Raw genomic sequence first — 72089 nt, 5'->3', positions numbered from 1 at the left:
AATCTTTTACCTTATTGTATCCTCAAAATTTGTTTCTGGTTTATTACCTATTTTGAACAAATTAGAAAAAAAATAACAGTAATCTAATTTCTAATACAAATTTCTAATATGTAATGGTATTGGTCGTCACTTCATGGAGATCCATGTCAGGTTAATAAAATAAATGAACGACTTTTTATTATTAGTCAATCTTTACTTTTTCAATCTTTACAAATTTTACGGCCATTTTGCTATCAAAGTACCTTCTTTAAACGCTTGTACAACAAGACTTATTAATACACTATCTACACATTCAAAATTTACACAATTATAATAATGATACATAAATAAATCATTACACATTGTACGTAGTCAACATACATACATTATAAACGATACAGATTTAGTAAAGGAATTATTTAAGTTCAACATATTCAATAAAACATCTGAATTTTCTAATTTATTAATTTCTAATAATTCTAATAAATCCAATTTTGTACTTTTATTACATACATGTAAGATCTGAAAATTTTTATCGAAAGTGTTATAACAGTCAATCAGATGGCTAGCACAACCAGAAGTATTTGATTTTTTTTTCATAGGCATTTCTGTGTTCTTTTATCCTACATTTAAAGGCTCTCTCTATCTGTCCTCTATATTTTTTGTTACAAGACCCACTTCTGAATTCGTAAACGCCAGATTTATTTTCTTTTTCTATTCTTTCTCTATGATTTTTAATAATTGTTTGTGAGCTTTTATAAGTTTTGAATGCTATTTGTATATTGTACTTATTAAAATATTTTTTTCTTTCTTGTGATAGTTTCCCGTTGTATGTAATAACAAAGTATTTATTATCTTTTGCGGGCACAATTTTTTGTTCAAGCGTCTGAAGAAGGTACTGTGATACCGAAACGACCGTAACGTTTGTTACGAATAAAATAAAGTGGAGGTCGACAAATAGTAAAAAGTCATTTATTTATTTTATCAACCGAATAATCATTCCGTCACAAAAAACAGTCTACGAACTAAAGTTTGCCATAAAATTAAGTATATAAGTAATATCTTAACAGCAAATATTTACTTAGGTAGATTAAGTTTTACTTAGGTACAAAAATCAATTACATTTATCAGAGTATATTAGGTATAATAGAGTGTGCATTTGTGAACTTTTTTTTTTATTCATACTTTTTTAGTTATGATACGGTAATACGCGATTTTACCACCCTAGCTTACAAGAGTTCGTAATTTATAACTTTTTTGAAAATAAAGAAAAAAAAAGAATGCTCAGAGCATAAAGCGTCTGTGATATGTTAACCTTCTAGACTACGTAAAGAAGGACGGCGCTTAACTGTTTTTCTCAGTGCAACCGCCACGTCACGTGTATATGTAGGTACTTATATAGCTTTGCTATGTATAAGCTAATATCTATACGACTCGTAGCATTAACAGCGCAGTAGACGCTTCAAAGAGAGCTGACTTGTTTATTATTTACCGGGGCTGAGAGCCTCCTACTTCTATATAATAGGTAATGGCAGCAGCAACAGTAACAACGCAAAGGCTCTGTATGCGCCTGATCCAAGCGCGGACGACAGACACCGACTTGATTTTCCTGTCAATAAATCAACGCGTGCATGGCCTCGGCATTTCTACCTAGGCAGTGTCGACCGTCCGACCAATGGACCAATCCACCAACCAAGTCGCTAACCAGCCAACCAGCTGGCAGCGCCAGTAGCCGCTCCCTACTTTCTTATTTATGCACCATGAGCGACAGTCGTCGGCCCTGAACGGAAAAAAAAAAAAAAAAAAAAAAAAAAAACAATACAAAACAAAAAAAGAGGGAAAAACAACGCTTCTCTCCATTACCATCCATCTCTTGCAGTTCCACACTCTGAGAGACTACTGAGGAGATCCTCCCCTCTTATTTCCTTGTCTGTCTCGTTACCTATCGCCATCCTGTAGCAACGCGCTTTTTGCAAAACCCAGGGCTTTGTTCTTTTATTGGTGCAACGAGTGCGTGGTGAGCAGGATGTTCGTTTTCTGCGATCGCACGAGATCATCATAAGGCGGTCTGCGACCCACCACCACCATCGATGTTTATTTTTCTGTCTTTCTAATGGCATCATAAGTCTCAGACGTTACTGCGTTTGATCTTTTTTTTTGTGATCATGAAAAGCAGCCCACCTCTGATTGACGGCCACGCTCGTCTTACAAAAGAAAGAAAATGCGATTTGAGCAAAAAAATTGACCATTTTTTCCAATCTTTTTCTTCATCTCTCTCTTCTTTAGTTATTCAGTTATTTCTCTCTACGCTGTGCTATAGAAATTTTCGATCATAGCAATCGCTTGTGTGGAAATAACAAGACTAATCTCATAAGCTTCAGCACGTTTTTGCTAAATGAAAAAGTCTGTGAATTTTAAAAACAAACTCTGTCAGGAAGCTTTATTGTTTGATAAATTTAATCCTGCTTGTCACAAAGTGCATCAGCAATAACGTCACAAAAAAACTCGTTGACACTGAGAGTCAACGAGTCTGGATAATAGTGACAAAGGCAAGAAAAAGAATCGATCGTCACTCATTTACTTGAAAAATTTTAATTGGGATACTAATGGGATGACACAAGTAGTAACAAAAAATAATTCACTTTATTTAAACAAAAATAATATTTCTTGCAATACAGTTCAAATTTTCGAAGCTATACTTCTCTAGGCGCGTTATGTGCGAGAATAAATCAACTGTTTCAGAATTCTTGCCTTAAGAAAATATGTGATGGAAATGAATTTTTTATTTTATTCCCCCCTCACTTTGACCATTCTCTCCACTCCACCACGTATCAGTCCCCTCCATGCCACGCCATGCCAACACAGCACACATTTTATATTTTATTTAACTCTATTCTTCGTACTTTTGAATTATGTCTCTTAAAAAAAGGACTCTCCTCCAAGTTTTTAACCTTCTACCTCCTACAATGCCTAGTATCTAATTCACTCTACTACAACCCATCCCAATAATGAGAAATCAGTTACTTTTTCTTATAGTGTAAAGCATTACTTATTTTGAATTTAAATATCCATTAACTGTTGAATAATTAGTTTGGCTTAACAACAAATTATACTAATTGATATATTATTTCTATAATGAATCATTTTTTTTTTGTTAAATTATTTTTTTTAAACGTTATTAGTATTATTAGCAGCAGATTCTCCAAGTATTTGTAAGCATTTTTTAATTCATCGTTTGTTTGTTAATTTAACTATGAATAAATAAATTATTATTTTTACAAGTTTTAAGATTTTTTTTCGACGTTTTAAGAAATTTTTCTAGTAGTTTTACATTTTTTAAATCTTTTTTCCATTATTAATTTATTTATACAAGGTTTTATAGATATACTAAATTATTTTTGTTGCGTTTTATTTTTCAATGTTTATTCGTTCGTGACTAAGATAATTATTTGACTTAAGGATGTTTATCATAGTTAGCGGGAGAAAAGTTGAGAGAAGTGAGAGAAGTTAAAATATGCAGCAACGCTGGCAATAATTTTTCTAATACAGATGTTCTTACATATATGCTTTTACGCATACTCGACCTTTTCCTTATTTCTTGTTTTATTAAAGAAAAGAACTTGTAGATTTATTTCCGAAATTAAAAGGTTTATTCAGATGTAATCTTTCATACAAAAAAAATCAGGAGATGCAATTCTACGTGATTTTTTTTAGTTTTGTTACACGTAAAATTAGGATTTTGTAAATTTAACAAATTTAACATACGAAAAAAGGGTCCAGTTTAACAATCTGCCATTTTTGGTACGTATTTTTTATGTTACTTTTAATACACATTCAATGTTCCAATGATTTATATAAAAAAAAACCCATGTGTTATTAACAACGCGACATTGACTAGCATATAGTGCTACCCTTTTAAAAGTAAAGTGATACTGCAGATTTTTTTTCATAGACTTTTGGATTCAAATACGTTAGGGGTGTTAAGTATCGACTAGAAATAAATGTGTAAGTTTATGTGACAGATGTGATCGGGGCGTTGGACATAAAAGCTTCAATTAAAACTTTTTTTATCTACGTTATCTGTTATTAATACTTGTTTCTTGAATCAATATTGAAATATTCATGAAAACCACGCCCAACTAACGTAGGTTTACTCATTCCAACGATAATTGCCTCACCTTCGTACACAGTATCGTTTCATAGAAGGTACGTTTATACTAATATATTGTCTACCATTAAGTTTTATAAAAGTTTAACTTCATAATTGGGTACCCAAGCATCTACTGTCCACTGGTTATTTAATTTATTTTTTCTTATAAAATAACCATAATAGAATTTCAAACTCGTACAAACGGAGAATAGAGGTTGAATAATTAATTGTATAAAAATAAAGTAACAAATAGCATTTATTATACAACAATATCTCTACTTGTCTGTGGCTTGACTTAATATAAAATTGTGGTATGCCACTTTAAATAAATCAAGCGAATCTCTCAGTCTAACAAATAGTAGGATTTGATTTTAAAATCTTATAATTAAGTAAAAAAATAACAACTCATAGGTGTTCAAAAATGCAAGTAGCACAAAAAAATTTGTGTAAAGGAGACATTTAAACAGATACATGTTTGATTTATCACTGAAGGAATATTACAGGTGTAAGAGATAGAGATATAGACAGAGAGTGAAATATTTAAACTTAAAATGTATCAAACTATATAGGTAGTTAATTAACAAAAAAAAAGAATTATGTTGAGCAAGAAACAGCTCTAGAGTTGAAACTGTTGTGAATTACGTGAAAAGCTAATTGGAACTTCTTACTCTGTTGCTGATGCTTTGGTGAATCTAGACAATCGGTGAAATTCTCTACGCAGAAACGGGGTGGCTTCTTGCATCTATGTAACTAGCAGGTTCTAGCTTCGAGAATCAGAGGTTGAATCATTATGATGGAGAAAAAGAAGGAGTAGAGACAGTAAAGTAGGAAGATAGAAAAAGTTGTTTTGACTTATTGGCATTGCGGCACCAAGGGGTGAAACGGTGAAGTGAGCAACTCAACGTTATAGACCTTTGTTCGGGTTATGTACATGAATTACGCCACGCATGCAGCAGAGCTTGAACCGGAACTAGACAAACCACGGCTACATGTTTACCTACTCCCACATATGTCTTCCTGCTTTCGTATATATGTATATACACACACACACACATATATATATATATATATATATATATATATATATATATATATATATATATATATATATATATATATATAGGATAAATATACATTGAAATGTTACTGCTGCAAAACCGATGTCTGCGTGTGCGTGTACTACAGAGGTCGGGGTACATACACGACAATGTCATGGTAGTTGTGCTTTGGAAGATAAAGTGAAATGGTGTTGGAATTTAATTGGAGCTTCTGACGCGTTTCTGGAATTAAGTATGATGTCACGTTGAGTTCAATTAAAATGGAAATCAAGGATCTCCCTTTTAGCCCTTGTTTGCTCACCCACCGAAAACATGGGTGGGATTCTGAAGCGCCACTGCGATTACACGCGAGCACTTGCAGAAGAACAAAATAAACGATAGTCAGCTTTTAGAAAACGTTTCGTTCCAAGCTGGGCTCAAAGAGCCCTCTGCTGTGCATCGCGATTGCTGTCACCGTTGTCATCTCGTCGACCAACTTGTGCCCTCCTCGCTTCACCATATACTCTCACCTCCTAATGAACTTTCAATATTAGAAATTGTTGTCGTCTGTCGTCCTCCTCTGAAGTACCACCGTGATCTCTTTGGCATGCTCTGATCCTCTTGGCTCTTATCTCTTAGCGCTTTCCTATTCACACGAGCATCGCTTGCCAATTAAAATAAAAATATCATCTATATTGTAGCTCTAAAGCCAAAACTAAGACTATAGATTTATCGCTATTGGTATACCAATACATAAACAGCACAAGTGTGTGTACAACTGCAGCCTTAGCTACTCCCCGTATTATTATTATACATGAGTTCTTCCATTATATACATGTTTAGGTTGTGAACATATTGTTTATCTACGCATACTTACATGTAAGATTTAGTCAATTTCTGATGCTAATAGGAAGGAAGAATTCGAGCATCCAAATTCTCACCTCTAGAGGTTCTTGTTATTGATGTGCCCTAACTTAAGGAGATTTGGGAGTATCATTTAGAGAGGCAAGGAACGGAAAGTCCCCACTGCCGGCACAGCTGGCCCCCCTTTACCGTGCACCTCCTTTTGCACTCTACAAACTTGAAACTGTACGACTGTAATTGATTATACTTTTGAAAAATGCCTGGCAAGGCTTGATTTTTTTTGTTGAGCATCTTATTTTTTTACCAAGATATATATGAAAATGTTTTTTTTTATTCCAACATATTTAGAATATACCTTAATTTCAATTAAAAGGCAAACCTTACCTTGTTCTCTTATAAGAGACCTTGTTAAACTATCAATATATAATAATTTTTTTCTCGAAAATTTATGTGCTCTCTTAATATGCTCAAATATAACATACATTTTTTGACACGTTTCTCTATCTCGAACTTTTCTCCCAAATCTCCTTAAGCCCCGTAAAATGGTAAAGTATAACGCTTGTGTCTCTTCTGATGCTTCTCAGTACATGGTAGTGAGTGAAACCCTGTTTATCTAATTTTTTATTGAAGTATACCTTTACGATAGGAAAATAGGTACTAAGTTTCTAATTCTGCTTGAGTTTGTTGCACACGTGCCTTTAAAACCACAAGTAAACAATTTTTGCCATTTTATAGCATTAGGCGAATTTTAAAAGAAATAGAAAAAGTGCTGTATATATATAGAAGATTTAATTTCGATACTTTTGAATAGTTATACCTAATTTATTACTACTTTAAGTTTTCTTTTTTTTTTTAAGTGAAAAAAATAGAGACATATATCACATAATCCAACTCACTTTAAAATCACGAGTGGTAGGACAATTTTTCTTTTTTAATAGATCGATATTTGTGTTAACTGTGCAAGTGGACCAGAAATTGGCTTAGAGAAAGAAAGAGATATTAGAAGAACGGCACAACAGTTGAGCCTTGTGCAGTTGAATGCCGTGCGTGAGCTACTTACTATTGCGATAAGCTTCATAAGATGTCATGATTCAGCACTATGTCAAGACTTAAGTGATGGGGTACTTATACATTACACCATGCAAAATAGGATCAATAATGGAAAAGAAGTGGTAGTTGATCGCTACTTACTTAAACTTTCAGGGCTGAGGACGATAAGCTCAATTAAAATCTGCTCCTTATCTGTTTTTTTTCTTTTCTTTGTTTGCTGACACTATTTTTTTTTATTTAATTGCAAAAATAACTTGTCAATCCCTCTGAAAATTGAATATGATTCCAGTATTATGGTATTGCGTTATGCAAAAAAAAATTTGACGAATTCTACCAACCATTTTCTTATGAAGTTCATGTTAATTTGACTCTTCCATAAGGTTACGAGTTAAATTAAAGTTTTGTCAACATTTAATATATAAAAAACAGTGTTGTGAAATGGTTTGAAATTTTACATGTGACTTTCTAACATCGTTACGAATATTTTGTTAAAATTTCAGAAAGATTCTACCCAAAACGCTATGTAGACAGTTCTTAATGTATAAACCTTACAGTATAGTTACTTAGATTGTAAACGAAAAATAAATTTGAATATAATAAGTTTTGTAAGTCACTTTTTACAAATCAGAAAGCTACTAGTTTGTCAGTGCATAAATGTGCCTAATGAGCTAAGGTTTAGTTTAGTGCTGATACAGAAAGTGCCATTAAAAAACTTCATAAGAAAAACTTCTATACGAAAGAATAATATCGATGACTCATACGAAGACCAGCACAGTTCAGATTTTTCAATGTTATTTTCAATAGAAAAATTTAAACTGTGCTGGTCTTCGTACGAAGCGTCGACATATTGTGCACGAAAACACATTAATAGCTGATTTAGAGCCATTGAAAGCAGCGAAGAACATTGATAGTAGCACCGATAAAGAATAAAAAAGTGCTAACTTGTTAGGACTCGATACATTATTGACTATGAATAAAGTATGAAACTGTTAAACTACTTTGCGTTATCAGGTGTAAAAATAATTAGGATCATAACACGTGCTTCCTTAATAGTTATGTACATAGAATTAAATTTGGGGCAACAGTTGTACTACTCGTGTGGAGTGACTGGTGTACCAAGACGATGCACCAGCAGTTTTGGTCTAATATATACTTGAGTCTACAAATATACTATTCCTACACTATAGCAGCTGTCTCGGTCCGGTACTATTATTGCACCAGTGACTGAGTCTAATACGACTGTTGAGTATAGCATCTGCTTGTTGAGATATACCTGCTGTATCAAATCTCTCTTAGTATAATTTTAAAAGAAAACAATTTAATTATACAATAGATAATAAATGGTAAATCGAATAACACGAGTATTGCATGGGCTTCCGTAAAGGGTGGAGAAGTCATAAGGTAAAACGGGGTATAGTGGGACACTTTTTTAAGCCAAAAATATTTATTTCTTATTTTTGAAGTTCAACCAATGCTAATTCACCTAAATTTTTTTTTAAATTGAAAATGTAGGTCTTTACTTAAGGAAACAATATTTATTGACTGTGCTTATCATTATCCGTTTAATTAAATAATTTTTCAAATAAGTCGTGAAATCTGCAGTAGTGGGACATAGTCTTTGAGGATTACGGCAGTATTAGGACACTGTATGTGGTAGTAGTGGGACAGTATATGACAATGTTATTTGCATATGTAAGAACACAATTTTTTATTCATAAGGGGTGAATTATCACTTTTGAGAGTATATAAATATTAAAAATAATAGATTAATAGGGATTCCTCTTTTATATATATTTTTTCCAACGATATCACAAAATCCCTACTTACTATGTCCATTGATAATATTGGAAAAAATATTGTCTAATACAACATCAACTAAATAATATAATTATTAATAATACAAACTACGAACATAATAGTAAACACAAGTTTAAAATAAATATTAGTTTTTAAGGTCTTAAAATTTTTCTTTTTTTCTTTTTATTTTGCTCTGCAATAAATAAACTTCACAGGCACTTAATGCTTTTTCATTGTCTTCTAGTTTCGCATTCTGTTTTTCTTATTTAAAAATTTTTCTTTAATCCTTAATTTTTTAGTTAATTTCTTTTTTTGTTACTTACAGTTATTTTACTCTCTTGAAACTTCTTGTTAGTTTTTCTTAGCTGCTTCCTTCTTGACCTTAAAATTAGGATTGGTTACAGAAAATATATTTTTTAAAGGAGAATGATTTGATTCTTCTGTGGAGATAAGAAGCAAGTTTTAAAGGCTGAAATACCAAATGAAAATATAATGTGAGTAAACTAATACCTGTATTTTTCTATTAACAATTTTCAGAGGTATTGATTTTGTTTAGTTCTTTTTTCAATAATAGTATGACGAAAACTAATTATTGAAAATATGTATCATCTTCTGCAAAATTGATTTTTTTACATTGGGTAGGATGGATTAACACAGGTTGCATTGAGGTTAGGTATCAGATTATGTCTATTTACCACGTAACAATGCTCTCATTCACTTAACTACTAACCCTACAAATATATAAATATATTAAGTTTAATTTTACCATCAAAGATTAGACTGATGACACTCGCACAATTACTATAGTAAAAAGCATGAAATCACAGTCGTTAAAAATAGAATTTGGTCTTGTCAAGTACTTGTCCTACTACTACTTAGTTTTTAAAAAAAAGGATGCAGGTAAGCCTCATCCCACTTCTACATGGTGTTTGCAGAAAATAAGGGTATACTAGGACAGGCTATATTTTATGACAAAATAATTATTTTTAAGATCTAATTAATAAAACTTGTTCTTGAGTATCATATTATTACGTATAAATAGTTTGAACGCACGGAAAAATGTTATTTTTGGTATATCATCTTGATAGTCAACTTTAGTGTCACATCTTAAATGGGCAAAATGCCTCGTAGAAGACGTATGCATCAAATGAGTGCTTGGACAGCTTGATAAAATATTTTTTTCATTCTCCCTTAAACGTTTACCACAATCAATTTTAGGAGTCTTATTTAGCTAAAAGATAAAGGAATATTAGGAATTTTTTTTAAGGATATCTTTTAACAAATGAATTTACCAGTTATGATTTTCTCCTCCTGTTCCACTATACCCTGCAATTTCTGTGTTGTCCCACTATACCCCGTTTTACCTTATATCCTCACTTACATCATACTTAATTTTTTTCGCTTTGACGCAATAAGGTCAAGGATAGAGTGGCCATGGTATTAAAATTATTTAGTCTGTTATTTTTGTAGCTCAGGGGTTGAATAATGTATGCTTATGACTTTGATATCTGGCCTTTACCCACTTGGCTCGCACCTTTGAGAGACTACTTTCTGATGTGCGTATTCCAACTGTGGTCTGATAGTTCAGAAGCCATATAAAATAAAGATGTCTTCGTTACTGGGTAAATAAATGATTCACAATAAATCTGATGACATTTTCGACTATGCCAATGATGATAGCATACATATGTAAAGTAATACAACAATGCAGAGCCAAATATGACTCGTACAAGATTCTAAAAAAACATGAAATTTTTTTCTTAGTTTTCAAAAAAACGAGGTTAAATTACTGACTTTGATAGTGTCATAGGTTTATCATTGAGTTTTGGAATTTTTTTTTGTATTGGATACAACGAAAAACTATAACATTCACAGTTATTGTACCAATGATAATTGTTACACTATTCTGGCATTAGATAGAGCCAAACAGTTGCACCCAGCAAATACAATATCAGAGACTAAAGCATTTAATTAAATAGTGGGGTGTACTGTATGATAATTGTTAAAATTGATAATTACTAAAAAAACTATCTGCGAAAATTATTCTATACCATGAAATTGTTTCGTGTTCAGTTCGTTCAGTTTCTAATTAATACAAGAGATCCTAAACTAACTAAAATACCATGGAGACAGATAAATAATTTTTAGAGACTACTATTCATCAAGTTGCTCACATGTAAGGCGTTTTAACATTTTATACCTCAATAAACATCATACCTATATCACTGATTAGAAAGATAGTGGTAGTAAATGATAATAGTGATCCCAATAGCAATAAATATAACAGTTATTGTAATAAGAAATACCCAAAAAAAAAAAAAAAAAAATCAAAAATCCCCCGCATGCCTCACTTATCGATTTATAGTCTAGATATTTATGCATACGTGCTGTCGAAACAATTGAGCCCATTTAATTACTAGATTCCTTTATTTTACAATGCAATCTTTGATTCAGGCTCATACTGGAAGAAAAAAAGGAAAAACAGAAGAAAATTTGCAAATTCCTATCTTTAAATGATCAATAGTAGGAAAAGGAGCAGGATCAGCGATTAAAAACATAGTAAAAAGTAGAAGAAGACGTAGTTAGAGGAGTAAAAGAGGAAAAGAGAGAGATAGAGAGAGAAAGGGCATAAGAAGGATGCCACAGTGCTGTGGATGTCAGTCGTCCAGGGGGAGATGATCAGGCGAGTCGATAGGCCATAGGAGGGCCCTCGTGGGGTGAGAGGAAATCGGATCTCCACTGCAGCCATTAACAGTAGAGGTGAGAGGACGGGAGATCGGTTTATTAAGCGCAGGTCAATCCACGCATACTATGTTTCAGATCCCAAACAGATAGTGGAGAAGAAGGGAAAAAACAAAAATAAAGAGTGAGAGAGAGCAACTGCAGTAGTAGTAGTAGTAGTAGTAGTAGTAGTAGTAGTAGTAGTAGTAGTAGTAGTAGTAGTAGTAGTAGTAGTAGTAGTAGTAGTAGTAGTAGTAGTAGTAGTAGTAGTAGTAGTAGTAGTAGTAGTAGTAGTAGTAGTAGTAGTAGAAGTAGTAGTAGTAGAAGTAGAAGTAGTAGAAGTAGTAGTAGTAGTAGTAGTAGTAGTAGTAGTAGTAGTAGTAGTAGTAGTAGTAGTAGTAGTAGAAGTAGTAGTAGTACTAGCAGTAGTAGCAGTAGCAGCAGCAGCAGCCGCAGCCGTGTTCTGTGAGGCTAAGTGATCCTCGTGATAGGGATTCATTAACAATCGTTAATTAAGACATTATCGCGTAATATTGATCTGCCTTACTCTCTCACTCTCTCTCTCTGCTCTAATCTCTACCCTATACCCAAGCTCATTTGCTCCAGCCAAGCTACACTTAATTCCTGCTCTTTTCTTCTAGAACCCAGTGCCTGCAGCTTTAATGAATGAATGAAACACGCCTCATAAATAATTAATCTACCGAGTAAGCCGTGACCATCGACCATGCCCATACACCATACATGGAACTCTCGCACGTTACCGCTCTCTCTCTCTCTCTCTCTCTCTCTCTCTCTCTCTGTCTCTCTTTCATACACTCACACACCCACTAATGATGTGAGAGAGAAAAAGACGTACACAAACAGGAAGCTGTACTTAACTACATACTTGAGCAGACACTACACACACTACTGCTGAACGTATATTATCTTCATGTCTCCTAGTAGTTACAAAGCCTAACTCTTAGACGAGCTTGCTACAGAAAGCTTTAGTCAGCAGCTATATTAGCTACTATGCAACGGTAGTATAAAGTACATAATAACGTACATATAAATACACATAAATGACAATGCCAAACAGCCAGAAAACTAAAAAAAAATTCTCAAGATCGTAAAGGACTTTTTAGCTTTTTTTTAACTGAAGCGTAGGATACCTATGCTTGCTTTCCAGGCTTGCGTATATAGATACCTCTAATGCACGTACACATACCAGTTGTGCTAAAGAAGGTAAAGAAAAAAATCAAAAAAAAAGGTCAGCGTTTACTGCATGCACAAGTGTTTTGTTAATCGCACGGCCAATGTAGGCGTGATAACCATACCTGAGAAAGCTCATGGCCCTCTGCATTTTTTCTGAGGTCAAAACATTAAGTAAATATAAGATATTTTCTGAATACAAAGTTTCTATACGACATTAGCTGATAATGAATTAAACTGGTAATTAAGTAATTAATGTACATCAGGTGTAGAGGAAAGTAGCCTACAGCATGTGTATTAAGGCTCAGGGCCCATAAAACTTAGAAATTGTAATATAATAATAATACATTTTTTAAATTATACTTATATAGGCGTAATACATGCGAGCATAAATCAATGATTTCAGATCGGTGACCTTGAAGAAATACCTATGTAAACGAAGTGGATTTTGCATGTTACTCCCCGTTAACACTACCTCCTTCACCGTACCATCCCATACCGGTCCTCTCCACACCATACCACACCACATCAAACCACATAGTACACATTTTAAATCATATTATACTAGCAGCCTCTCCGTCTCGGCTTTGCCCGAGACTCACTAAAAGGAATACCGTAGTGTGTTGACATGTAATGTTAAACGTTTTTAGTTAAGAATCTTACATCTACTTCTGATACTTCTGAGAACAAAAACATTCTTATTAAAAAAATGTTTATTCGGAATTCATACAGTTTATTTGGTCTAGTAAAAAGCTACAAAAAGCAAAAATAATATAATCATGCTAAAAAGTACCGTGCATTCCTTATGGCATAAAGTAATCAGTAGCCCTAAAAATCCGTTGATTTGCAGTTTTTCCCGTGTAATTTATGAACATGGCTATTTTTTTAAGCTGTAAGGATTCAGGACTTGCAAAAAATTTTTAATTAAAAAAAATTTTTTCTCTTATCTCACAACTTTATTGCCACAGCAACCAAGTCCTGAAGCTTAATCTTTTCATTTTTATCGCTACAAAAATAAAAGTACATATTCTACTTATTTAAAAATCTGCAAGATTCAAGAGATAACTATGAAGGTAATAGTAAAAAGCTTATCTCTCGCTTCATAAATTCTTTGTTTATCGATTTTGATGTTGTTTTAATCTCGATAAATATTTAGTGTCATTTTCTTGACGCATTAAATTGTATTCATTAGATGTATTTAAAGTTTTCCTTTCAATTCGACTTCTTGCGACTTTTGGCATAGTTATAACTTTTGTGAGCCCTAACGGCTATTTTCTTTTAATTTGTAAGGTTGTAATATATTTTTTGGCAAAGTTGTTCAATGTCTAATGACCCTAAAAGAGACTGGTGAGCTTCTTAAGTAAACTCTTTCTTGACTGAAGTTTCCAGCAAACGTGATTGCCTCTAGACCTTAGGGTGATCTTTTCTGGCCTGTTATCATAGCACTACACTGATCAAGAGAAAAACTACAACGTTTTAAGTTTTGGAGCTAGTTAAAGAGCTGTTTCCTAACGTCTTCTGGTATTACGCTAAAGACGTTGGTGTCTAAAGCACCTTTTTTTTGCAGACTCAGTTGTTTTGGTGATCTAAGGTGGGAAGATTGGTTCGTGATGCTTGCCCGTTGGAGACTATCCCGTTGGATAAAACTTATTTTTTCTCCATAGCTGTGAGTTTCTCCCAGCGCAGACCTTGAAGAGGATCGGTGATTCCTGGTTGAATGCTTAGAGTCAAAAGGGTAATATGGGGTGGTCGGTCACCACGGTTCCCAGCCTTGCGACGAACAACTCCGCGTGTGACGTCTGCCAATAAATATCTGACTTGCTTCAATAGTGGCTGGCTTTACATAGTCTTTTATTCGACGAATCGTTTCCGAAAATGGTATTAAAAATGTGGTAAGGTAGTTTAAACTTAGATGGCCCTTAGAAAAACCGATGAAATTGATGGTTAAGTAGGGAACGTAAATACTTATAATTGGCCAGAAAACGGCCAGTGGTGAAATTTTTAGTTATTTCTTATTATTATTTTTGATGATGGAGAGCCAGCTGCGGGAAGCTTGACTTTCATTCTTGGAGTCTCTGTGAACGAAACCGTACTGGAGGCAGGTACGCCGCTGACCAAACAATATATCGTCTTCAGGTTATTCCCGGATAACCAAACGCTCATCGTGATCCGAGAAAGTGGGCCTGGAGAAGACCTTCTCTGGAGGTATACCGTTGAGATGATCACTAAGAAGGAGGCCATTGTGGCTGCTCGTACTCTTCAGGGCTGTCTTTCCTGGCTTGCATTTGCAGTAGAAAATTTTCTGACGGCTCCAGGCCAGATGGTTAAACATTGAACAGCTACAAAACTCTGAAGTGTTGGAGCAGGTTGTGCTCTGGCTAAACACGTCTTCTGGTATTGCCCTGGAGACGTTGACGTTCCGAATGCCTATGTTTTCGTGTCACTCAGTTATCTTGGCGATGCAGGGTAAAAACCGATTTATTTCGCTTGCTCATAAAAGAAAAGTGTTATCAGTAGCCGGGGTGCCCAGCTGCACGACTGTCAACTCTGCTCTTTGCGTACTGCCGATGAACGACTACGATAATCGACAACTCGATGGGGCATTTAATAACCACTTCTCAATGTCTTTAATTGCGGATGGCTTTAATTTTACCTCGACGCCACCTAGCAGATCCTATTGAACTTAAGCGCAAAGGCTGTCTTATGTTAGCAAAGATTTGAGCTCATCGATTGCTATCAATATTAACTTTTTCATGAAAAAAAAGTCATTGACTTGCTAAATAATATATATGTAGCTATACTACGATGATAATCACTATGGAATAGGTAATTTAAATATTTGAAAATAGTAAAAAAATTAGAAAACAACTTCTTACATTATATTTCTTTATGATAAAAACTGTTTTAATTCTCATTTATATTTACATACCATCTAAAAAAAGCCAGCATGTGGGACTCGAAAGTCCCCTGGTAAGAACCAAGTTCTTGCATGTACGTAGAAATCAGATGTATACAGTAAAGTACGAGGTTCTTCAATACGTGTGAGTTTAATATGTCTTTTTCATCGTGGGTTATGGCAGTATATGTCTTTCCTGTAGATTTGCCATGTACGAAAGGATCGGAAACCCATCAGCCAGAAAGAACTAATTTTTTTTTACCGAATTGTCATTTTAATGGTTTATTAAAAATGATGATTATTGGGTATCAAATGTGTCATTTGGTTAATAAAAACAAAAAAAAAATAACGAAATACGCAAAGAGTAATTTGTTAGAAAATTTGTTGAAAAAATCTGTAAATCGTTTACCAAAATCAGTTTCCTTGCTCATACCTCTACCAGTGCAGAAGTATATGCACATTGCGTAATAATGTTTACTCCGCAAAATGAGGCTATCAACACACATACATACATTTAGTCTCCTCAAACACCTTTTTGTAAGTCATTTGGTACGCTCGTAAACGCGTATTCAGCGCATACTTTCTCAATTTATTTCTTAAGTTTTAATATTCTAATTTGCCACCAATTTTCTATTGGTTATGTGTTGGTGGCACCTGGGCTTAGATGGGTATGAGAGTCGTGCATATGCATGTCAACCAAAAGTTCTCTTATTTATTTAAACAACACTGGTTTGCAGGAATTTTTTTGCATTTAATTCGTTTTATTAAATTCTCTTCAATTTCCAATTTCCTTTTTTTTTTTTTTTTTTTTTTTTTTTTTTTTTTTTTTTTTTTTTTGCTGCCAGCGAGCACAGAAGTGCACGCTTTATTCTTACGCTTTCTAGTTGATGGGTACCTTCACTAGCTCTCTCTCCCTCTATCGGTCTGTGTTGCCACTGCTACTCTGTGCTTCCCCCTCCCCTAAAAGGGCATACTTTTTTCATCCCATCGTAACCCACCCTAAAGAACTTCGTTCAAAAATAAGTGGACAGTGAGTGCTCGGTACCCGAATAACACGTAATACTTTTTTAAAATTATATGGCAGATAATACAATTATAAATATAAATATACCTTCCATAAAACAATACTGTGTACAAAAGTAGTACAATTATCGCTGGGAAAATCGTAAAAAAAAAAGAAACAAAATTAAAAATGAAAGCTGTACTTGGGGTGGTGCCATCACGTTGTGTGGTGTGGTGTAGGAGGACCAGGAGTGCGTCAAGAAGGGCGGGGCGGAGGGGAAGAATTACGCAAAATCCGCTTCCATTACACTTTTTCTCAAGGTCACTAATCTGAAATCGTTGATTTACTCTGTAGGGCAGAACGCGCCTATAGGAGTATAACTTCCAAATTTTTTTTAATATGTAAGAATTATACTATGACTGAGTAGATACTTACTCAGCAGTCCGCTTTCTCCTCCCCACTCTGCCCAAGTACACATTTAAAAAAATAATACTTTCTCTTATGATTTAAGAACAAAACGATAATATTTTTGAATGCATTAAAACTTTTATAGGTTCAAATCAACAAAAAGTTATCAATCATGCGATAAGTGTGTTTTTTATTCACTGATCATTAAATACATACTACTGACTCTTTATGATAAAAATAACAATTTTTCAAATATTGCGTGCAAATACGCCATACCACTGTGTTACGGCTCCTTATTCTGGTAATCTGGACATACTAACACTTTGCCACGCCTGTTTCATGCTGTGGCACAGATGCGCCGATCCACTGAAGGCCACCTTCTTACTTAGAAACACCTTCCTTTATGTTTACCAGCAGTAATAGCTACTTTGACTGACTGTTACTGCTGCAATTATTGGTCCATTTAATCTACGAAATCGTATCCTACATTAAACATAATGTTAACTAAATAAGACATGATAGAAAAAGTGTCAAACGAATGATGCCTCTTAAATTAAAACTAGTGACTATCGTGATTTTTTTTATAAAGATATACTTACTTCTATAGGCAAGTTATGCGTGAGAGTAAATCAACGATTTCAAATTAGTAATCTTCGGAAAAAAAGTTTAAGTGTGACTTGTTTTTAATGAAAATTTTCATTTACTGTCTAATAACTAATTTAGTATGGTTATTTATTGAATTGTAACGTCGATGAACTAAAATTCCAAATAACTTTTTCCCCACTTATTCCTTGGGAATTTTTCATGTTGTTTTAAAAGTGTTTTAAGCAAGAACCAACGTACATGTGAAAAAAAGTGAATCACCTGCAAGTTACTTGTACCGGCAGCACAGTGATGATTCATGTATATGCATGCTGGCCTATGCTGATTAGAAATAAAGAACAAACAAAATGTTCTCGATCCATAAAAATAAAATAACTATAGATGTGAAAGTTAAACTGAGAATGGTTAAGCTGAGGTGTAATATTATATGCAAATACATTTTGAGCTTAAGATTCAACTACATGATGCTTAATATAAGAATAACTCACAGATGATATATATATCACCATATATTATAGAGTTATATTGACGAAAGTGAGTCTCAGCCCCCCTCCCCCCACTTCCCTTCAGCTCCCTCACTGCTCCTCCTCGAATAACGTAGTTATTTGCTTGTTTTAACGTCATTTTTGTTCAAATTGTACTTGAGTTAGCTCCCCCCCGCTCTCCTCCTCGCTCCCACTCCACCACCCCTTCCACCTCTCTCCCAAAAAATACTTATTTACAGAATGTCTTACCATCATGAATGTTAAAAAATATGCGTAATTTATTACCCTAGTCATACCTCGTTTTAAGGGTTTTTTAAGTCACTGATCATAGGTCTCCCTCTGTCTATTCGTTCCACCTTACTCACTATATGTCTCTGAAGAACCATTATTTGTTTAACTTGATTGAACTTTCACACTTCAAATCTCTTTCTGGTCCATGTTTACTTCACCCAAATATAAAATTCTTGTTTACCTGGGGACTTTACTAATAAAAAGATAGAATCCAGGAGGAAATATAATTAAAGAGACAAACACAATTAAGCTTTTGAAACAATAATTCATTCTGTTAACGTGTTGTGACATTTCATGTGTCATCTTAACCCATCTGTTCTTCTAAAACCCTTTCCACATTTTTTACTTATTTGTTTTTCATGGTCTTTATAAATAAATATGTGTATGTTTAAATGTGACGACCTTTGAAGTTACATATTTTTGAATTACTGAAAAATTTTTTGCTAAACAATATTTTCAATTTCTGATTTATTTTTGGATTCAATTTGAATAAAAATTCTTTTTGGATTCTTACATCTTGATAATGCAACGTATAATTTTCCATTAGAGAATGAAGGTTTTTTCATGTACAATCCTAAGGAATCAAAACTCTGTCCTTATGATTTGTTAATAAACATAGAACACGCTTATACAAAGGGAAACTGTTTCCTATGAAAGACAGCAGGTAACAATGATGAGGTGCCAGTATCTAATTTTATTGTAGGAATATGAACTTTGCTTTCTTTTTTTTCTTCCATTATTATTTTTGCTTCTATATTATACTTAAATAATTTTGTTATTTTTAATCTTGTGCCTCTACAGAGACCGTCTGATTTACTTAAAGTTCTTATTAACACTACTATAGCATTTATTTTTAATTTTAATTCATGTGGTTGAAGACCTTTTTTGATATTATTTGAAAATTCTACTGGAAAATTAATATTAATATTATCATATGTTTTATCAACTCTTTTGTGAGTCACGTATTCTGCTGTTGTGAACTAATTATTAGCCTGCATTGATAAACATATGAGTAACGTCGTTATTTTGTCTATTTAATCTGCTAGTGGGGGGTTGGCGTGCGGAGCGCGCAGGGGGGCGTTAGCCCCACTAGCATATATATATATATATATATATATATATATATAAACATATATATTAAAGCAAAAATCATAGTAAATGCTACCGTGTGAGACTACACTTTGGCACTAATTGTGGCTACCCAACGTAGCTAGTCGAAGAACCAGGCGCACAATTTTCGAAAGTGCGAGACTCGTATCGAACAGCATGCACCTACGAGAAGAGGAGTGGATTCGCATGGAAATGAGCATATAGGCGCACAGTTTGGAGACATGTGAAAGGGTTACACCGAATGTTTACCTACGAGGAGAGAGCGGAAATAACGACTATAGCTATATAGCTACGTGCACAGCCAAAGCTATCTCGGGAGTACCACTCTGTGAGCTTAGTACACACATATATATGTCTTGACGTGTCGGCGTTAGCAGTAGCATGGATGCTGTAGAACTAGTTCACCTTAACTGCGCGTATCGCCACGAGCCTGCGCAACCACCGCACGCAACAGCTGGGGGAGAGAGGAAGGGGGGGAACTATGTGAGGAGTGCTGGCAGCGCTGATAACAAAGCTATTCAACTCAACACTACTCTTAACTCGTAGCTTTTAGTTCACACGGGAAAACACAGCAGTCATTTTTATGTAATTACGCCGAGTATTTGAAACTTATCTCAAATTATTTTGCAATTATGGGTTTCATCAACACACTTTCAACAAATAAATTTTCAACACAAGCCTGACAAGCTCACTATAAAACCAATGGAGCAGGATGCGACTTTTCACTTTACACAATTTTACAGTCGTATACACATAATACTGTTATCAGTATAGATGTATGGGTATGTAATCGGGAAAAAGATTTGACACTATCATTCTTATTCTTAAATACAAACACGTTCATTCTTACACTCTTAAATATACGCTATCTTTAGTCTTTACATTAAAAAATACAATTGTAAGATGAACTGAAAAAAAGCAAGATCAAGCCAAATAAGAAAATACGAAAGCTGGGAGTGCGTATTCACAGACTGACTATGTGGGAATAAATCAAAGTATATGTTTGCGATGCTGCAGTGCAGTGTCGCGCGTCGTAACGTAACGTTTCAATTCCTCGCTACCACGCATAATCTGAAATTTAGTAACGAGTGCCAAGTATACATCTTACAAGTACTCATTGGTGCAATATTCAATTTTAGCATATTTTATAATATAGACGTTTTTTATGTAATTATGAAATAAATATTTTCCAATGTTTATTTAATACGAGTAGCTGTTATTTAAAAAAACTATTTTATTTACAGAAATTAAAAAATTAAACTTTATTGTGATTATCATGAAAACTTACATAATAACACTATACACGTAACATTAGATATTGAAAAGAACAAAAATATAATTGAAAATTAAAAAAAAATTTGATGTTGTTGAATTCGGAACCTGGACCTTCGGCTCCTGGAGCAAAAGCATTACCGCCCGTGCTACCGTCGATACTAATATCATACGCAAAAAATTGACATCGCCCTTAGCCCCCCTATAAATAAGGTTTTTTTTTCATTGATTAGGCCGTTAAGACCGAAGTTCAGTATAAGGTAAAATTCTATCAGTTTAAACTATATTTTTAAATGTTTAAATTTGTGTTAAATCACCCCTCCGTCACCCCCTCCTCCCCACATAACTTTATAATCCAATAACCCCATTACACAATGAGCCTTCCTTACAATTTTTAAGAACTTCCTTTAGTCATTTATCAGCAGCATCTCTGAATGAAGTAAAATTATATAAGTTATTACGTCATTTTTTGTTTAACTATTTTTTATACCCCCTTTCCCACTTTCAGTTCTCCTAACACTTTGTAAGAGAACTTATCAGCCTTGTCAGTATTTCTGAATAGCAACTTTTAACCACTACTTAGCTTCACGTTACTAATCCTTATTTCGGTTTTCATGTCATTTCTAGTTATATGACTATTTGCACCTTCTGTCTTAGCTACTCTTACAGTTTTAAGAAAGCTTCTTATTTCTAGAAAATAAGTACATTTCTACACCACCGTTGAGGTAGTGCTCTGCAGCACTGGTTTCTCTTTCTTAAATTTTCTAAAAGCTTATAAATTGCATTATTAAGTAAGTATAAGAGCATGACATTATATTTTTATACCTAATCAATAACAACGAATTAACTTAAAGAACATTTAAACCGTGGACCTTGCTTGTAGCCCTATTGATAACAAAAAGATAGAAATTGTATTTATTGAAATACGTTAAATGATGCACATTGTCGTAAAACACTATTTAAACAAGTATTTTATTGACTTAATACATTACTTTATTGTTTAAATTAATTGTGTAAGAATATTTCGGGCAACTTTATACTTTGGCTAATGTAAAGAAATTAAATTTTATTTTATCTACTTTACATTAGTTAGAGAAGTTCACTTGCTAAGAAAGTTAACGTGAATATACTGATAATACTTCAAACAGAGATAAATAAGTGTATAAGAAACTTTTGATGCAGATTTCAAGTCCCTTTATAGCTTACAAAGTGAGACATTGATAATTTTATTTTTGAACTTTTAACGTGAAGTCTTATGAGAATAAGTACTGTTCTAATACATAACCTGCAATATCTGGATAACCGACGTTAAGATTTAATTGAAATTTTTTTTGAAAATAGCTTCAAACTTGGTGATTACGCAGCTATAGTCTCATCTCCATTTAATACTTAAGAAATGAGCAATAAATAAGTGAATAAAACAATTTTCCTTCGACAGCTACTGTTAGTACGTTACGTTACATCTGTATATATAGTCAGAAAGATTACATACACAGCTCATCTTATGCGTCAAAAAGTTTGGGTACGAGTGAACTTCCTTAACGTCGAAAATTCATTTTCAAACCATATTTTCTATTTATAAATTATTATCACATTCTATTTAAATACTAATTCTATTTTTATTTTTGCATCTTGTTAACACGGCGTATAATTGATCATGCAAAAGCAGTGGTTTTTTAAAATGTAATCGAATATTATTAAAAACTTTAACCTTGCGATTTATTGATGGTCATCGAAAACCCTAAAACTAAAGGAAATGGGTTTCTGTAAAAAATAAAAAGTAATGATGATAAATTTCCTGTATTAAAAGTTATTATTGGTATAAAAACTCTTTTTTTAACTTTTTTTCCAGTTATAACTTTTGCATTACTATTGTATTATAGTAGTTTTGTAATTTCTTATCTTGTACCGTTTCAAAAGCCATCAACTATACTTAAATATCCTATCAACGTATCATTATCGGATTTAGTAACACCATTGTAAGTAGCATGATTTAGGCTGTTGTATGTTTTTATTTCTTCTTGTACATGATTTAGAATTTGATTGTTCAAAAAGTAAGTATATTTGTTATGAGAAATAAGTTTAATTATATTTATTAAAAAAGTTAATATCTTTACAAAAAATATTGAAACCCATATCAGTTGTTTTCATTTGTTTCGCACTTTTAACGATTCAATTTTTTCTTCTCCAATCTCTAATAATAACTTTAAAAATGTTTTGTTAATCCAACGAATATACATGATATTAATTTCTAGAATACGAAACAACGACAAAAGATATGATAATTTAATACGTTCTTGTATAATCATGCTTCTGTTACTATATTTTGAGACTAGAAAAATCTGTCTGAAATCGACTCCTTAGCTATTAGTTTAAAACCAAAACTGATGATTGTATCACATCAATTACGTAATGTTCTTTCAACTGTTACTAAGGCTTTTTTGAGATCATAAAAGCTTTGTCCCGTCTATTTAGATCTACTTCTTTCAATTTCTTTTTGAAGTGAAAACTTCTTATGGCACGTTGGGCACTTTTGTGGGTGAGCATTTTCAGCCGTTCTCGCGACAGACGAGATTTTACACAGATATACTCCGCGTGTATTCTTATAATATATGTATACTATACGCGCTCTTTGCATAGGCATTCGTTCGTGCTCTCGCGACAGACGAGATTACATGCCTATATGTATACTCAGAGTGTATAGGTATGCGAGAGCGCTGCATGCTATACGCAGCAGCATTGGTCTGAGCATTATTCCACGCTCACAGTTCATGCTTGATCGCACATAGCACCGCTGCCTGGATCTCACCGTGAACTACTTGGCACGAGAATTCAAATTCAAAATCGTATGATTTTTTCAGCAGACAGTAGACGCAGAAATTCATATTCGAAAGAAATTTTTGTACGTATTGGCTAATTAATGCCTCAAAATATTGGATAATGTTGTATGATTACATACATAAATAGTATACCAAGAATTCTTTCGAATTTGAATTTCCGCGCCTACTGTCTGTTGAAAAAATCATACGATTTTGAATTCAAATTTCGCGCGAAGTAGTACTCGGTGGGATCTAGTCAGCAGCGCTATGTGCGATCAAGCATGAACTGTGAGTGTGGAATAATGTTCAGACCAACGCTGATACGCAGTCTTTGCATGGGCATTCGTTCGTGCCCTCGCGACAGACGAGATTGAGAGTTTTTTATATTTATTTTATAAATGAATATTAAACGGAAAATTTATTTATTTAAATATTCCATTTGACTTGTGTTGCTGCTATGGTATTGTGTTAAAAAAATTGATAAATTTTGTATTTACTATTTACTAATATTTACTCATTTAAATAAAACCACTTTCTTCGAATATAGTTTCTATATTATTATACTTCATGTCCATTCAAAAAATGCCCACATTGCTTTGATAAACTCGATTTTTTATGTACAATTTCTCATGTCGCGAGCGCACCTACAAATGCACACCCAAAAAAGTGCCCAACACGCCATAAGTTAAAGTTTTTACTTCTGACTGCACTCCCGGAGTGCTTAGTTTTTTTAGATTCAACTTCCCAGATCAAACTTTTTACACTGTTGAGTCTAATGGTAAACGAAATAATCTATGACTGGTCATTTCTTTTAGTAAAGTAAAAAAAACCAATTACACCTTTTTTCCCAGAATCAATATATAATCAATAAAATGATTAAAAATGTGTTTTAAATGATATCTCTATCGATATCTATTGTAATTAGAATTAAGGTCAATCACTTTTTTATTCAAAGACATTTATTTAATTTACGCTTCTTCTGTTTTGACCCTCAAACTACTTTAAAAAAATTTTCTTATTTTTTTAACTTTAAGAAGTAAACTAAAAAAACAAAGTATTTAACTGATTAAGAAATAAGGGGCCTGGCGCGCGGAGCACGCCATATATACAGTGTTAGGATGCTTAGAGAAAGTGAATTCTGCAGACTTTACGTGCTTCTAACATTTACATATATATATGACATGGTTTTTTGTCCTCATAATTACCCTCCCATACATATAATTTTCTGCATAAGTTACGTTTACACACACACATATATGTAGTTAGTTATAAGAGTTTTTATATAGCTAGTTGAAAAGTTATAAGAGGTAGAGATAGTTATAAGAGTTTAAAACGAGGTTTTAGAAATATCTATTGACACATACAGGATACCTTATACAATATTAAACCCAAAATTATGAAAATAATAAAAATTAGACTTATAACGCAACAAGCCTTCTGCGCCCTCCACGCGCTAACCCCCCCACCCTTATTGTGTTATAAGTCTAATGTTTTTTAAATAAGCTTTGCATTAATATTTTATGAAGCCTTAAAAAATGATAAAAATAATTGTTAGTATGAAAAGAAGTATGTTAAAGTATATTTGACAGAATTCAGAAGACTACGGCATATATATATACATATACTAGTGGAGCTGATGCCCTCCTGCCCGTTCCCCGCACCAACCACCCACTAACAGATTCAGTACATGAAATAACGACGTTAGTTGTGTATTTATCAATGCAGGCTAATAATTAGTTTACAACAGCAGAATACATGACTTACAAAAGAGTTGATAAAACATATGATAATATAAATATTAATTTTCTAGTATAATTTTCAAATAATATCAGAAAATGTCTTCAACCACATTAATTGAAATTAAAAATAAATGCTATAGTAGTGTTAATAAGAACTTTAAGTAAATCAGACGGTCTCTGTAGAGGCACAAGATTAAAAATAACAAAATTATTTAAGTATAATAAAGTAGCAGAAATAATAATGGAAGAAAAAAAAGAAAAAAAAGTTTATAATCCTAGAATAACATTGAATACTGGCACCTCAACATCGTTACCTTTTGTCTTCTATAGAAAACAGTTTCCCTTTGTATTAGCATGTTCTATGTTTATCAACAAATCACAAGGACAGAGTTTTGATTCTTTAGGATTGTACATGAAAAAACCTTCATTCTCTAATGGAAAATTATACGTTGCATTATAAGAATCGAAAAAGAATTTTTATTCAAATTGAATCCAAGAATGAATCAGAAATTGAAAATATTGTTTAGCAAAAAATTTTTCAGTAATTCAAAAATGTGTAACTTCAAAGATCGTCACTTTCAAACAGACATATATTCATTTGTAAAAACCATGGAAAAAAATATGGGAAAAATGTGAAAAGGGTTGTAAAAGAACAGATGGGTTAAAATGACACATAAAATGTCACAACATTAAATCAACAGAATGAATTGTTGTTCTTAAAGCTTAATTGTGTTTGTCCATTTAATTATACCTTCTCCTGAATTCTGTCTTTTTGCAAATAAAGTACTCAATTAATCAAGAATTTTATATTTCGGTAAAGTACACATGGACCAGAAAGAGATTCCAAATATAAAAGTTCAATCAAGTTAAACAAATAATGGTACTGCAGAGACAAACAGTAAGTGAGGGGGAGAGAATAGATGCAAGGGACCTATGATTAGTGACTTGAAAAACTCTAAAAACGAGGGATGACTTGGGTACTAAATTATATATATTTTTCAACATTTCAGATGGTTAAATATTCTATGAATAGGTTTTTTTGGGGGGGGAGGTGGAGGGGGAGGTAGTGGGGGAGCAAGGAGGAGTGGGGGGGAGCTGAGATTTACTTTCGTTACTACAACTGTATAATGTATGGAGATATATATACTAGTGGGGCTCCGTCCCTCCCCCTGCGCGCTTCGAGTGCCAACCCCTGGCGTAAAAGATTTAAAGTTTTCTTTGTTGATCTTGAATTACTTAAAACTCATCTGTATTACTTTTATTTCATTTTTTTAAGAATATTGAAAAATTTTAAATGTAAAAATTAATTAATTTCAGTATTCCTTGCTATGTACAGCAATAAATATTTCAAATTTTTATTCACATATTACATTATTATTTATAAATTTAAAAAAAAATGTAATATCTACTCACTGTTTCATTTTTCTTAAAAAAACGCTTTCGTCAAAATTCTGAAATGAAAAATGGGACTTATGGTACAAGTATTAAAATTGAAAGCTTCTTAGATTTATTAAATTTTCACGTTATAGTTAGTTTCTCAAACAACGATATTAAAACATATCGAAATTTAAATAGTAATCTTAAACTGAATTTATTTTTTTTTTTTTCAAACATTGATTCTGGTCGTTATGATATATTAGATTTTTAGAATCCTACAAAACATTTAATTGATGATAGCTTACGAAAGTCATGCGGAAAATAAAAAGAAATCTGTCGTAATAATTTTAAAAGTATTAATAAAAAAAAAAAATTTTAACTTACTTTTAAACAATAATACATCTCTAAAAAACGAATTTAGTAGAAAAACTACTGATAAATCATGTAATATAATAAATGATTATTATTATAAAGAAGAACATTTTTTCAAGAATAATAAATTCAAATCTTCAAAGAATAAAAATAATATTGAAACAGAAGTTGACAATTCAATAAGTAATACGTTAAACACAAAACAAACAAAAAGTTTCATGAAAACTTAATAGTTAATCATACTGAGCCTAAGCAGTTCAAAAACTAAATAGACAATAGTTTATATCAAACAGATGGGAATAGATTGTTTAAATTTTTTTCTCTTTTTTTGTATAATAAAGACTATTTTTATTCTAGAACAAGATTAATGATAGTTTAAAATGTCATAAAAAATGAAGCTTTTATAATAGGTTTACTGTTGGAAATAAATATTCCAAAAATGTAAGGAGTTCATAAAACTATTTTAAAGTAGTGAATAACTCAGGGACTTATGGTACGTCAATTGAAATAAAAAAATTTGTGGATATAATAAATCTACATATTGCAATTGTTCTTTAGAACTCTATGAACGTGTTATATTTTGGTGATTGTTCTCATGATTTGAAATTGAACATTTACTTGTTAAATAGTGTGGATTCAGGTACATTTAAGTTATTGTGTTATCAAATTACTGGTATCAAAAGAAAACTAGGAAATCTTACATTTATTAAATAAAAAAAAAAAAAAAAAAGGAAAGTAAGTATGAAGAAAGTAATAATACATTTAATAACAGAAATTTAAATTTATTCTTGAGTTGTACTTTTAATAAAAATAATGATTTATTACTAAATCCTGCGTTTTATGGTGAAATAAGTTATAAGTGCATGTATTAATCAGCAGTATTTTGGCCAGAGAAAAAAAAATCAACGTATTGTCATAAGGAAAAAGTTCGTCTTAGTCCGTTGAGTAAATGTCATTTAGAATTGAAAGAACATTTAGTTCATGATTATTATTCTAGAATACTTATCAGGTACTACAATAATGTGTTTAGTTCTAAATTTTCGATAACTAGAGAAATAGAACAAAAAGGGAAAGGTATATATAATATTAAAATTCGAGGACAAATTTTTCATGTTGCGCTAAACACATTGAATTCTAATCTTGATGAAAAATCAAAAAATAGTCATCTATATATACACATGAGCGCGCGGTGGCTCGGTTGGCTAGGTCGTGGATTGGCACGCGGGAGACCGTGGTTCGATTCCCGGCCAGTGTAACTTTTGGGCAAGTACCTCTGTGAGTCTCACATGTGCTTTTTCACCACGCAATGCTCCTTGAAGAGGGTTTAGGCGACCTTCTCGTAGCATAATTGCCTAATTTCCTCCTACCCCCCTCCCAGTAATGGGAGGCCTCCCATCCCTTTTCTTGTCCCTTTCCCAAGTGCTTAGTGCCCAAAGTAGTGCCCTTATTAAAGGAGCCGGACGTAGAGCACTATAATATAAAGAAAAAAAAAATCTATATATACATACATATATATGATGATGATGAAATTGTTGTTGATGTAAAGTTAAAATCTATAAATAATAGTAAAATTCCTAAAAAACATATCGAATCTTTGACAAAATATATAAAAGAAAATCCAATAGCATAAAGGACAAACATTTACATTAAATCACGAATGTAGAAAAACCATCAAATTATACAATGATTTTTTTAAGAAAAACTGGCCAGCAAAAGCATACATACAATAAACCATTGACAGCAGAATGTTCTGCTATTATATTTTCAGACTCTGGACGACCAGAAAGTTTTAATCTTTGTGTTTACCCAAAAGAATTACCTGATAGTTATCCTAAGAAACATTTTTAAATAAACAGTCTAATTTCATCGATCCTATGGTATTTCCATTATTTTTTCCCTAGGGAGATTTAGGATGGAATACTGATGATTTTTAAATTACCTAAATAAGAGCGGAAAACTAACTATGTTACAACATTTACAGAAAACCTACAGAACAAATAAAATAAATTTTAATCTATTATTATACGGGAGACGGCTGGCACAATTTTTTATTTACTCTTACATTATGATGAAACATAACCGTTTAAATGATTCAAGATATAATCAAAAAAATTTAAGAATAGAATGTTATCAAGGTTTATTAGACGCAATTGTTAATAGTGCACCCAACATTTCTAAAAATTTCGAGACAAAGGAAAAAATTGGAAATCTTTTTATACTCCCATCTTCATACATTAGAAGTCCAACATACATGCAGAAACATTATCAAGATGCAATGTCTCTTCTGAGGAAGTGTGGTAGATCAGATTTACTTATTACAGTTACATGCAACCCTAAATAAAAAGAATTGAAGTTAATTTTATCAAAATTTTCTAAAAATACGACACCAAATGACATTTAAAACTTAACTGTTAGACTTTTTCACTTGAAATCAATGTCACTTTTGAATGACATCATTGAAAACGATATATTCGGTAAAATATTAGCATACGTCGATACCATCGAATTTCAAAAATGTGGTCTACCTCATGCACATATTTTAATAACTTTTTATCCTGATAAAAAAATTGTTACACCTGAACAAATTGATGCAATTACTATAGCTGAAATTCCTTCTGGTAATACGAAGCTCACAAAATCGATGATTACACACATGCTTTATGGACCTTATGTAGAACAAAGTCCTTGTATAATTGATAAAAAATGTACAAAAAATTTCCCCAAATCTTTTACAAACGTAACTTCATTTGAAATGATTGGTTACCTTAAATATAGAAAAATAAATAATACTTCCAAACAACATGTTTAGAAAATTTGGAAAAAAGATGAAATTTTAGTAGATGATTCAATGATCATACCGTATAACAAATTTTTTTAATGAAATAGAAATGTCATATTAATTATTCTGTGCATCTATTTAAAGCATAAAATATATTTATGACTATATACATAAAGGTAGTGACAGAGCATATATCAAAACTCAAAAATTAAAAGACCAAGATGAAGAAATATTTGATGAAATTAATAGTTACGTTAATGTTAGATATGTAGGTCCAATGGAAGCAGGTGGGAGATTTCAAGAATTCCCAATTTGCGGTAGAAGTCATACAGTTGTAAATTTATCGGTTTACCTTGAAAAAAAACAAAAACTGGTACTTGAAGAAAATAATTTTGAAACTGTTATAAAAAACTACAAGACACAGTTAACAGCTTGGTTTAAATTAAATAAACATGATGACTTTGCAAAATCCATAACGTATCTGAACATTTCAGAATACTAAATTTTTAATAATAAATTAAAAATTTGGTAAAGAAGAAAACATGTAATAAAAAATATTGCAATAGGTAGATCAAACGTTGTATTTCCAAAAAATCATGAAATATTTTTTTTTAAACTCATATTAAATAAAGTAACTGGTTTAACATTGTTCAAAGCTATTAGAACAGATAAAGGAATTACTTATGGAATTTTTAAAGATACTGTAATTGCAATGGATTTAATAGACAATGATGAAAAAATTGATGATATTTTTAAAGAAGCAATTGCTGTCATATTTCAATATTAATTAAGGCAATTTTTTGCTTGGTTTTTAATTTCAGAAAACGTTCAAAGTGATAAAATATGAAATAAATACAAAGAATTTTTTACAGAGGATTTGCCTAATAAGAAAGATAATTTAGCTCTTTTACATTTAGCTCTTTTACCAATACCCAAATTTTAGAATCAGAAGATAAACCATGTTAATGCTTTAATTTATCTTCACTAAAAAAAAATGGAGAGTAAAAAAGAAGATAAAGATGATGAAATACGACTCGGTGAAGAAATGTTTAACTCGATGTATAAAAGTTTCAGTAAAGATTAGAAAAATATATTTCATATTATTTCCCAACAGAAAAATAATATTTTCTATATAGATGGTCCCGGAGGGCCGGAAAAAACTTATTTATATAAAACGTTAATAATTTTTTTATTTTTCAAAATAAAAAAATCGTGTCAATGGCATGGGCTGGCATAGCATCAAGCTTGCTTTCAAAGGGGATGACCAGTCATAGAACTTTTAGACTTTCCTATGGATCGTAATAATATAGAGAGTGCATTGTTAGAATTCAAGTCAGATAAAAAAAAATTAAGAGAAGTTAATTAAATTATGTGTAATGAGGTTTCAATGATTCTAAAAAAAGCATTGGAAATAGTAGACAGAACGTGTAGAGATTTATGTAATACTGAAAAATATTTTGAAAATAAGTTAATTATTTAAGGAGGTTATTCTTGTCAGATTCTTCCAGTAATAAAAAATGGTAATAGAAAAATGAAAGCTGAACAAAATATTAAATCTTCATTATTATAAAACTCATTCTAAATTTTAAAATAAGAAAGCAATAATTGTTTTAACGATAAAGAGTTTTTTAAATAATTATGAGAAATTGGGGAAAGGGAAATAAAAACTTTCAATATTACTAAGAATTGGATCTCAAATGATGTGTGTTCTTAAATATTTTCTAATATCTACAATTGTTTCGTGAATAGTGTTAAACTTATATAGCATAACGAGTACACATCTTCTTTAACTCATTAAATTCTTAAGAAATTAACTGGAGAAATTAAAACTTACTGTAGTATACACAATGCAACTTATTAAGGGGCTGTTAAATCGGACGATAATATTTATTTTAATTTTCTGGTGGAAATGCTGAACAATATTGGTGGAGAATTATCACCTCATAAACTAAATTTAAAAATTAGTACAATGGTAATGTTGTTGAGAAATTTAAGTATATCAGACAGACTGTGTAATGGAACACGTTTACGACTCACAAAATTATTACATTGTCATATAGAAGGAGGAATAATTACTGGAGAAAAAATTGGAAATCAAGTCTTTATTCCAATAATAACTTTAGACTCAGGAAATTTCTCAACATTACTTTTTTTTTATATCGTAAACAATTTCCAATCGTTGTGGCATTCGCTATGACAATACACAAATCCCATGGTAACAGTTTCAATAATGTAGATTTGAATTTTAAAAAACCCTTATTTTCTTGATTTTTACATTATTTATTGACTTTACTTAATGATTTTTTATAGATAAATTGGAAATATTGATGGCAATCAATTCAAAGTTATTTAGAAATATGTTATCATTTAACAAGTGTACAAGACATGATGTATTTTTTTTTTTTTTTATAATAATTTTTGTTAAAAACAATCAATTTTAAATTTTTTAGCATCAAAAATCTCTATTTTTTTAAACATAATTTATTAAACTATAATAGCTTAGTATACATCGACGCCTCGTATAAAAACCAGCCCAGTTCAGATCTTCCCTTTTAAAATAACATTGAAAAATATTAACTGGGCTGGTCTTCGTCTGAGGCATCGACATGAAATAAGAAAAATTATTATAGCTATTTTTAAAACATTAAGCTTATGTTATTGTCATTAATATTTTAAATGGCATGTGTAAATTTATAATACACGTAAAACAAGTATACACGTGTATCATTATAAATATTATTCGAATTTACGATTGGGTGTGGAAAGTTCTGTCCCTTCATGGTGATAATAGAGCTAAATTTTATAGGATATTCACTTAACCTTTTTAAATTAGGCAACACTTCCACGGTTATTAGTTTTTAATAATTATGTAACGTTTCAATTTGTATATGTAGTTGTATCACGTCATATATGTACATATAAGAAATAGTGAATGTTACATTGTTTTAAAATAATAGTACTACAAAAAAAGTTTAATGCACCGAGAACCTTATATTTATCAATGAATTTCAACAATTTGATAATCATTATATCATGATTTTTTATAAATTATTTTTTAACATTATCACATAATTGAACATAAATTTGATGTTTTATCTATATGTTAAATCCAAGATATAAGTCTATCTATTTGCCTTTTTAGCAATGCTGAAAAATAGATGAAAATAATTATTTTTACAACTAAGTAAAATTAATATTCATTATTAACAGGGGTAATTTGAACTTAATAGAAAAAGTTGTAAGGTGACAAGAAAAATAGTGTGAAAAGGCTTCGGAAGACAAAAAAAGTAGTGTGGGGGTCTGTGGAGGGCTGTGGTGGGACAAGAAAAGTGGTGTGGGGGTCTGTGGGGGGACACGAAAAAATATGTGGGGGGCTAAGGAGGGGCTGTGAAAAGGCTGTGGGGGGTTTCAAGAAAAAAAGGGGAATCTCGATTTGAAGGTAAAAACTGTCGAATTTTTAGCTGATTTGTGGGGGGTCTGTGGAGGGGCTGTGGGGGCTGTGGAAGGTATATGTGGAATGCCTCACACGAATAACTATATAATATAAGGAGATATATGTATATAAAAGTACGTTTTTATAAATTTTACAAGAATGTTTAATTTATAAATGTAAAAGGTATAATGAAAATAGGTAGGGCAAGAGTAAGATCTTTAGCACAATAGCCTTAGATCGAGACGTTATGGACTTAAATTAAGCTATTAGCCTATGCATACATTTTTTACGGGTTAACCGTCTACGCACAGCAGGAACATATGCAGCAAAATAATAGCAGCACAAGTAGGAATTCTCTTGCAAAAGGAACAAAAGGCCCTCGGTTTGAATTTAAGTATCGGTCAATGCACAAATTTTTGATGTGAAACATCTTACGGCGGGCAGTGAACAGCCACTTGAGGGGAAATATGCAACGAAAGTCTGGTCTACTCCTCCGTTGCTGTTCATCCCACCACTGGGGTCTTGTTCTCTCTCTCTTTTTCTCTCTCTTTATATATGTATACGTGGTACTATGAAAGTGCACTACCCGTATAAATAGCTATATAGAATAGATATATATCTACTTCTATATTGCTACATAGAAGCTAATATATCTTAGCTTCTATATAGAAGCTAATACATCTTAATAAAAATTTTCAAATTTTACGGATCCGAGAATCGAACTCACATCCTTTGGATTATTAGTTGGGGACCTTATCGATTGTGCTACACAACACACTGTTGTGATCTCTGTCGTTATTACTTATGGATACCGATCGAAAATCTTCTGAATTAAAAAATTGATCGATAACTAAGCATTTCTTATATTATATGTTATTTAGTCTGATCAATTGTAATTGGTCTAATAATGTTAAAACCGTGTTTTTTAGTTCGTTTTGTTTGTTTTTGTAACGGTTTGAGATAAAAAAAAAATAAAAATACCAGCGTGTAGGGCAAGAATTTTTTATCAATAAGTACTTGTAATTTCATTCAGACAAGAGCAAAATGTTGAGAAAAAAAACGAAAAAAGCATTTTGGCAGTACCTATGTTAAGAGTCAGTGAGATAGAGAGAATCGTTAGTTGCCTGTTGATGGATTCGCTCTCTTTCTATTCTACACATACGTACAGGTAGGCTTTTTTTATTGCTTTTCTTAATATTTTGGGGCTGTAGAAAACAATGAATTAATATAAGAGTTTGTATTATTTGTTCATTATTTATTAAAAGTTTCTTCTTTACGAATAGCATTATTTTAAAATACAAATATTCAACCGTAATGCAAAGTTTTCCTGAGATCATCTAATTGTGTTTATTCAAACTCCATCTCAACACGTCTTTAGGAAAGAATTAACGAAACTCGTGTACGCGTGCAACTATGTGGTACGTACATTTATCCAAAAAGAGACAGAAAGACAGTCAAAAATCATCACACAAACGTATTGTTGAACATATGTACGTACCTATGTGTAAGTAGGTAGTATAGTGTAACGTCGGTAATCTAAAATTACTAATAATTTTTTTTCCCTGCTCGTTTCCTCGGAAATTTCCATGTTGACTTAAAAGTACTTTTGAGTCGGGACCAATGTGCATCTGAGAAGAGATGAATCACCTGCAAACTCTATTTGTACCTACAGCACATCTATCAACTATGATTCATGCAAAAGCACGTTGGCCTATGCTGACCAAAAACGAAAAGCAAATAAGTTAATAAAACACTTTTTAATGCAGAGAAACGAAACAACTTTAAAAACTAATAGAGGCAAAAAGTCCAACTGGGAACAGCTAAACTGGGGTGCAATTCTCAATGCTGGCACAACTTGATACGATGTTAAAAATTAGAATAACGTAGAGTTAATACGTATAGACAAATAACAATACATACTACACTCCTAGCAAACCAACATCCTCAATTTTTCATTTGGTTTTTAAAGATGCATAGCTTGCCGAACTACCCTTTTTTTATTACATTTCCGAATTTTTTCATATACCATCCACAATAGCCTAAGCTTTTAAACTCGTTTAACATGTAAGGGAAATCGGGAAAACTGATCTGATTATTAATAATAGCTCTTTCCCCTTTTCTTGACTCATATGTGTCGAGAGAGAGTACATGCCGCTGCTCCAATATAAGTAACGGAATTTCTAAATCCCCAGAGCACCACGTGCTAACTCTCTCTCCAATGACTAGAAGTGAAAAACATATTACCTAAAATTCTACCGAAATTCCAAATTATTTTTGCCATATTGTAATCAGTCAAAACTACCCGCAAGTTTGATTATGTTAACTTGCGAACGGTGAAGTACTTCTATTGTTACCACTATCCTTACTTTCATAATTAAAATTACTATTACTATAATTATTATTATTATTATCACTATTGTTATTATGATCATACTATTACACTAATGTTATCATTATAAGTTTTTATAACAACGGTCCTCGTTATTTCTATTTAAGTATTAGTTGATATACCGTAACATACCGATCGGTTATTCACCCAAGCATTAATTGAAATATGAAGCGGTTCTCTCTGCCCTTTCTACAACAAGTTTAGTTAAATAAACGAATAGTACCTAGTATTAGTAAATACTAATAATACTTTATCTAAATATTAATATTAAGTTAAATTAAAGTTTTTAAAAATTTGGATGTAAAAGAAAAAGAAAAGGATTCTCTGGACGCGTGAAGGAGAATGAGCTGGATGTGGAATTGAACATCTATTGGTGCGCTTGGGAGCTTGACCGACGCGATGAAACGACCTGTGCGATGGCATGATCTCCTGTTCAACTCGGCTCGGCTTTCTGTCTCTTTTTCCACGCACTTACTGCCACCCCTCTCTCGTTTGTAACGTGTGTACTACCTGTATCTATAGCTATGTATAAGAGTGTACAATAAGTAAATATCATACATGTATTATACACATAGCATAAACATACGTATACACATATATATTATGTATTGTGATGTGTCGTGCCTTGCTCACCTTTCAGTCAGCAGCAAGACACGGCACATGTAAAATTATTCTTTATTATGACTTACTATAGGGCTAAGCGGATAGGAGAGACAGCTGGCAATCAGTATACATACATGGGCAAGATTAACATTTAAGCATTTATTTGCATTTATTAACAACTCAAAACTTATTATTATTTCTATACAATGTTTACTCTGCCCGACTATCCGACTTGGCCTGACTCTATACAACCTTAGCCCTGCAGGTTCAGGTCCGGCAGTTGCTGCTCGTCATAATACTTGTCTACTGTAGGGACGGGATGAATAGGAAATAGGCCTACCGTTCTTTTGCTACAGCAGGGGTCTCTCTGTAGCACTATCCTCGGGCACCGGGAGGTCCGACGAGCAGGGGTTGGCACTCGAACCCTGTAGTCCTTGACAGCTTGTGTGTGAAGGTCGTTGGGGCATTCTGGGTAGCCAACAGGTAGCTGTTGTTGTGCGCCTCCGGTGGCTGCTCGGTATAGCACACAGTCGTGTCTAGCACACACACCCGTAGAATTATGTAACGCTTCGAAGCCCTCGGATTATACGTCCCAGCGGGAAACAGACAAGACGGAGAGTGCCTTTCTTGTCGCCCTGACGATTCGTGCTCCCTCATACTGTAGCTACCTGCCTGTGTATGCGTCGGTGCGCTCACACACCCGCCGCTGCACACAGTCAAGGGCTGGCAGTGCTGCCTATAGTAGGGATAAGTGAAGAGATAGGTCGGTACAAGGGCCGTGGGTGGGGTCGTGTTATTGTTCTTTCTTGTTCTCGTTGTTTATATGTTAATAAACAACAAAATTCATATACATTATTTGCTTTTTTCTTATTTATAATATTCACTGATAAAAATACACATTTATGAATAAACTGTCCTTTTAATATGAGAATATAAAATGAAGATTATTTAGAGTCAGAAAAATAAATACTTTTCCTACCTCACGCGTTTTTAAGAGGCTGGTGTGTGCTCGGTAGAATAATAGAATTCACCACGTACACGACATTGCTTCGTGGCTGCCGAACATCTCTCGGGACCTGTTTCGCAGGTCCCTCGGGCCGCAAAATAGCCCTGAAGACAACGCCACTTATCTAACGGAAACTACTATTCAAATCATTGACAATTAAATACTACCGAGTTCAATAACATATTTTTAATGTTTCACATCTGTCATGGATCTCGAGACCCACACCTGGTTTTTTTCTACTGTGAGTTCGGTACTCTTGGTCCTATTTCACAGTATTGGAGTCCTGTTTATAGACGACTTACAGGCTTACATATAGTGTCAATCGTTGGATTTTCCTCGTATTATAAACCTATTGAATGAGGATATTAAGCGAGTTGCCTGGGTCAAAGCGCATGAATTGAACCTTAATTTTAGAAAAACTGTTGCTTTGTTACTGGGTACGTGTCATTGTTTGATGAGTATTGACACCGGATCATTGCCACCTTTGTTCGCTGATAGAAATGTGATAAAATTTGTATACAAGGTGAAAGACCTTGGCGTGTGGGTTTCTGGTGAGCTTGCCTGGAATAGTCATGTATCTAGTATGTGCTCGCAGGTTCATATACGTATATTTATAAGCATGCATATTACATGTAAATTTATGTTTTTGCCATTTGGATCACTGATTTTTTGCAAAAATAAATTTTGATTTAAATCTAAAAAAAAAATCTGCTTACAAGTTACAGCTCTCTCTATGAAGCTCACCCACCATCTCGAGGTGCTACTGGTGGAGTCGAATGCGATCATTTCTGGTCTAGGAGGTGGCCTTTTCGTGCAATCGGCAACCAAGGCTCTCGTGTAGCTGATGCTGCGAGATGGTACCTCTACGATTCCCATGTCAGCGCTGTGCCTGAAATGCCTTGGTCTCTACATTCTAGCAGGACCACTGGACCCAACAGCTGGTCAGGACTGGACTTATTAGGAAGATCTTGCCAATCCCGAGTTCCACCAACCTCGTAAGATTGATCTTCCTCTTGGAACAAATGTATACCACCTCCTCTCTCGCCCAGAATTTGTGTAGCTTTTCGAGATCTTTGGGCAGCATACAGTCCTTGGTAGTCGGTTGGATCCTCACTGAACGTGCATCTGGACGGATCTTCCAGTAAGATCTTCGCGTGCTCCACCCGGCGGAAAAAATTTATTCCAACCTGGCATCACGAGCTGATCTCACTTATGCAACAATTCTGGGAGCTTGAGGTCGTCCAGCAGGTTCTTTGTTGTGCCATTGCACATGGCAATTGAGTACAAGAGATTTACGGATGAGTACCTTTCCCTCGGCCATATATGAGGGCACTGACCGACACTCAAGTGGCCTTTATAAATGGATCTGTGTACTACATTCCACACCACGGCATTTGGCAGAATAGCAACCAAAAGCAGAGACTACGCGTTGTATTCAACGTCTTTCACCTGACTTCTAGTGATTACAGTCTCGACAATATTCTGCATCCTAGACCAAGGTTCCAAGTCACACTGTTGATCGTCTTATTACGTTAGAGACGGCATCGCATCACTTTTTGCACTGATGTCAAGATGATGTTTCGTCATATTTGGATTGATCAGCGAGATGTAAATCTGCAGCGCATCTTTTGGAGCTCTGATCCAAGCATTCCACCTACTCACTACCAACTCCTCACCGTTATTTGCGGTGCTTTTTGCTCACCGTATTTGTTGCTGTGTGCCGTTAAGCAGCTGTGTGAGGATAATGGATCTTAATAGGCCGAAGCTATGCCTACTGTCATGAACAATCGGTACGCGGATGACATCCTATCCGGTGCCTACGACCTTGACACAGCACGCCAATTTTTTGACCAGCTTATCTCACTTATGCGGGCAGGTGGGTTTTCGCTTCGGTAGTGGATGGCTAACTCTGCTAAGCTTTTGGCAGATCTTTCTGAAGAGGCTCACCTTCGCCCAACCTGGCACCAACTTAGTGTGGACGGGCTTGTGAGCAAACTTGGAGTTAGCTGGAACCCGGCTTTGGACAGTTTAGCGCACCTTCCTCCCCCCCCCTCCTGGAAAGGCTCAGGATACTAAGCGGACCATAAACGCGCTGATCTAGAATGGGATGAAGTCGTACCTACCTCCATGGTTTGCCGATGGACAAGTTTTGTCACCAATTTTTAGGCGGTCAGTGGAGTGTCAATCCCACGCTGGATTGGCTCATCTCCAGGATAGGATCTGCACCTTTACACTTTCTCTGATGCTAGCTGTCGTGTCATGGCCGCGGTCGTTTATTTCTGGCCTACAAATTTCTAGGGCAAAATTCATTGCCACATCCTGATGGCCAAAACAAAGCTCAAGCTGACAACCACACCACGGGAGCGTATGAGAATTGATCAAGCATTGATCGCTGCGAAGCTCTTTAAGTTAACTCCGGCTAAGTTAGGCGTCCCTGTGGACAGCTGCTATGTTTGGAGCGATTCTCAAATCGTCCTGAGGTGGCTACGTTCCAAGAAACCCACTAACAACTACCTGGTTGACAGCTACATCACCCTCATCCAAGAGCTCGTACCATCTAGCGTCTGGCAGTACGTGCCAACTTTCTTTAATCCAGCCCATGTAGCATCTCGAGGCACTGACGCGAGAGATCTCTCCCTCCAGCAGTTGTGATGGCATGGGCCACCTAAGTTATCTGCCAGTCCGGACTCGTGGCCTCAGAAAGTGCTGGAGCAGCCTCAACCAGCAACTTGACTGGCGCAACAGCTCAACTTCAATTTACTTTAGCAATTTTTAACCTTTACCTCCTTTTTCGATTTCTTACTTGCTTGCGGTGTTGGGCTCGCCACCAAGTCCGTAAAAGCTCTGCTTGACCCATCCTTTTTACATTGACTGTGACTGAACTTGACGACTCATTTTTTGCCTGCGTTCGCTTGAGCCAAAAGCGGACTTTTACTGATGAGTTGTCACAGCTTCGGAACAAAAGCCCCTTGGTCGAGCGGCATTCGCTTACATCGCTTGCTGCCTTCATCAATGCAGACGGAACTTTGTGAGTTGGCAGATGGCTCCACTACTCTGCTTTGTTCTACAGTGAGCAGCATCCACCCGTCCTCGACGGCAGCTATACTCTCGCTCGGTTGGCCATCTCATGGGCTCACTCTCGAGCTCTTCATGGTGGGTTTCAAGTCACCAGAGCATACATAGCACAGCGTGCCTGGATCATCGGTGGCCAGCAAAAATCAAGGATTTTCTCCGCAAGTGCCTTCTCTGTGCACGCCTGCAAGTGTGACTGGCAGCTCAACTGATGGCACCCCTCCCACGATATTGGATTACACCTTCCCATGCATTAAGCCGCACTGGTATTGACTACGCTGAGCCTTTCAAAATCTTGGCTGCCAAGGGACTAGGAATCCGAACTATCAAGGGCTATATACTCCTCTTTATTTATCTGCCTACCAAGGCTATGCATTCAAAATTGGTTGGCGATCTTTTGGTAGCGTCATTCCTGGCAACGCTTACCCGACTTACAAGCTGACGTGATCGGCCAACCGAGCTCTGGAGCTCACTAGGGGTCTGTGAGGCGTTGCTGAGATGCCTGTGGATCCCCCATACAAACAAATATCATACAAATAATAGTAAATCATTGCTCTCATACGTGCTTCGAGCACCAGCCCCTATTAATAATGTATAACTTTAAGTTTTTTTCAACGATTTGAAAAAATTTTCTTTATGGATATAGATTAGAAGTATGATAGTTTCACCTTTTTTTTACTACAAAGTTTTGAACTTTGCACAGATCCAAAAAACTTACTAAAAATGATGATATTAAAATTCTTTCTCTCATTTTACTGCTCCTAAAGTATAACCACTATTGTTTCTACGAGGAGACTTAGAACAGAGTAAAAATTGTCTGCAAAATTATTGGAATAATAACAATGATAAAATAATAACTTTTCAGGAATATTACTTAAACAAACTATCAAATAGACTAAATAAATAAAATTTTAAATATAAGTCTAATTTAAGTTTCAACTAAATAATTCAAAATATATTTAAAATGTATAAGTACTAGTGGGGCAACGTTCCCCTGTGCTTCACGTGCTAACCTACTTTTAACGGATAATACTACGGTTATAATATTTTCTCAACAAGTTGGTTAGTAAATTACTTCTTATTTTATTAGTTCCTTAAAAATTTGATAATTTATTGTTAAGTTAGTATCAAAATATAATAAATAAAATTTTACCAGATTTTAGAAAACTATAGAATTTCTCGGAAGTATACGAAAAAAGACGTTTTACGCAGTGAGCTAAGGACAATTAAAAACTTTTTTTTATAAAAAATAGACTGTTTATTCCAAGTAAAAATCGTAAAGCTCAAGTAAAAAGAGGGATCTACCCTAGACTTCTCTTGATTTAGGTGAGCTCCAGTGCCATGGTCCTCTGCTTGCGATAAGCAGTCTTTGTATGTCAAACATTCCTGAAAAATTTTTGGTAAGTGATCACACCTTGAAAATTTTATTTATGATTTACGTGCTATTTATGAGTTAAATTATGTAATAATATTTTTTTGTTGATGCTGCCATATTATATGTAGTAATAAAATTCAGTAAGCTTTATCTGTTCGTGTATCACACATCTTATTTTACATTTAATTAAATATCTTCGATGTTTTAGATAAGAATAAACTTTTGAAGATTAGATTAGACATTACTTTATATTTTAAAGCTTTACGTGTAGTAATAGTTTAATTATTGCATCTAAAAATAATACAAGCAGTCAGTTTTTTACAATTAACTAAGAGTGCTGGTATTGTTACTTACAATTATAGCTCGGATGAACCGGTATGAATAAGTGGACAAAAATAACGACAATACTCGTGTTATTTATAATGCAGGCTAAGAGTGTGTTGTTATCATCAGAAACAAGCAACAATGAGGAATGTATAGGAAAAGCATAGCTCAGAGAATGCCAGGGACACTCGATCCTGGTTTATGGATATATTTGTGTATCCGTGAGAGTGTTGCATACCACGGTGTAAGATATCCAGGTAGTCCCATGTAGGCATAATTTTTGTGAAATAATTGTGTTGTTTTATTGAAGTTCTAGCAGATGGTGAATGAGAATCGAATACTAATATAGTTTTTCTAGCTGCCCCCCCCCCCCCAAACTGTCACCAAGATTCACTGAATAGAACGCCGCAGTGTGTTGACACGTAATGTAAAACGTTTTCAGTTGAAAATTTTACATCTTTTTCTGACACTTGTTCAAACAAGAATTTTTTTATTAAAAACATATGTGTTTGGAATCCATGCAATTTATTTTGTCAAATAATAGGATGTAAGAAATAAAAAAATGTACCCATGCTAAAAAGTACTGTGCAATTCTTACGAAATAAAACAATTGCTGGCCCTACAGAGATGTTGATTCGTACTTTATCGCGTTATAATAAATGAAAAAGGTTATTTTTTTAAATTATAAACATTAAAAACTGACAAAAAATATAGTAATGAAAAGTTTTTTTTTCCAATCTTAAAACTTTATTAGCAGTGCAGCAAAGACCTGGAGCCTAATCCCTCCATATTGTACTGCCACACTAAATGCAAACAAAAATCATTCTACCTATTTAAAAATCTGAAAAATTTAAATGATTACTGTCAGGGTTATAATGAAAATCTAATCTCTCGCGTACTGGATTCTTTATGAGTTGAATTTGATGCTGCTGTTTCCATCTCGATGAATGCTCTGAGTCAAATTCTTGACGCCAAAATTTTTAAACATTTGAAGCATTTGAAGTTTTCCTTCTAATTCCCTCTCATATGAGTATAAGCATTGTTCAAAATTTGTGAGCCCTTAAGGCTGTTTTTTTTTAACTTTGTTAGGTTATCGTAAATTTTTTGGCAAAGTAGTTCAACGTCTGATGGGTCAAAAAAAACTGGTAAGCTTAACTCTTTATGAACTAAAATTTCCAGCAAACGTGACTGCCTGGATTCCTCTGAGTAATATTTTCTGGCCTGCTGCTGTAGAACCAGACTAATCGTGAAGAAAACTACAATTAAAGTGTTAAAGCTAGCTGTAAAACTCTTTACCAACGTCTCCTGATGTTATGCCAACGGAGAGCATCAGTGATTTCTGGTTAAATGCTTACAGAGTCAAAAGAGTAACGTAACGTAGAGTCATCGGTAGCCGAGGTTTCCAGCCTTGTGACAAAGAACTTCACTCTTGACATCTGACAGTAAATGAATGACTTGGATTAATAATGGCCGGCTTTACATAGATTTTTTATCGACGAATCATTGCCAGAAATAATAGTAAACATGTATTTGTAGGCACGGCAGTTTAACGTTAAGAATGCTTGCGGAAGGAAGCGGTAGAGAGAAGTGAGAACGGAAGGTTGATAAGAAAGGAGATGGGAGACAGTGACCAGAACTTGATAACGATGACGAGCAAGTGGATTAATTCAACAGAAAAAGAGGCAGGTGGCTGCAGTTGAGGCGGTTACGATGGAAAAGAAGTCAGCAAAATAGATCGGAAAGAGAGAGGGAATGGACAACGATCAGACATCAGAAGAAGAGCCACAGCAGCAGACCAAAACTCAAGGAGGCAACGATGGAAAGGGAAAATTGCAAGAGGTATCTTTATTATAAATTAGTAAACAAGAATCTAGGATGAAAAGGGGAGTGATGTTAGGAAGACGCTATGTGAGAATTTAAAAACTGTGAGAGATAGTCTAGATTAAGAAACCAGTGGACAGTGGGTGCTTGGATACCGAAGTTGAAAGATATTCTTCTATAAAACAATATAGCAGATAATAAAACTATAAATATAAATAACCTTCTATGAAACTAGATTGTGTATGAAAATAGTGCAATTATCGTTGAATAGAGTATACCTACGTCAGTTGGAAGTAGTTTTACTAAGTATTTAATATTTAATGAGTTAACGATTATAAACAACATATTTCGGCACGATTGATTAAAATAATGTATAGGCTGGCCAGTACAAGACTGTGCACTTTCATTGCATCTTCCAGTGATTTCAGAACAACTTCCTACTGCCTACGCTGATTACACCTGTCACATCAAGCTCAGATCTATCACATATGATCCCACACTTACTCGTTGCCATATTTAATACCTCAAATATAATTATATACAAAAAGTTGAGAAAAACAATCCTGTTGTATGGCTTTCTTTAATAGGGTAGTATTACATGCCAGTAAATGTCCCTTCAGGACGCTCATCACACATAGATTTTTTGACAGATATTATTTAAACGTCAAACGTATATTAAAATAGCAGAAAAAATACCCACAACAACTGCAGTTCCTTTGACTACCATTATTTTATATATATATTACAGTTTAAAGAATTGACATTTTACATGTAACCTTATCAAAAAATCACGTTAAATGGCATTTATATGATTTGTAGGAATCTATCATTTTTTGGGTTCAAAAGATTGTATCTTCATAAACCTATCGAATTTTTAAATAGACCCACAAGTTGATTTTTAAACGAATTTAGAAAGAGGGGAGAAAGTGTGCGTAAAAGCATGTACGTAATAACATTCACATGAGAAAAACAATTGCTATTTTTATTACTCACATTAGCATTCCTCTCACTTCTCTGAACTTTTTTCCTAGTAACTATGTGAAGAACGTCCTTAAGTCAAAAAATTTCTTTAATCACAAATGGAAAAACTGTAAAGGAATAAAACACAATAAAAGTTAATTATTGTAGTTGTACAGTACAAAAAAATCTTTTTTTCTAATTTTTAAAATTTTGGTCTTGGTCACACTTTTTCTCAAGGTCAAAATCTGATATCGTTAATTTACACTTGCACGTAACACGCCTATAGAAATATAACTTCAAAAATAGAACGAGAAATATAAGAGAGAGGATAAACAAGGGCTAACAAAAAACACGATAAGGATGAGGTGGTGATAGCTAGATCAAAGATAAAAGTGGACTCGTGGAGCAGGGAGAGTAGTTGCAGCAGAGGAGAAAGAAAGAAGAGAGAATAGAAGGGGGTAAGGTAGATAATGGCATTAAGGGGATAGGGCACATGACAAAAAGGAAAGAGATGGTAAAGAAAAGCCAAAAGTGATGTCAGCGGGGGAACTAGTATACGAGATGAAAGAAAAGTATCTGAGAAAAAATAATTTTTTTTATATGGGGAACTCGCACATTAGGGAAAGGGATGGATATGAAAATAAGAGAAATCATGTAGCACATCCTAAGGATAGAATCAAAAATAGAAAGAATAAGACTCAAACTGGCTAGAGTCCTTAGCCGAGGATAAAAAAGAAGTGGTGAGCAGTGTAAGTAGGCTACTTGAAAATAAAAATGCGTGAGAGATGGCAAGAGTGGAACGAAGAAAAAGGAAAATTGAAATGAAAACAAAACAGAGCAGACATTTCATAGGTCAAAGAAGGAACAGGCAAGATACGGGTATCAAAATGATATCTTGGAATATATCGGGTATAAGAAAGGTCAAATCAGCTAAAAAAATATCTATACAAATTTAACATCATAGCGCTAAAAGAAACTTGGTTAGAAAAAAAGAAGGAGAGGCAGTGGTTGGGCCAATTAGATGGAAAAAACTATCATTGGAGGACTTAAGCAGCAACTCGAGGGAAGAAGAAAGAAAGAGCAAAAGGAGGGGTCCTAGTAGAAATTAAAAAATATATAGCAAGAAAAGAGATAAGAGAATGGGAATATAGTGAAATGATCTCAGGAATAAAGTTAGGGAAAAAAAAAAAAAGACTGACTATAACTATTGTATACAATAATGTTAAGATAGATAGAGTCATAGAAAAGATAAGTAAAATGGTTGAGGCTGCGGTGAGAAAAGATAAAAAGATAATTACAGTGGGGGACTCTAACACGAGTATAGGCACGTGGCAAATTAACGCAGAGGGGGTTAAAGAACAGTCCAGAAAATCATGTGATAATGTAACAAATAGAGAGGGGAACAACCTTCTAGATATGTGCGAGGGGTTAGGCTTAACTATAAGAAATGGAGATACTAAAAAGGACTGGGAAGGAGAGGTAACATTTGTAGGAGATGGGCGTTGCTCTTTTTTGAATTCAGTATTCAAAATTAAAAGTGAACAAGGTAGTTTGATTCAGGAACTGAAGGTGGGAGTAAGAATAAATTCAGATCACTCACCTATAAAAATAACTATGCAAATGGAGGATAAGGAGGTAAAAATAGAGGACTAGGAGACAGAAAAGGATAAAGAAAAATTAAGATTGGATACAAGGAAAAAGAGGAAGTATTTGAAGGAAATATAAAACAGAAAAAAGCATCTGACATGGACAATAAAGATTTGCAAGATGCATGGGAGGCAGGGCGTAAAGTAGGTATGACAAAAAAAAGTAAGTTAAGAACGAAGAGGGGGGCGTAGAAGGGTAGAAAAAAGTTTTAAAACAAAAAAGAAAGGTATGGGCAGCGCTTAAAAAATGGATAAAGTTCAAGGACGATCAGAATAGACAAAAATTGAAGGAAAAAAAGGTCGAGTAACGTCAATAAGGAAAAAGTTAGTAGAAGAGAAAAAGTAAAGAAAATGGAACCTAATGAAGCAAAGCAAGACTGTGGAGTATTTTTGGAAGGCAATAGCACAAATAAAACTAAGGAAAAAGTGAAAAGGAGTAGCAATTTACATGAAATATTAAGTATCGTACTTTAAAAATATATTGGGGAAAATTAAAACAGGGTGCACAAACGAGGTAAACAAAGCTTTTAGAAAAATTAAAAACGGCTAGGCAGCAGGAGAGGATGGACTGACAGCAGAATTTTTTTAAGAGCTAACATCAGTATGGGTGGGGAAGCTAAAACTAGTGCTCAACAATATGTTTAATAAGGCCCAAGTAGTTAAAGGGTGAAATATAGCGAAGATTTTCCCAATATATAAGGCGGGTGATGAGAACAAAGTGAAGGATTATAGGGTGGATCACTGCTAGACGTAAGCTACCGGTAAGCGTAGGATTTTTCCGATATAAATTTTCAAAACATAGATAAACCAAGTAGTTTTCCAGACACTTAACAATTACTTTTCCAATACAAATCAACGTGTATATCCAATTCAAAATATAGCAAGGGCCCAAAAAAAAAGTGACCAGCTATTGAGACATTTCATCTGCTTAAATAATCAAGTACTCAGACATTGACCGTAATACCCATTTACAAATCTGGAAGCAAGCTAGAAGTTACAAATCCCAGACCAATTTTACTAATATTAAACTTTGCAAAGATATTTAAAAAATTATGACATTACAGAACTTTTACTTTTTAAATTAAAAACAAAAGTTTAGATGGAAACTAATTGGGATTTATAAAAAGTAAAAGTACCAATGATCCATTTAACAACATTGGTTAGTTAATTTACGATAATTTAAATCAAACTAAGCCAATAGCAATTTTTTTGTAATTATAACATACTGCTAGAAAATTTATACAGTTATAGTATCAGAAATACAGCTCATGAACTTCTTAGAAGGTATCTCATAGAAATAATAAACAAAAAGAAAAAAGAAATCAATTAAGAAATGATTTCAGCACTTCAAATATTAAGGTCTTACAAGGAACTATTTTTAATCCACTGCTTTTTATTGTTCACTTCTATCAACTGCTTATTATCAATGAGTTCCTAAGTTTTATGCCTTATGAGTCTATTTTGTTTTACGCTGACAATATTGCTATGACTTCTACAAAAAACACTTAGGATGAAGTCAAAAATAAACTGAATCAGTACCTTAACTTTACAGCTAACTGGCTAGCATTAAGCCAACCAAGGTGAATGTCCTAATTTACTAATTCTGTTACAAATATCAGTTTTTTTTCTTTATATCTTGATATAAATTTTTTCAAACGTATATGAATTGTTGTTGGGGAAAAAAAAATCGTTTTTTTAAACTAAATACACGTTGATATTAATTTCAAATATATTCGAAGCCTGTAAAAAAAAATAAAGTGACTCATAATTATGACTTTTCGACTACTTGGGTGAGCGAGAATTAGGACATTAATCTTCTCTTTAATTGTAGGAACAATAGTACTTATGACTTTTGGAAGCTACTGTGATAGTGTCATGAAAAACTTTAAGATGTTTATAAAAGATGAGAATATGCTAAAAATAAAATATCGCAAGTGTTGAGGATTCCTTATTAAATATAACTTAACACTAGACAAACATGTGGAACACATAATCAAAAGGATTTACAAAATTTCCTTATACATAGTACATTAAAAAAAACTCATTATTCTCTAAAAACAGTGTAGCAAATCATGAAACTGTAGTAAGGGGAGAGGCTTACAATCACATAATAGAAATAATACAAAAAATACAAAATAGAATAATAAAAGTAACTAACAAAAACAATTTTGCACTTCTGAGGTGACAGATCAGGTGGGTATGAGCATGCAACATAAATTAATTAAAAAAACGTATGATAACCATAAACTTTGATAACAACTGGTAAATTAACAATATTAAGAGAGTCCTAATTTTCAAAAAAATATTTACCCTGAGTTTTTTAAAAAAATTATGAAAAGTATAAATAGTTTTTTTAACTTGAGTAAACAATAATATTTAATAAAATTAAAGAAAAAAGTAACACTAAGTCTATAAAAAATAATAAGATATTATTCAGAAGTCAATTGCCACTGAGTATCACTACTGAGTTTACAAGCACTGAGTATAATCCTTATACACTTCAGCAGATACAATAGTCTCTCTCTCTCCCCCCCCCCATATCTCTCTCTCTCCGTGTGTGTATGTGTGTGTGTGTGTATGTGTGAACGATACTTGATTATAATACTGTTGCAATGGAAGCACAAATGCAATATGAGTGGTTGCAGTAAGCCTTATCCACTGTATCATGAGTCCGTTTATGATTGATAGGTTATATGAACCTCACAACACGTGTATTATGTAAGCAGGTTCTTTGTATGAAACTTACTCTATAAGCATATCAAACTTGAGCATTACGTTATTCATACTAATATGATATGTATAATTATTAATAATATAATAGGAAAGAGCGACTCATCCATAACTTCAACTTGCTTGTCTTATACCAACATCATATTGTTTAGGGTTGACTTCCCCAATAACACACCACTTGGTTATCTTGATCAAAACTTCTTATTTATGTATAAGTCAATATTTCGTCTCAACTTAGAAAAATTTGCAAGACTGTAAGCACATTGACACATATATTAGCTCATCATACATAAAATACAATAAAATAAAAGAAAAGATATAATTACGTGCAGTACCTCTTTCTTTTTTACGCTAAAACCTCACGCACTATAAATCAACAATTATATTTTATACAGAAACCATGTTATAAATACACAAGAGAACTTTTTACAATAATACGATGAAGGTAAACTGTTTACACTAACGGACATACGAGCAATGAGATTACAAGATACGAGGTCTACATAAACATGTATACATTGAGAGGTTGGGTTTGATTATTTAGTTATTAATGGAACTGTGTATAATGGTATATGCGTAGATATAGTTTCAAGGAATATATAAGTACAAATTGATATGTTGTGTTAGTTTCAGCTTAAGATACTATTATTTGGTTGTTACTTTTTAAACTGAGATATGGTATATTTATATGTATTAGATAATTTATCTATGCCATTTTTCCTATTGATGTAATGGTCAAAGTAAAAAATGTTCAACATTTCTATGATTTCTCTATGTAATTGGTTTTGCTGTGGCGAGAATTTTTCTAGCCGATAAACAGCCGTCCCGGATCCCCTCACAAAACTCTCACTAAATCTCTTACCATGTCCCTACACTCTGGATATCTCTCCTCCGGGAGGTCTGCCACAGGTGTCTGACTCGGGAACACCAAACACTCCTGAAAGAAAAATAGGAGGGGGCAAATGGGGGCACTACTTATCAATAAACACTCACTGATATAAATTTTCACAGCACGCTCCCGCTATTTATTCGCCTCCGCACACTCTCAATTCTCTACACTCTCTCTCTCTCTCTCTCTCTCTCTCTCTCTCTCTCTCTCTCTCTCTCTATATATATATATATATATATATATATATATATATATATACATACATATCCACTTCTATGTATCTTGGCACGTTATTCTCGAGGTAGATATCTTCGAGTTATCACCTCCGATCGTTCTCACCGTTGAACTCCTCCCTGGCTTGACTGTCGGTGGCCGGTATATGTGCTACACACACACACAGACACAACCTTAAGCGTACCTTTACTCAATTTAATTTTCCCTATCCCTATATAAATCCTACGCACATTTATCCTGACTCACTCGGACTGTCCCCAAACCCTTACCTCGAAATGACACCTAGGGCACCGTCTTCCGTGAAGTGACCTCCTCTCTGTCCTCGCCATCACCCAGGGCTACCTGAAGTTTGTCACGATCATTGCGTCAACTCGGCGGCATCGTTAACTCTCGGGCAGTCTTGTTCGGTGTTCTCCTATGCTCTCTCTTCGAATCCCTTTCCTCACTCTCTGCTCTACCTGTTACTTTTTCCTATATCTGATGGCTCTCTCTTTCCTATCTGCTCTATATGCAGTTCTGCGCAATACTGCTCGTGCCAGGCTCTCCACTCTTCTGTGTACAGCTACCACTCAACTACTACTGCGTTATTGCTGTCCCCTTCGATCGACGCGGTCGCCCCTTCCGGGTATCCGAAAAATCTCCAACACGCCTAAAAACCGGTAAATTGTTGGAGGTTTTAAAAACTCAGGAATCGACGCGACCAACCGGCGCTCACTCCTCTCCGACACGTTGCGAGCCCTCCCATCTTTCCTTCTCTATCTTACACTTATGCTCACCCAATCATACATCACACACATTCTATCTCTTTCATGGTCTTCGGTCCTTAACTCTCCTCTGGCTCGTAGTCCGCGGCACCGAGAACACACTAATGTTAATAATAATGTGTTATAGATATTCATATAGAAAATATATATGTTATTCTAGGACTCGGTAGCCGCCGATGACTAGCCCCGAAATATAGGTATACAGTGACGTGATAGCTCTAACTATCACGTCACATTTTTCAAAACCTATTGTTTTAATATTTTTGTAATTTTTTTTATATTGAAGTTAAAATTATAGTTATATTCTCTCTCATGCAGAAAAAAAGCAGATTTTTCAGATTTTTTGTTATAAAGTGCCTCATGTTCTTTTAATCTGATCGGAAGTTTTCGTAAATTCGGCCGATATGGATTTTATTACATATTTGACATTTAATTTGGTATACGACGTGTGTTTTTTGTCCTATTTCTAAGGTATCATTTCCCAATCTCATAATTAAAGATAATTTGTTATTATTACTGTTTATTATCCTGAAATTTTTTAATTTTAAGGAAATATTACATTTGAAAGCCACAACTAAATAGTAGCGTATAATTATAAGTGGTTTTTTTGGTTCTAGAATAGAATAACCAATAACAAACTGTTGAAGTTTAATGTGCTCATAGACTAAGTTTGTACAAAGAACCTGCTTACATAATACACGTGTTGTGAGATTAATATAACCTATTAATCACAAAAGGACTTACGAGACAGTGGATAGGGCTTACTGCAATTATGTATATTTTATTTGTGCTTTCACTGCAACAGTGTTATAATCAAGTGTTATAATCAAGTTTGTTAATTTAAATTGCTAGAATAGAATTTTTAAAATGTATTTCTTATCATTTATGTAACAATGTCTTCTGCGCAACAGTTTTCAGACAACACACGTCGCACGTACATAATGTTTTTAGTTCTGAATTAACTATCATAGAGTTTAAAAATTCTGTCAATCATATTAATACCAACGGCTTTTCTCACTGACGTTGGGTGGTGTATATAGTAATTTAATACACGATTAGCACTGCTAGGCTTTTAATACCAATCAAGGGAGCAAGCTTTGTTGTCATGTCTAATGATTAACATGTTTAAAAAGGGCAGGGAGTTGTCAAATTTGTTCTCAACTGTAAATTATATAATACTATTGTAACTATTTAATTAATTCAGTTTATTGTGTAGTTGTGTTTTTTTACTATTGCTAAGATGTCGTCTACGTCAATTTTTATAGCAAAATATCATCTTGTAGTTGAAACAAAACATTTTCCTTAACCTGTTTTAAAACTGTATTAGCAAATACCGAACTAACATATCTACCTATGGGACACCCTATGGTTTTCCGATAAAACTTTTTATTAAAACGAAAACAGGTTGAGGCAAGAAACAACTTCACATCCCTGATGGATTCATTATCTATAGACGTGTCAATGTAATTCTGTAAATATTTCCATTTATTTTTGAATCCTCTAATGATAGGGTCATGCAGTAGGTTGCTGTACAGAGACACAACATTAAAAGATACCAGACAGAATTTCTCAGGTATTTTAATATTCAAAAGGCGTTTTTTACATCGTAAAAGTTTTTGACAGTGAGCTTAGGTTATGGAATATGTTTTGTTATCAATTTTAAAATAAATTTATCTGGAAAATAAGTGGTTGAACCAATTGATTAGACTATTAGTCTGGCTGATATGTTATCTTTGTAAACCTTTGGCATATATAATAGATAATATTCTACTGCTCCCACTTTTTTAACGAATTTTTAACTAAATTTTTCATGTCAGTGTCAGGGTTGACAGTAAGTTTATTATATTGTGGTTAGTCAAACAGGCATGTTTCTACTTTTTTAATATATTCAGATTTTTCAATAACGCCAACAGCACCATCTTTGTCGAATTTAGTTATTAAAAGGTCATGATTCTTTTATAAATAACATTTACTAAATGAGATATAATTATGTATTCAATTTTACTTATATATAAAGCAAAAGCGCTAAAACTGTTGTTATCACTAACCGCGAAAACTACTGAACCAATTTTGTTGAAATTTTGCACCCTGATTCATGATACTTCCTATATGGTTTGAGTATAGTTTTTATCTTAACGAATTTAATACCAAAAGCAATAAATGAGCTCAAAGTTTTGCAAAAATACGCCAGCTCTTCACTTCAGTTCAGTAAAATCCGCTAGGTGGCGTCAACATAAAATCGAAGCTACCTGCAACATAATTAAATAAGTGTGGTTATAATAGGATGCAGCATCTCCATAGTGTTGTAGTTAAGCTTTGGCAATTCAATGAGCTGTATAAAGAATGCTGATGACAGTCTTGCAGCTGGGTATCCCGGTTACGGACGACAATCTTCTCTGAGGGGAAAGGGACCTAAGTGTTCATTCACCCTGAATCTCAACGAGTGCGATCAAAAAAAAATTAATTTAAACCGATGCCATCTATAACACAATACCAGGAGATATATCTAGCCAGAGCACAATCTGCTTTAACTCATCAGAGTTGTGTGGTAGTCCCACCATCTCACCTGGTGCAGTTAGAGAATTTGTGGCTACAAATGTAAGCAAGGAAAAACAGCTCCGAGGGGCACGGGCAGCCACAACGGCTACCTTCTTGGTCGTCGCATCCTCCCCAATGCGCTTACCCACATGTTTCCCTCTATTGATGAGCGGTTGGTTATCCAGGGAACGACCCAAGACGAGATATTCTTTGGTCAGCGGCGTACCTCCCTCCATCACAGTCTCCGTATATCAAGACTCCCAGGAGTAGAATTAAGCAACCGTAGCCAGCTCTTCATCATCAGGAATAAGAATAGCCTGGAAGTTTCACCACTGGCGCTTTTTAGGGCCATTGTAAGTATTTACGTTTCCTACTTAACAATCAATTTCATCGGTTCTTTTTAGGATCCACCTAAGTATAAACTACCTTGCCAACAAATAAATTTTTATTACCATTTCCGGAAGCGATTTGTCGAATAAAAGACTATGTTAACTAAAGACGGGCACTATTAAACCAAGTCAGCCATTTACTAGCAGACGTCACCTGCGGAGTTGTTCCCCGCAAGGCTGGAAAATCTGGTGACCGTTGACCCTATACTACCCTCTCAAATCTAATTATTCAACCAGGAATCACTGATCCTCTCCAAGGTCTGCAAACCTATAACAGCTATGAAAAAAAAAAACTTCAGTCAACGGGACAGCCTTCATTGGACGAGTATCACTAACCAATTTCCCCATCTAAGATCACCAAAACAACTGAATCTGCAAATAGAAAAGGTGCTTTAGACACCAACGTCTTTGACGTTATACCGGGAGACGTTGGTAAAAAGCACTACAACTAGCCCCAAAGCTTTGGACTTAGTAATTTTTCTCCTAATTAGTCTGGGGCTTTAACAGCAGGCCAGAGAAGATCACCCTGAGGTATCCAGGCAGTCACAATTGCTGTTAACTGCAGTCAAGAAAGAGTTAACGTAAGAAGCTCACCGGTCTTTCTTAGGGCCATCGGACGTCGAACTACCTTGCTAACGAATATATTAGAACTTAACAAAGTTGACAGAAAACAGCCTTTAAGGGTCACAAAAATTTTAAGCATGCCAAAAGTCGCAAGAGGGTGAATTGGAAGAAAAACTTCAAATGTATCTAATAAATACAATTTTACTTAGTCGTCAAGAAACTAAAGCAGAAAATTTATCGAGATCGAAACAGCAGCGTCAAAATCGACAACTAAAGAGTCCATTACGTGAGAGATCAGCTTTTCATTGTACCCTCACAGCAATCTCTGAAATCTTTAAAGATCCTACTTCAGATTTTTTAATGAGTAGAAAATTTTTTTGTGTTTTTGTGGCAATAAAAATGTAAGGTTTAAGGTTCAGGACTTTGTTGCTCTAGTAATAAAGTTGTGAGATATGAGAAAAAATTTTATTTCAATATAAATTTTTTGGGGGCTTAAAATCTTAACAGCTTCAAAAAATAGCTTCGTGAATTACACGGGAGGAACTGTAAATTAACGGCTTCTTATGGCCACCAATTATTTTATGGCATAAAGAACGCACGGTACTTTTCAGCATAATTAATTTTTTGGATTTTTACACCTTATTATTTGACCAAATAAACTATATGGATTCCGAAAAAATATGTTTTCAATAAGAAGATTTTTGTTCTCAGATGTATCAGGAATATGTATAAAATTTCTATCTGAAAATGTTTCACATTACATGTCAACACACTACGGTGTTTTATTTAGTAAGTCTCAGGTGAAGCCGAGACGGGGGGCTGCTAGTTCTTTATATATGTAGATCTATTATTGTAAAAACACCATTTTATTAAATCTTCAATAAATTTTTTTTTAATTTGTGACCATAATTGTTATCAAAGCCATTCAAAATTATACTACATTTAATGCCCTAGATAACTTGAAACCAAAGTTCCTTGTTGATGTTAAGTTTGCTGTAGTTAAAATTTTGGCCTCAAGATAATATATAGTTATATTATGTGGTATGTTAATATCAGTTAAGTTAATGATTTTATTAGTATGTTCTGTTTTTCTCTAAATATTAAATATTTTATTTTCATTCATTCAATCCATGTCTAATAATAAAAAACTAGATAAATTACACCACAAATGTTTGTAAAGATTGTTAAATATTGAAATTAATAATATACACAGCTACGTAAACTTTTTAGAGAGAAAACAAAATAAAAGGTTTTTTTATTACAGCCATTTTTGCTAAAACAAATCATCTATAATCTCACCTATTTTTTACATGACAAAAAAAACTTTTTTTTTTTAAAACAAAAAAAGAAGTTAATAAAGAAGTACAATATCATTAAAAATCCTTAATACACAATATATAAACTTTTTAATAATAAAAGAAATCATACTAATAAAATCATTAACTTAACTGATATTAACATACAACATTATGTAATTATATCATATCTTTAGGCCAAAATTTTAACTACAGGAATATTAACATCAACAAAGAACTTTTGTTTCAAGTTATTAAGGGCATTGATGTAGTATAATTTTTAATGGCTTTGATAACAATTATAGTCACGAATTGAAAAAAAAATTTGACAAAGTTTTGATAAAATGGTGTATTTACAATAAGAGATCCACATATATAGAGAATTAAATACATAATTATATCTCACTTAGTACATATTTTTTAAAAAAATTATCATAAACTTTTAATAACTAAATCCGATGAAGGTGGTGCTTTTGTCGTTATTGATAAATCTGAATATATTAAAAAAGTGGAAGCATGCCTATTTGACCAACCACAATATAATAAACTTAATGTCGACCCTGACACTGACATGAAAAACGTAGTTAAAAATTTGTTTAAAAAGTGGGAGCAGTGGAATATTATCTATGATACGCAGAGGCCAAGGCGTTTTGCCTCTATAGTTGACAACACTTCTTTGTTGAGGGCATATGAAACTCTAGAGGTACACAAAGATAACATATCAACTAGACTAATAGTCTCATCAATTAGTTCAACCACTTATTTTCCAGATATATTTATTTACAAACTAATAACAAAACACATTCCATAACCTAAGCTTACTGTCAAAAATTCTTACGATGTAAGAAACTGCTTTTTGAATATTAAAATACCTGAGAAGTTCTATCATCTAATAGAGCTCTTCGATAACTCAATAAGAATCGAGTTTGACTGTCATAAAACCTGCGGAAAATTCAATAATAAATGTATATGTATGTACCGATTGTCGAGACATAGATCGTGATTGTATCAACAAAAAAATTTGCGGTAATAAAGGCAGCCGATAATGCCGGCAACGCAATTGTACAATATATCAATATAATGGCTCGTGTAAATTATATATGCAAGATTACACAAAAAAGTGCGTAATAAGATATTCATTCAGTTAGCATTTAGAAAGTTTCAGATAAATATTGCAGGCAGAATGAATTGTGAAACAGGGACACGTTACCGGGAAATAATTATAAATTTACCTTTAATAATTGCGTTTCTGGCATCATCGGCTACGACCTACGTCTCGACGATCGGTACATACATACACAATAATCATTAAATTTCCCGCGGGTTTCATAACGGTCAAACTCAATTAGAGCTCGATTAGACCCCTATCTACTCTCTTTCAATGTTGTGTCTCTGTACACCAACCTACTGCATGACCTTATCATTAGAGGATTAAAAAATGAGTGAAAATGTTTACAGAACTACATTGACACATCTATAGATGATGATTTGCTAGTATATATCAGTGCCCTCCGGTGAATTTGGAAATTCAAAGTGATCAGTGATCCGTTGGTCAGTCGACAGCACGACAGGTGACGAGTAAGTCAACCAAACTTACGAATTCTCGCGTATCTGCGCCTGATGAGGCTGACGCATATTGTCAGCGAAACGTTGCGCATCAATAAATCAACGCAGAAAATTTAAATACACTTTACTTGTATTTATTTATTTTCTTACATTTCGCCCCCAACGGATCACTGATCACTTTGAATTTCCATCTATAGATGAGTCCATGGGGGGTGTGGAGTTGTTGCTTGCCTCAACCTGTTTTTGTTTCAATAAAAATTTTTATCGGCAAACCATAGGGTGTCCCATAGGTGGATATATGAGCCAGGTATTTGCTGATATAGTTTTAAAATAGGTTGAGGAAAATGTTTTGTTTCAACTACAAGATGATATTTTGCTATAAAAATTGACGTAGACGACATCTTAGCAATAGTAAAAAAACACAACTACACAATAAACTGAATTAATTAAATAGTTACAATAGTATTATATAATTTACAGTTGAGAACAAATTCGACAACTCCCTGCCCTTTTTAAACATGTTAATCATTAGACATGACAACAAAGCTTGCTCCCTTGATTGGTATTAAAAGCCTAGCAGTGCTAATCGTGTATTAAATTACTATATATACCACCCTACGTCGGTAAAAAAAGCCATTGGTATTAATATGATCGACAGAATTTTTAAACTCTATGATAATAAATCCAGAACTAAGAACATTATGTATGTGCCAAGTGTGTTGTCTGAAAACTGTTACGCATAAGACTTTGTTACACATATGATAAGAAATAGGTTAAACCAGTGGACAGAGGGTGCTTGGTTACACAAGTAAAAAGTTATACTTTCTTAAAATTATATGGCAGATAATATAATAATAAAAGTAAATTTACCTTCTGTGAAACGATATCGTGTACGAAAATAGTGCAATTATCGTTGAAAAGAGTATGCCTACTTTAGTTGGGTGTGATGCTAATTAATATTTAATGAATTAATGCCTATTAATAATATATTGCGACACAATACAATAAAAATAATATGTAGGCTCGCCAGTCCAAGACTGTGCACTTTTATCAAATCTTTCAGTGGATTTAGAACAACATTCTACTGCTTACGCTGATTACATCTGTAACGTCACGCTCATATCCATCACGTACGATCTCAAACTTATTTCTCGTCTATATTTAATACCCAAAATATAATTGTACATCAAAAATTAAGAAAAACCATCATGTACTCTAGTTTTCTTAAATAGGGTAGTATTACATGCCAGTGAATGTCCTTGTAGGACATTCATCACACATAGATTTTTTGGACGAATATTATTAAAACGTCAAACGTATATTGAAGTAGCATCAAAAACACCCACAAAAATTTGCTGCTTGTTTGACTGTACCATTATTTCTTACATGATACTTAACAAAACGGATATTTAACATTTAACCATATGAAAAAATTACATCAAATGGCATTAATATGATTTGTAGGAATCATCTTATTTTATGGGTACGAAAGATTACTTTTAGAAAAACTTATCGAATTTTTAAATAGACCCACAAGTTCAATTTTAAATCAATTTAGAACGAGGGGATGAGGTGTGCTTGAAATTATGTATATAAGTACATCCACATAAGAAAAAAAATTGTTAGCTTTACTGTACACATTAGCGTTCCTGTCATTTCTCTGAACTTTCCTCCACAAACTTTGTAAAGAACGTCCTAAAGTCAAGAAATTACTTCAATAAAAAATTTAAAAAAAATAAATAAAATAAAACACAGTAAGAATTAATTGTTGAATTTGTTCAGTAAAAAAAAGTTTTTTGTAATTTTTGAAAATTTTGATAAAATAAGAAAGAATTGTATAAAAAATAATTCATTTATTGTTAAAGTAACAAATTAAATACGTAAGAATAAGTATTTATTAATAAATTGGAAAGGTGCTCTGCTAAAAAATACTTATATCGAAGTTTTTTTTGAAAACATTTTAAAAAAATTATTCTATCAAGTAAATTGTTTATTTATTTAATTGATAAATTAACCAAATAAATTAATGTACTATGAATAAAAAATTACTATCAAAAATAAATTCAAACTGTACGATAAAATGAAGTTATTGGTTGACTTCTACTAGGCCTGCTCATAGCAGAGTAGGCAAGGGCGGTAGTCAGAAAGTAAGAGGTCGGGGGTTCAAATCTCTTTGGAAACTTTTTTTAAATTTTCTTTATTTTTTTTAGAATTGGTAAAAAAAAAAAAAATGCATACAATTAAAAATGTGTGGCATGGTGATGTGATGTAGCATCATGTGCTGTAGAGGAAAACGGAAGTACGTCACGAAGGGCAGGGCAAAGGGGGAGAATTAAGCAAAATCCACTTCCGTCACACTTTTTCTCAAGGTCAAAATCTGAAATTGTTGATGTACCCCCACGCATAACGCGCCTATAGAACTATAACTTCAAAAAATTCTATTGTAGTAATATAAATTAACAAACTTTTATTTTAGAACCCAAAAAACCACTTAAAATTATACCCTACTATTTATTTGTTACTTCTAAATGTAATATTTCCTTAAAATTAAAAAATTTCAGGGTAATAAATAGTATTCGTAACAAGTTATCTTTAATTATAACATTAGGAAAAGATACCTTAGAAATAGGACAAAAACACACGTTGTATACTAAATTACATGTCAAATATGTAATAAAATCTATATCGGCCGAAGTTGACGAAAACTTACGACCAGATTAAAAGAACATAAGGCACTTTATAAAAAAAAATCTGAAAAATCTGCCTTTTTTCTACATGCGAGAGAATATAACTATAATTTAAACTTTAATATAAAAAAAATAACGAAAATATTAAAATAATAGGTATTGAACAAAACCAATTACATAGAGAAATCATAGAAATGTTGAACATTTTTCACTTTGGCCATTACATCAATAGAAAAAATGGCATAGATACATTATCTAATACATATAAATATATCATATCTCAGTTTAAAAAGTAACAACCAAATAATAGTATCTTAAGCTGAAACTAACACAAACATATTAATTTGTACTTATATATTCCTTGAAACTATATCTACGCACATACCATTATACACAGTTCCATTAATAGCTAAATAATCAAACTCAACCTCTCAATGTATACATGTATATGTAGACCTCGTATCTTGTAATCTTATTGCTCGTATGTTCCTTAGTGTAAACAGTTTACCTTCATCGTATTATTGTAAAACGTTCTCCCATGTATTTATAACATGGTTTCTGTATATAATATAATTGTTGATTTATAGTGCGTGAGGTTTTTGCGTAAAAAAGAGGAAGGTACTGCACGTCATTATATCTTTTTTTTTATTTTATTGTATTTTATGTATGATGAGCTAATATATGTGTCAATGTGCTTGCAGTCTTGATAAGGTCTTCAAGATGAGACGAAATATTGACTAACATATAAATAAAAAGTTTTACTCAAGATAACCAAGTGATGTTTTGTTGTGGAAGTCAACTCTAAATAATAATTTAATATACTGAGCTTAACTAGAGCTAACAGTGCATAATGATTACCTAGCTTAAAATACTTATTGAGGTGAGTTTGAGCATCAACTGTTTGAGAGCTAGTTGATAACTGAAAATGAGTATATAACATTAGGTGATGGAAAAACACGAGAACAGAAAAAGCAGACAAATCACATACGTCAGCTTGTTAAAAAAAGGTGCGCAACTAGAAAACATTGAAAGTTAATCATGCTTGTAATTCGTGAGGTGTGCAGTGCTATTATCACATTTACCGTGAAAAGTGTGCGTAATCCGAATCAACACTGCTGTTTTCAAGATTCTGAACACTAACACTATACGATTTTCAAAATACCGAGTTCAATAACTCACTAGTTGGAGAACTTGGTGCCTCATAATTTTGTTGGCTTTTTAAATTTTTATCAACACAGCTGCAATATAGACTATAAAAGAGCAGACATTTAAATAATATTCTTTGAATGTGTGCTGTTACTTCACTTTAGATTGCGCAAATCTAAAGTAAATAGTAGTACAGTTTCCAAGTCCTCTTCCTTCTTGCAGTCTCTTTTAGTAAGCCTGCCAATCACTAGCAGCTGTGCATGCATGTTTGCTCTAAGCCGTTTGTTTACATGCAATAACTTTTGTCAAATATCTGATACACAAGACGCATTGGCTCCGAGCGAATAAATAAAAAAAGTGAAACTAAAAGTTTCATTACGAACTCTCACTTTTGTTTTTTCAACTTTTGGTATGCTTGGAATGAAAAAATGTTTGCCTTGTAGGGTTTATACTAAATTTGATAGCATCAGATTATGAAATAAAAAGAAAGCTGTAAACCAGATACAAGTAAAAATCAAGTTGTAGGGTAGTAACTTTTAAAACAAGTCTATTTATACGTGTTCATACCAGATATATATATATATATATATATATATATATATATATATATATATATTCCTATATTATATAGTTAACTCAGTGGGGCATTCCACACAAACCCCCCACCACTGCCCCCCCCATTTTCCCCACACCACCCTCCCACCAACCCCCCACAAAATAAGGTAAAAATCTTTTATTTTCTTGCTTATTTTGACATATCGTAGTTTTTCTCAAAACCCCTCACAGCCCCCCACCGACCCCTCACGCATTTTTTCATGGCCCCCCACCGCCTCCCCACTGACCGCCCACAAAATATTATATGTATAGTATAGAAGTATAGTATAAGTCTTTATTCAAACCAAGGGGTACAACAACGTATGGCTTCATGGGATAATAACAATGTATGTTTTAATATTTAATCAAATAGTTACAGATTAGTGCACAATACTATAATCAGCTAAACTTAAATACAATCAATTGTATTTCGATTTATTGGATCCCTTGGTTTCTTTGTAAGCATAAAGTTTCTGGTGGGTTGACTTTTTTTGTTAGCATTTTGTAACGTTGCATTTTGTCAGCCCTGTCAATGTGTTAAAGTCTGTTGCCACATTCCTACCAAATCACATAGAAACGTTGTATAGTATTTTTTCTCAAAACATCCCACAGTTTTACTGAATGATATTTTCTTAATATTGCAATAACTTATATAGTTGCTAATAGTTGATGTCGGTAAACTAAAAGACTCACATGATTTACCTTCCGATACCAAAATTTGATGAATATGTAGAAGAGCACAATTATTATTATCATTATCGAAGTCTTCCATAAAATATTTTTCATATTTATTCCATATTATATTTCCTTGAATGTTTTCTAAAATCAAAAACCAAGCAAAAAATTGTCTTAACTGGTACGGAAACATAATTGTTATGGCTTCTTTAAAAATATTGTCGATTTCAGAATCATGTTCTATTACACCCATTGCAATTGCAGTATCCCTGAAATTTTTGTATGTTATTCCATTATGTTTTTTAACGTCTTCAAACGATGTAGCCCCATGTAATTTACGACGACATGAAATGACTTATCAGTCTGATGATAATATAGTATGCTCAGAATGTGGAAAAAATTTTTAAGAAAAGATTTATTATTAAGACATTACAGAAGCATTCACAAAACTGTAAGTAAAAATATGTTTAATATCATTAATTAACATAAATAGAATATTAGATTTTATTAAAAAGTTTACGTGTTTTTTTTATTTCAGACAATAACTTGAATGTTTCAAGATAACTTAATGTATCAGGAATCACAAATTCCCACTAAAAATTTGACGTGGTGATATAATTTTCCAACAATTACTTGACTGTTTTACTGAAAAAGTTAAGAACAAATAAGAATAAATACACAAAAATTATAAAAATGTATTTCTTATAAGATATTCAAAAGTTAGGGGGTTGGCGCGCAGTGCGCGCAGGGGGGCGTAAGCCCCACTAGTATATATATATGTGTAAAGAAAGTATACTCTCTTTAATACAAATAAAGCGCGCCCTGTGATAGGTGATTGATAGAGGGGGTAAGGATATTGGAGATAAGAAGTGAAACAATAGAGGAGAGAGGAAAAGGAGTAGATACGAATATAAACTCAGAGAGAAAGGTAGTGCGAGTAAATAAAGATCAAGAAACAAGTGAAATATAAAATTACAGACTTTATTATAAAATATAAAATACAATAGAGATAATAGACTTATATTTTCGTTCCTCTACTTTTTTCAGGTAAAATTACGCTGTAAATATTGTAAATAATGTATGATAATTAATGTTAAATGAACTCTACTTTTTTCAGAGTAACATATTAGCTTATTCTCTTCGTATCTATTGTTATAAACATTTAACATTATAGAACGAAAATAGTGTCTCAAGATGACAAAAACACTAAAATTAGGATTTAATTTTGAATCTGCTTCCTCACCGAGTGATAGCAAAACGAACATAACAAATATAACCTTCATCAAAACGGAAAAAGGAAAACAGTATACCGCGACAATATCAAAATATAGACAATCACACAGAAGTCAAGAAAACGGAGGTATTTATTAAATTTAAAAGTAACGCTACGGGAGGTACACAACAGAAGTTATGGATATCAATGAATGATTAGTTAGAAAAAGTATATATAGATGAAATAGGAAATCTCCAATTTAAGAATGTATATTTAATCGAAATTAAAGGAGAAAAAAAAATAAAAGAAAATCCTGTAGATATAAATAACTTGATAGAACAATTATTTACAAACAAACAAAAAGATAATAACAAGATTAACTTGAAAAATATATCAGAAAAATTTATTTTAGAAAAATTTAATAAAAACAGACAAATATAACTTAAAGGATACATTTGAAAAAGAATGTGTAAGATTTGAGATTATTGAAGATAATACAAAAATTGAAATTTCAAGATTATTTTTAGATAAAGCTTGCATGGACTGGCATTATACAGCATAAACAGAATTAGAAATAAATAATAACTGGCAAGAATGGAAAGAAGAATTTCTGAAAACTTTTGCAGATAAAGGTTGGAATTTATTCATATATGCATTGTCTTATAAATATTATGAAGGTTCATTAACAGAATATGCGATAAAAAAGGAAAGATTATTAATAAATGTGGACCCAAACATGGGAAAAAAGACAATAATAGCGTTAATAGCAATGGTTCTGCCAAAATGGATAAGAAATAAATTAGATAAAAAAGAATGTGTAGACTCAACAATATTAATAAATGAAATAAGAAAACATAAAAGTTTAAATAAAAAAATAATAAACAAGAAAAATGATAATAGATACAACTATGAACATAAAAATGGAGATAAAAAACCGTGTCAAATATGTTAAAAAATAGGAAAATCCAACAGATTCCGTCCTGAATAAAAATGTTGGCTTCAGAATTAAAACAAAACAAGAGTAGTTGGGGCAAACGAAAGAATAAATGCAGATTTATATACAGAAGAAAGAAATTAATAGAGACACCATTGATTGAAGTACCAATATTGTTAAATAATAAATTAAGGGTTATAGGAACATATGATTCCAGGGCTCAGATATCATTAATAAATAAAAGAATAGTTAAAATACAAGAAGAAAAAAAAATGTAAACAAAATATATTTGAAGGCAGTCAATGGTGTATGCGAAACAAAAGGCTTAATAAAAGTGAAAGTAAAAATATTCGATATAGAAGAAGAAATAGACTTAGATATAGTGGAAAGAGAGGACTTTGAGGATATTGTAATAAGTTTAGATAGGATAAAAAAATTTAGACTTATACAAGACGAGAATTGAAATATTAACCGAAAGAAAAAAATAATCAAAGAAAAAGATCAACATATACAACAGAATGCAACAAAAAAGGTTACGAAAGTAAAAATAAACTTTTCCGCCCTCGGGTGATTTTGGGAGGCTGGTACTTCCTCGGGCAAAAAAACAGTTTTCCGAAACTCGTTCGAAAAGTCTCCTTTACGAACCTCATTACGGACCTCGCCTTCGGCTCGGGCCGCAAACCTCTCGGTTTGCAAACAAAGACTTTTTAAACTCGTAGAAAAACTACTATTAATGAGCATATAACAGAAGAGGAATGCGATTGACGATTAGAACATTTAGAAAATAGTAAAAAGAAAGAGATGAAAAATATAATTAAGAAATACAATTCAGTCTTTGCAAAAAACAAATATGACATAGGGACAGTTGAAGATTATGAAGCAAGAATGATTTAATAGAAGAAAAAAAATTGTAGCAAAAGACTATATAGATGTACAATAGAAGATAAAAAAGAGATAGAACAATAAATAGCAAAATTACTTGAAAAAAAAACTAATAGAAGAATCGTACAGCCCTTTTGCAGCACCTGTTACTCTAGCATTTAAAAAAGAAGAAAATAAGAAATCGAGACTATGCATAGACCTTAGAGACCTAAATAAATTGATTGTACCGCAAGCACAACCTTTCCCACGAATCGAAGATTTAATAACAAAACAAGAAACTGTAAATTTTTCACCACCTTAGATATAAATTCGGCTTTTTGGTCAATACCTCTTAGAATTAAAGATAGAAATAAAACTGGTTTTATCACACAAGATGGACACTACCAATGGACTTGCCTTCCATTTTTCTTAAAAACAGCACCAGCAATATTCCAAAGAATACTAAGCAACATTCTGAAAAAAAATAATTTAAAAAATTTTGCAGAGAATTACATAGATGATATACTTATATTTTCACCAACTTTTGAAAAACATATAGAACACATCAAACAAGTTTTAAACGCAATATTAAAAAAAGGATTTCGATTATAATTTAAAAAATGTACATTTGGCTCAAATTCTGCAAAGTATCTCGAACACATAATAGAAAATAATACCGTTCGTCTAATAAAAGATAATTTAATAGCAATAGAAAATTTTCCACCACCAAGAACCCAACAAAATATTAGACAATTTTTAGGCAAAATAAACTTTTATTATGAATATATTCCGAAAAGTGCGATATTATTAGACCCATTTCACAAATTACTGAGAAAAAATTAAAAGTTTATATAGACAGAGGAATGTGAAAAATCATTTTAACAAACAAAAAAGTTACTGTGCTCAAAACCAATTTTAGAGATATTTGACCCAAACTTAGAAATAAAACTGTACACAGATGCATCAATAGAAGGGATAGCAGCAGTGTTTAAACAAACACAATTTGATGGAAAAGATAAACCGATAGCATACTTTTCAAAAAAAGCTAACAGAAACGCAAAAGAAGAAAAAAGCAATATATCCGGAATGTTTGGCTATAAAAGAAGCAATAAATTATTGGCAGCATTGGCTTATTGGGAAAAGATTTATAGTATATTCAGACCGTAAACCATTAGAAAACCTAAATATTAAAGTAAGAACAGACGAAGAACTAGGTGATTTAACTTACTATTTATCGCAATATGATTTTACAATAAAATACATCCCAGGAAAAGAAAATATAGAAGCAGACTGTATTAACCGAAATCCGGTATTAGAACCAAAAACAAATAACGAAGAATTTTTAAGAATAATAAATTTAATAGAAATAGACAAAATCAAAATAGATCAAGAAAGAAACAAAGAAATACAAAAATCAAATAAAATGTTAATAAAAAGAAATGAAATTTTTTATAAAAAGAGTAGAAAAAAAAAATAATACTATCAGAAGATTTTAGTAAAAAATTGATTAAAAAAATACACAAAGAATGGTTCCATATTGGAATAAAACGAATGATGACTAGAATAAACACAAACTACACAGCGAAGAATTTAACAAAAAATACAATCAAAACATGTAGAGAATGTAAAATATGTATGGAAAATAAATTAAGAGGTCAACTTAAATACGGCCAAATGTCACATTTAGGCCTAGCAAAAAAACCTTTTGGAATTGTCTCAATAGATACCATTGGTAAATTTGGAGGAAATAGATCAACAAAAAAATATTTACACCTCCTAGTAGATCACTTTACCAGGTATGCTTATATAATAACATCTAAGACACAAACGGCAAGTGACTTTATTAAACTAGTATGAAAAAGAATAGATACTGAACAAATAGAAATGATTTTGTCAGATCAGTACCCAGGAATAAACTCAAAAGACTTCAAAGATTTTTTAGAACACAATAATATCAAAATAGTTCTTACAGCTGTCAATGCGCCATTTTCTAACGGATTAAATGAAAGACTCAATCAAACAATAGTTAATAAAATTAGATGCACATGGAATGAAAACCAAAATAAAAAGCTTAGACATCAATAGCTCATGAATGTATAAAAAAAATTAATGAGACAGAGCATTCTGTTACAGGATTCACACCGCAATATTTACTAGATGGGACTGATGTAAGCATAACACCTCAAGAATTAATAACAATAGATAACAAAGACATCTGGCTAAAGAATAGACAAACAGCAACAGAAAATACCATTAAATCGCACAATTATAATAAGAAAATATTTGATAAAAACAGGAAAAATCAAATATTTAAAAATGGGGATCTAGTATACATAGAAAATGGAAACAGACTAAATAGAAGAAAAATGGATGAATTACGAATTGGACCTTATAAAATAATAAATAAAATTTCAGAGTCTACATACCAAATAAAAACAGAAAAAAATAGAAAACCAGATTTATTTCACATAACAAAATTGGTTCCAACGAATATGGAACTAAATGACGACGATTTTAGTGAAAAAGTAATGTAAATAAAACAAAATGCAATGAAATGTTCCAATTTTTGGCTACTACAGAGTGGGGGAGATGTAAAGAAAGTATACTCTCTTTAATACAAATAAAGCGCGCCCTGTGATAGGTGATTGATAGAGGGGGTAAGGATATTGAAGATAAGAAGTGAAACAATAGAGGAGAGAGAAAAAGGAGTAGTTACGAATATAAACTCAGAGAGAAAGGTAGTGCGAGTAAATAAAGATCAAGAAACAAGTGAAATATAAAACTACAGACTTCATTATAAAATATAAAATACAATAGAGATAATAGACTTTTATTTTCGTTCCTCTACTTTTTGCAGGTAAAATTACGCTGTAAATATTGTAAATATTGTATAATAATTATTATTAAATAAACTCTACTTTTTTCAGAGTTACACATATTAGTTTATCCTTCTCATATCGATTGTTATAAACATGAAACATTTTACATATATATATACATGTATGGGTACCAAAAACATTAGTTTTGTACGTTCAAATAATTTAAAAACTACATTTAAAGTAAATTTTATGTCAACTTTCTGAATAACGTATTTCTGCATAACCAGACAGTTCGAAGTACACTTTAAAAGTACGGTTATTGAAAACAAAATTATTTTAATTTTGAAGCTTGTTTAAAGTCGATCTTTGAAATGATTCTTCTGTCTCATACTGTATTATAAAATATTTACTTTGTCATATAGAAAAAAAACAAATTTTCAAAGCTTGTTTTAAAAGTTTTAGCCATTTTTGAACATTAGAATTTCATCATAAACTGAAATGTATATGTAAAGGAAGTCTTGTTTCATACATACCTACAAATTTTCTATACCACTTACGGGTATATAAATCAGAATAAGGTAGTTGAAGTAAGAGTAACGATTTTTCCAAAAAAATTTTTGTTTTCTCTAATTTTTGAAACATGAAGCTGGTGTTAGAAAAATGAATAAATGTACGAAATATTTGTATTTTTTCAAGATCTACAGCTTCCTATTAGAAAGCAAAAGTATATAACTCTATCTGCTAAGTAACACTTAAGAAAACGAACTTTAAATTATTTGCTTCTTTCGTACAAGGACATTAAGAAACCTTTTTTTTGGATCGATTTAGATATTTAATTGTATTTTTTTCCAACCCACATCAATATTTGATTGTAGATGGACTTAAAACGTCAAATTTAAAAAGTAAACCTTTGAATTTTTTTTGTTTATAATTAAACTATCTTGAAAGATGCAATTTGTTACCATTTGATGTATTTTTCTGGACTTCAGTCTGTCAAGTTGTTATGGAAAAAGGAAACTACAAACTAAATTTGAACTTAATTAGATATTAGGTTTGGAAAATAGTGGATTAAGGATGAGATCACATGGAGTCTGGCAGTCTGCAGTTACGCTTACTCGTTTTCGAAAGCTTATACGTACGTTGTAGCACTTAATGGATATCTTACTTAGAACACACTTATATTGTGTTTGAAATTTATTTCATAACAAAAATAGGCTATTCGCTGTGTGCAGTAATCTGGAACAGCGATACCTGCACGGGAAGAAGGAAGCGATGCTGGATAACACGATTAGATAGCCTGTTAAGGACTGCAAACTTTGTTAATTGTTTTTTTGTTGTTTTAATGTATTTTTGATAGTTAAAGTCTGGATTTTTAGTGTCAAGAATTAGTATTGAGCAGAAAAAAATTTTTTAATACATTATTTTACTATTTATCTTTTTCTACTTTAAAGTGATATTTGAAGAATTGAGGCACAGTGACACTTTTTGCTCGAGACAATATTTCTGTAAAGCAGTCGTATCTTTAAAATATAAAATGTACTTTGACTCTATTTAGCAAATGTTACTTAAAGTTCAACAACTTGCTTAGATACCCATTTTTGTTGTGTTTTTGCGTAATACTACAAAAGTTGAGAGCAGTCAATGTTGTCACTAAAAAATAGAATTTGGAATTTTCAAGTTGACTGCAAACATCAAATAATAAAATATATACTGGATCAAAATCATGAGCGTATAATAACCAATTAGCAATATGGTGACTGTTGTCTTAACTCAGCAGTAATAAAATAGAACTATATTCAAAGTGAGACTTTTGCTAACATTGTAGAAGTGATGTTTTGTTAAAACAAAACTGATTAAATATTTAAGTAGCTTAATAAATCAATTATAATACTGGTGAATTTTGATAGTTTTTTTAAAACAATGTTTTTTTCTTTAAAAAAAAAAATTTAAGTCAAGGAAACGATCGAATATTAAACTGACGATCGACGCAAATATCACATCAAGATTCTTTTTTATGTAAAAACGTATTTTTTTATGGCATCAAGATATCAACGACTGCCCTAAAAGCTTTGTTGCACCTTAAATAGATGTTAACTTTACGCTCGTTGGAATAGAAATATTTTTTTAAACCAATATAGCCTTAATGAAGACATGAAAGTAACTCTTTTTTTGATACATAAATGCTGTACTAAGAAAGCATCACTAAAAAATTATTAGATGCCTAAAATATAAGTTTTTTTTTAATAATGTAATGAATCAATCAGACATACTTCGATGCTAACTCAGGAGAATAAGCAATATCAGCTTCCTAATCATAATATGCGTATACGCTTTAATGTGTTTATTCATACTACAAATGATTTTTAACTAATAAAATCTTACAGTTTTATTGAAAAAAGTATTTATAAAAGATTGGTTACAAAATCCTGTTATCTCAAATCATGAAAAACAAAATTAACCAATTGATACTACCTTCATTAAAATTTTAATGTTAAAAGTTTTTAACAGGCGTGCATTCATCGAGGTGCAGTCTCTTAACAGAAGAAACAGGATGAAGTAACCAGATAAGTCGCATACTTGCTACAAGTATTTCTAAAGATTTTTGATTTTTTGTATTAGTGCACAAGCTCATTTTTTCAAAACTCAAACATGTAAGCAGGTCACAACGGTTAACGATGATATCAGTGCAACGGAGTTTGCTGGTTGTCAGACAGGCATGCGAAAAAAAGTACGAAAGAATTAAATCCAAAAGTATCGAGTGCAACAAATATCTCTCAAGCTACACGTGGGCATATACCTACACCGGATGTATCTTTAAACTCACAAGCATCCTATAACTGTAAGTAGGTAGTTTCTATGTCTCCCACTTGGTTTGATATACCTTATGTAAATATAACAGGAACGGGATTAGTGTGAACTTGAACCAAGGACATGCGAATCCTACGTGTGCTGTAGCATGTTTGCTCTTTGCTTAATCTGATTACGAGCACATCTAAAGTAGCGCCACAAATGCCGCAGCTCAGTACAAATTTTTCTAGCATGAAATCATTGGATCTTACAAGGATGGTTTTGTATTAATTAATTACGATCCTATTTTTATGTTCTAGCTTATGGAACCAGTTCTTCTTATACGACATTAGAATAGTTTATTGGAAAAAATTATTCAAAAGAAGACAAATTGGCAGAACAACAAGAAAACAAGGATCACAGCTCCTCTGGTAGAGAGCATGTATCGACTTTACCTATAAATGACACGTCTGATGAGCTGACTAACCTTGCTTGGCTAGTATGTGATTAATTTTGACTGTACAACGAAGAAAATATACTAATTACTCCAAAAAAAATTTGAATTTAATAAAGTATACTAATGTCGTGTTAGAAGTACGGATTCCATAAATCACTACATAAAAGCAGAACTGTAATTAATTAAAATAGTAGTACTGTTCTCATAAGATCCAATGCTTCTAGGCTGGCAAAGTTGGTACTGAGCTCCGGAATTGGCAGCGCTACCTGAGATGTGCTCGTAGTCAAACAGCTGTATTTACTATTGCAATATTTTGCATGTTTAACCTCTAACATGCATCTTACTGGAATGTACACCCAAGGAAAAATGATTCTT

General features: G+C 32.8%; 1 protein-coding gene across 1 annotated transcript; it reads left to right on the top strand.

Moving 5' to 3' along the window:
* Positions 1-39696: 39696 nt before the first annotated feature.
* LOC149376103 (uncharacterized) lies at positions 39697-40026 on the top strand. Its single transcript, XM_089593404.1, has one exon. The coding sequence runs from the start codon at positions 39697-39699 to the stop codon at positions 40024-40026; it is 330 nt and encodes a 109-aa protein (XP_089449530.1).
* The last annotated feature ends 32063 nt before the right edge of the window (positions 40027-72089 follow it).

The sequence above is a fragment of the Copidosoma floridanum genome, unplaced genomic scaffold, assembly GCF_036245765.1.
Source record: "Copidosoma floridanum isolate Cflo_tuat_1 unplaced genomic scaffold, Cflo_Japanese_pri ptg000001l, whole genome shotgun sequence".
Lineage (NCBI taxonomy): Eukaryota > Metazoa > Arthropoda > Insecta > Hymenoptera > Encyrtidae > Copidosoma > Copidosoma floridanum.
The sequence above is the reverse complement of the archived record's forward strand: the minus strand, read 5'-3'. Positions and strand labels throughout refer to the sequence as shown.

What these genes read in the sequence shown, in the direction of transcription:
- LOC149376103 (XM_089593404.1), top strand. Translation starts at nt 39,697, where the DNA reads ATGGCCAAAACAAAGCTCAAGCTGACAACCACACCACGGGAGCGTATG.